This window comes from Manihot esculenta, chromosome 14 (assembly GCF_001659605.2).
Source record: "Manihot esculenta cultivar AM560-2 chromosome 14, M.esculenta_v8, whole genome shotgun sequence".
NCBI lineage: Eukaryota > Viridiplantae > Streptophyta > Magnoliopsida > Malpighiales > Euphorbiaceae > Manihot > Manihot esculenta.
Window position 1 is genome coordinate 23,306,967 of NC_035174.2, and position 72,089 is coordinate 23,379,055.

Here is a 72,089-nt window from a genome sequence, read left to right on the forward strand (position 1 = left end):
AACACAAAGACCTAAATACTTTAAGAGAGTTGTAATCGAGGCAATATTATGTAGAACTTGGAAAGGAGACTTGTCTTTGAGAAGAAGAGTGGGTAGTTTATTGATAAAGAAGACTGAGTGGATTACTGCATAGTTCCAAAAAGTTATGAGCAAGTTGGACTAAAAAATCAAGGCTCTAGCCACATTAAATAAGTGGTGATGCTTCCTCTCAACTAGGCCATTCTACTATAAAGTTTCCACACAACTACTCTGATGAATTATCTCTTTGAAGGCATAGAACTCAGTCATAAAGAACTCAGGTCCATTATAACTTCTAACTACTTGAACCTTGGTGTGAAACTTAGCATCTACCAATAAGATAAAGGGTTGAAAAGCATATCTAACTTCATATTTGGCATTTATAAGATAAAGCCAAGTATTTCATGAGAAGTCTATCAAGTACAATTTTGTGGGGTATCCTAAGGAAACCAAAGGATACTATTTCTATATTGCATTAGAGAATAAAGTGTTTGTTGCTCGAAATGGTAAATTTTTAGAGAATGAATTTATCTCTCAGAGAATCAGTGGGAGTAGAGTGTAACTTGAGAAAACTCAAGCACCACAAGAGAGTATTGAACCGCCAATAGAACCACTTTCAAAACTACAAACAGTTGTGGAAGCTAAAAGGGTAACACAAGTCCCACACAGATATGATAGGATGCATCATCATCCTGAGAGATATGGATTTCTCATAACTGATAGTCGTAAAGTTTTGCTCATTGATCAAGATGAGCGTACTACCTATCAAGAAGCTGTGTCAGGTCCAAATTCTGAGAAATGACTTTATGCCATTAAATCTGAAATGCAATCCATGCATGATAATCGAGTTTGGTCATTAATTGATCCCCCTGAGGGTGTTAAGACCATTGGTTGCAAATGAGTTTTCAAGAAGAAAAATGACATGGATTTAAATATGCATATACCTATAAAGCAAGGCTTATTGCAAAAGGTTTCAAACAAACTCAAGGTATAGATTATGATGAGACCTTTTCGCCAGTTGCAATGCTTAAGTCGGTTAGAGTTCTCATTGCCATTGCTGTGTACTATGATTACGAGATATAGCAAATGGATGTCAAAGCACCTTTTTTTAATGGAAACTTGCTCGAAGATGTGTACATAACACAACCTGAGGGTTTTGTAATCCCTGAGCATTCAGAAAAGATTTGCAAGCTTCAAAGATCTATTTATAGAGAGAAGCAAGCATCTCGGAGTTGGAATCTTCGTTTTGATGAGACAGTCAGAGACTTTGGATTCATCAAGAATGAAGATGAACCTTGTGTTTACAAGATGGTTAGTGAAAGTGCATTTGTGTTTCTAGTCCTATATGTGGATGACATATTACTCATTGGAAATGATATCCCTACGTTGCAAAAGGTTAAGACTTGATTAAGGAATTCTTTCTCAATGAAGGACTTAAGCGAGGCTGCATATATCCTTGGTATTAAGATCTATAGGGATAGATCTAAGGGGATAATCGGTCTAAGTCAAAGTACTTATATTGATAAAGTGCTGAAAAGGTTCAAAATGAAAGATTCCAAAAGAGGATTCTTTCTCATATCTCATGGTATTCATCTCAGCAAGAATCAATGTCCTATGACGTATGATGAGCGAGAACGGATGAATAAGATTACTTATGCTTCTGCTATTGGATCTATTATATATGCCATGTTATGTACTAGATCAGACGTCTCACATGCATTAAGCACAACAAGCATATATCAAGCAGATCCCGGTGAAAGTCACTGGACAGCTGTTAAGAGTATCCTAAAGTACCTTAGAAGGACTAAGAATGCATTCTTAGTCTATGGAGGTTTAGAAGACGAGCTAATTGCGAAAGGTTACACAGATGCTAGTTTTCAAACTAACATAGATGACTTCATATTGCAGTAAGGATTCGTATTCACTTTAAATGGTAGAACTATTAGTTGAAAAAGTTTCAAGCAGAGTACTGTAGCAAATTCTACAACAGAAGCTGAGTATATAGCAGCATCAGATACAGCTAAGGAGGCAGTCTGGTTGAAGAAATTCATCACAGAGTTGGGAGTGATTCCCAGTATTGTAAATCCTATGGACCTTTATTGTGATAACAATGGTGCCATAGCACAGGCAAAGGAGTCTAGATCTCATCAGAGATCTAAGCATATACTCAGGCGATTTCACCTTATTCGAGAGGTCATTGATAGAGGAGATATCAAAATATGCAAAGTAGACACAAATGTCAACATTGCATATCCACTTACTAAGCTTCTCTCACAAGTCAAGCATGATTAGCATACTAGGTCTATGGGTATTAGATATTTGTATGATTAGGCCTAGTGCAAGTGAGAGATTGTTAGTATATTTGTCCTAGACAATCTTTGATCTTTTTGTATGTCATTTTGTTTATTAATAAAAGAGGTTTTTATTATCATTATTATTTGTTTGCATGTTATATAATAATGATTAATATCCCTGGTTACTTATTATTATGATGATAATAATAAAATATGACTAGTATGATTATTGATTGATAATCATGAGATGATTATGTGTATGTTGATATAAATCAATAATCATAGTTACTTGTTAGAGAACAAAGTATTGGATGGACCTACATTGAGATCACTACATGGGTTATTGTCATAAGTGAATCTCAAGATACTTATGTTTTAATCCTTTGACTTCAGATTGTCATAGTTTCCAACATAAGAACTATTATGTTATGACATAACCAACTATTGTCTTTAATCGAATAATCACAAAGGTTATGATTAAACATAATAGAAATTATGTAGAGGATATTAAACAATCAAGATAGAATTTGTTCCTCTCTTTGAGAGAGATATCTTATAGATCCCTCGATAAGTGAGACTGATAAATGAATGGCTATACTCAAATGAATTGATAATATGATCAATATAATTTGGTTTTATCAATCTACTTAGAGATCGAGAAATCATATGTTTAAACATTATAAGTTTGACATTGACCATGACTTATGTTCAAATTAGATATCGTGTGACAAAGGGATTAATACATGTTCTGTTTATTAGACTTTATCGGACTATCGATCCTCATATTAATTGGATAGTCATAATATCTTACTAGAGGCCGCTTATGATTTATGGGTCTTATGGAACTGAGCCTATTGCCAATTAATGTGAGCCTATTGGGTCACACATAAAAGAATACCGTTAATGTGCTATGTCATATTAATAGTCTAAAAGCTCGTTAGTATAATTAATAATAATAAATATTTTATTATTATTATTATTATTAATTATTTATTATTATAAAATAATAATATTTAAAAGATTAGCAGTCTATCTATAACTATTACAGATAAATAATTTTTTATTTTCTTTTAAAAAGTACCTATCACATAGATATATTAATATTTACGATATTGTGATAATTGGTTATGAACACAGCTCTTTTACGAAAATAAGTGTGGAAAAACGAAAAGTCTAAGAAAACTAAATAAAAAACCTTCTTTGAATTGCGGGAGCAAGGTTTTTTGTGTGATCATTTTTCTAGGTTGCAGATTTGAGAGCACATAGCTAATCCATCTGTTGAGAGAGCTAGCACTCCAGACGGAAACGTTCGTGTGGATACTATTGAGGGTGTTCGTTTCAGAAGCTGCACCATCAGTCCGAAACAATCTCTTTTCGTCAAGTCTAAAAGGTTAGTCTTTTATCCTTCCTTTTGAATTAAACGAAGCACTCGAATCCTAAAAGATGAAACAGAGATTTTTTTTCGCTGTGTACTTTTGGGTTGCAGTAATTTCTGAGTTTTCTTACAGGCAGGGCAAGTAAAAAGTAAGGACATCGTGCGCTCGTCCCGGACAAAAAAGCCACATGGCCCAGATCATGAAGATAACTGTCACATTCGAATCTAAAGAATCGAAAACTGGTGGAGGGACTTCTAATGCTATATTGGATTCGCCCAAAGTAGGCAGTGAGCTGTCAGCATAAGACATGGTCATGTGGTAAGGATTTGATAAAGCTATACACGGTCCCATCCATAGAAAAGGAGACCCGGGCGCTTCAAGACTATTTCAGGACAAGTTGGCTCAGGATGGACGGACTCACCCTCTTAACTTCAAAGTGAATCTCTATAAGGAAGTTATCGTTAAACACCTATAATTCAACAGATCCCCTTTATGCCTGCGATCATAGGATTCTCGATCAATTAGCCGGTGAAGATCCCTTACCAACGGGCGGATCACATCATCGCCGAATTATAAGAGAATGTTATATTTATCTCCATCTTTTTACAGTATAAAATAAGAACGATCACAAGGCAAAAATACGTTGTTCTCTCACACAACTACTCTTGAATTTTGAACATTATATTTCGCTCTTCTTTTCCTTACTAACTTGAGCGTCAGAGTGGCTACCTTGAGCACCCACCACTTCACATTTTTTTTTCTTGCAGACTTAGTCAATCACATCACAGTTTCATCCCGACCATATCATCGTTTTTGTTTTGCAACATCACTTATTTTATTGGTAACTTATTTTTTATAATATTTTTTTTGGTAAATTCTTTTATAATTTTTATTATAAATAAATTTATCATATTTTAAAATTATTTTTAATAGTAATTTATTAAATATATTTTAAATAAATTACACCTTTAATCCATAAATTTTAGCATCGGTCTTTCTATTTTTAAAATTGAATATTTAAATCCTTATATTTTACAACCGTCCAAACAGCATATCCTCCGTCCATTGGTCTATTAATTCAATATTTTAAAAATTAATCAAAGGAGAGAGTGATTTCTTTTTAATCTCAAAAATACTCCTTTTCTATTCTAAATTGATTTCTTCTTTCTTTATTTTCCTGGACTTTCCTTGGAAAAATAAATCTCCAGATCTTGTACCCATTATTTTCAATCCCAAGTTTTCAAAAATCTCTTTCTCAATCTTTCTTCCATTTCTTTGACTATCGTCGTTCCTTTATCCATATGGTGAAAATTTTATCGAGTGAAAGCATTTAAGACCTTGAAACTTCATCCGGTGGAACCATTCTCTCCTCCTCCACTTCCCTCAATATGATCATCTCCTCCACCACTAAACAAGGAGCTGCCTCTTGAGCCAGAAAAAGAGTACCATGTGAAGGTAGAGATTGAAATAATTCCCTGAATAAAGAAGGTTGTGGAGGAAGATTCAGGTGAAAAAGTGGGTCAGAGAAAATGGAGGAAGCAGATGTCGTATCTGTCATTGAAGGGTCTCCAACAAAGTCTAGTGGAGCTGTATGGATAGAACATGTAAAGGAGATGAAAGAATTTAGGAGCAAAGAGGAAGGTGAGCATCTGGGCAAGTGAAAAAGATTGAGAAGATCTATTGTTAGAGTATAAGATGCATCTGCTAAAGAAAATTAAGTGAAAACCAAAACTTAATTTGAAGAATCTTTTATCAGATGGGTATTAATGTGGAGGGAAGTAAAGGGAGAAGGAAAGAGAGGGTGAGGTTTTCATAAAGGGTCTTTCTAAAATTTAAAATATTTTTCCTCTTTTTAACAGATTTTAGAATGGAAAAATTTTCAATTTGGATGGAATAAAAATATAAGGGTATAAATATTTAATTTTAAAAATAGAGAGATTGATTCATTAATTATTCTAAAATTTAAAGATTAAAGTGTAATTTATCTTTATATTTTTCATAAGTTTTTACTATTATACTATTTATTTGAGTTTTTTATTAATTTATATGCATCAGCAATTCATTTTTAATAATACTTTAAAATTTATTGTTTAATAATAATCTTTTTATTAATACTATTTTTTATCATTTATTTTCAGTATTTTTTATTATAATTTTTTATTAGTAATTTTATTGCTATAATTAATTAAATATTAATTAAAAATAAAATTGTTTAGTTATAATTTAATCGAATTTACCACGTGTTTTACATATCCATTTTTTTCATACTAAAAAGACTGTAAAAACAGCAAAACAATTAAAAATACGACGTAAATCAAAAAAATTATAAAAAAAACCTCTAACCGATAAAGAACCATGCAAAGAAAGTTTAGCAGTTAAATCAAGTGATATAATTGGCCGTGCATGAAATGTGAGAAAAGGTGAGACGTTAAAATCTGGAACAAAAATGAAAAATAACTGCAACAAAAGGACAAATGTCCTAAGAGTAGGCAGATGCAGCATCACAAAGAGCATTATGCAATATGAAAGAGTCAGTGGCACACATGACAGCATGTGGGCAAACACTAGAGGCGGACTTGCCTACTTTCAAAACTAGAATTGAATAATATTCGGTTCAGATTCAAATAGCCAACCGAAACAATAAATTTCAAATATTTTATTTTATTTTATTTTTTATTTATTTTAATTTACATTTTCAAAAATTGATAATTTTAATTCTATTCGTTTTTAATAAAAAAATTTTCAATTCAATTAAACTAAATAGAAAGAAATATAATACTATATTATTTTATTAAAGATAATGATATAGCCTGCATCATCCATTTTTATTGGTCTGTCTTTTAATTTTATGAGTCATGTTCAGATTTAGAAAATAAAATTTATTGTGCAGACCCAATACAAAAAGCAACATATTATGCTGTCACACTATCACGTATCACTGATTAGGGGTAAGTATTCGGTCGGTTCAGTTCAAAATTGAACTGAACTGAATAAATCGAAAAATTAAAATTTTAGTGTTTATAAAAACCGAATCGAATCGATTTTAATCAGAAATCGAATCGAACTGAATCGGTCTGATTCGATTCAATTCGATTCGATTTGATCGGTTTCGATTTTTAATAATTTTTTTTTATTTTTTACACTTTATTTTTAATATTTTAAAATTTAATTAAAATATTTTAATCTTAATATGATTTAATTTCTCTATATTATTAAAAAAATATATTATTATCACTAATCAGTTCGGTTCGGTTTTTTCAGTTTTTTTCTAATTAAAACCGAATCGAACCAAAATAACCGAAATTTCTAAAATTAAAACCCGAACTAAACTGAAATATATAAAAAATCAAACTAAATTTTCAAATCAATTTGATTTGATTAATTTTTTCAATTTGAATCGAATACTACTCATTCCTATCTCTGATCGCTCATTAGCCTTTTACAAAGTTATTCTCTTCATTTCCCCTCCTCCTTTCTCACCAGTCACATTATTATTGATGACTCTCTAAAAAGATCAAAAAATTTATTTTATCACCCTCTTTATTACCGTCTGCCATCGCCTTTTCTTTACTGGTTGAGTTTGTTGTTGCCCGCTATTTCTTGTGTGTCTGCTCCTCCATTGCTGTGGGATTCTTAGATTAATAAACCGTTTATATTTCTTTTTATTGTATTAGCTTGGTCAAGTAATTTCTTTGTATTGATAAAAAAAACAAAAATTAGGGAGTTTCTTAATAATTTATGGTGATGGACGTGCAAGGCGTGACGTCCATTCCAACCAACTAAAATACAAAAAGAAGGCAGCCCCACAATTTTGGACTTTTCCCCTATCCCTCTATGCAAGCAGCCATTCGGTTACTGGTCATAATTTTCCTTTCATTCAAAATTAATTATATTAGCTGCCTATGTTTACTAACTGCTATTACTGCCACACCGCAAATATATATATCTTAAAAAAACCCAAATTTATCATTTCCCGTCAATAAAATTCTGCCCAGTGAGATAGTACACCTCTATTATTTTAATATATTTATATTTTATATAAATAATAAACTTGTTCTTAATAGATCTAACTTTTATCTTCAATATTGGATTTTTCCCCTGTATTGCTAAGGTTTCTTTTTTTTTTTTTTTTCTTTATGATATCTTGTTTCTCTTTTTTTTAAAGAGGTTTTTAAATAATAGAAAATTTATCAAGCAACCATTATATATATAATATTTAATTATTAATCATTCATTATAATTAAATTTTATATAGATTCTATTATAATTAAAATTTATTAAATCAAATAAAATAAATCTTTACGTAAATTCTCAATTATATCTATTTTTTGAATTATTATATAAAATAATCAAACCTTTAAAATTAATCACAATTGTTATGAGTTAATTTTGATAAAAAAAATTATTCATTTCATATGATAGGTGATATTTTTTTAATTTAAATTAATTACTATATAATAAAACATTTTAACCAACTCCAATTTATCATAGTTTTCTTTTTCATAGTCTTATTGAAATTTTGTCGGACCGTTCAACCAAATCCATAATAAGATACATGAACGCAGTCCAATAAACATAACAAATGATCTTGAATGAAATTTCAGTCAACCTTCCTATATTGTCATAATCTTACTTCTACTGTTATGATGATCTAGGAACTGGATCGCTACTTGCACTAGGGTTCAGATCGATTTAAGGTCACCGAAATCCATAGCAAACCTACTATACATCCTGTTACACCTGATAAAATTCAATACATGATCACACGAATTAATAAAAATCTAATCATTACATGAACCAAGACTCGACCAAAACATGCATTATAACTGAAATTATATAAACTCATACTAGAACTCTCATCAAATGCTCCAGTATGATCAACATACCATACCTCAAGCTCGGTTCATACATACATATACTTAAAACTTTTACATATAAGGGATCATGAAACAAGGATTACAGGGACAAACACTAGGGCAAAACACAATTCTAATCCATAAAATAATACATGTCCACAACCATACTATTATAAAAGACTATACCAGCAACTCAGTCAATTTTCCGAGCTAACTCTGATCCTGCAAACCTGGGGTTAGGAGAAAGGGGATAAGCTACAAGAGCCTAGTAAGCAAAACATAAAAACAGTTCAATAAAATATATGATCATATGAATGCGTCACAACACAAATAATTCACATCAAGATTGACTTGTCACCAGTAACCCTCTACAGATTCCAATAGCGTATGACCCACGACGGGTGCTCCTTAGGACTTTCTCTTAAACATAACATAACATGTTCATAGTGCCAGGGGCATAGGGATAGGCCTAGTCTTTCCCTTACATAGTGCCAGGGGCGTAGAATGGGTAGCCTTAGTTTTTTCATATTTGTCATAACATATCATACCATACTTGAAGGCTAATGGGTCATCCAACATCCATCCACAATAATAATAAATTATGCAATGCATCATATTCGTGAATTCTAATACAAACAACCTAATTACATATACATGGTGTTCTTGATGCATGAGCATACTTAAAAAGTTTAATTCCTTTAAAATAATAGATTAGTTCAGTTCTACTCACCTCTGACTGACGCTCGCCTAATACTGAAGCAGTTATCTCACTGCAAGTCTCTACGGTCTTCCAAGTTCGATCCTACATAGACGAATTTAAATGAGGGACCAAACATAACTTTTACAATACTTAAAACAACCCCCAAGAAACCCCTATAAACATACAAAACATATGTAGGAAACAAGCAGAAAAAGGCTAGGCAGGGGACTTTCGGCGACAGGTTCGGTGACCGAAGGTCCCTTACAGATCCGAAGGTCAAAACCTTCGGGGGCAGGTTCAGCGACCTAAAATCCATTACAGATCTGAAGGTCAAACCTTCGGGAGTAGGTTCGGTGGCTTAAAGCCCTTCACAGATCCGAAGGTCAAACCTTCGGGAGCAGTTTACGAGGCCAAATGGCCGTCTCCACAGGTAGGTTCGGTGGCCGAACTTTGGTTCTTCAGCAAGGCATAATCCGATTCTGCCCTACACTTATAGCCACCCAAACAGCTCCGATTTTCACATGCAACAGCTCAGAAGCACTTGTACATGCGCAACATGCATAACGGCATCTAAAGCTAGCCTAATCCTTAACATGCATCATCAACAACCCAAGAGAAAAAAAATCCATTATCAACCCTAAGCTCAAACCTATCAACTAAAAGAAAAACTAACTTGCATGCATCAATAAAACCCTTAAATACCTATAAAACCTACTGAAACTTTCAAAATATAGAAGAAAGGTGAAGATCCAACTTATTTCTTGAAGAACACTAAGGTGACAGCAAGCAAGGGGAGGATTTTTTGGAGATGGAGAGATGAGCTCTAAGGGTCCCAAAAGTTAGGATTTCGAAACACAAATAAAACTTCAAAACAACCGAAGAAACTCATGGATTCTTTGAGGGATTAGAAAGAATTTTAGCAAAAACATCAAGGGTGGTGCAGAACTCACCTCTGCCCAAAAATGGAGAAAAAGTTATCCTATTTTCGGGTTGAAGACTTTTTATAGGTGGTTGGAGAAGTCATCTTCGGTGGCCGAACCTTAAGATTCCTCTAAAACTCTTTTTTTTTTTTTTGAACATACCAAGAAAAACTTTAAATTTATTTTATAAAAATCCTACTTTACTCTTTTTAAGGATTCCAACTTTGAGATTTCAAATTTCAATTGAGATTCCGTTAAAAAGTTGAAATTCCGACACCGGAGTTTAGCCGGATAATATAACTGTTTTCTACATAGACTGTGAGAAATTGTTTTCGAACTCTGAAAGTACTTTATTAGTACGATGCAATTTTTAGGAAGTTTATGTTATTTATATTATTAATATTAGAACAACTTCATACATAATCGATTATTATGTATTGGCTGAGGTTGATTTTGTCTCTTTTTCTTTGGAGGTGGTAGTCAGATTAGTTTGGATTCTTCTGATCACTGAGCTGGAAGAGCTGGTGGTGACAAAAAATCTATGGACTCATAAAATGAATAAATTTCTTTTAGTCAAAATTGATTTAGAAAAATAGATACAATTGCAATTAATTTCAAAAGTTTATTATTCTATACAAAAATTGAAAAAGTTATATGATTGAGAATTCACGAAAAAGATTTGAATTTTTTGATTTAATTGGTCTATAATTAATATTTTATAATCCACCATTATACATACAATGTTTGAATTAAATAAAATTTTCTCGAATATACTTTTTAACTTTCATTTGGAATAAAATTTTTTATAAAAAATTAATTTAATTAATTTTTTTAACAAATTTATTATTTAAAATAAAAAAAAATTTAATTTTTATTTTAAAAAGGGTAAAATCTTGCATTGATAAAAAAAATATCAATAATGTTATATGAGACTTATTTAAAATAGGCAGTCAGCTATTATTTTAAGATATAATCATCTTGTAAAAATCTGATAAATCTATATGCATTTCTACCCGTAGAAAAGAAGAACCGAGCGTTTCAGATCAATTTCAGAACATTTCGGATTTAAATTGGACAAACTCGCCCTCTCAACTTCAAAGTGAGTCTCCATAAAGAAATTACCATTAGACAGCTATAATCCAGTATATCCATTTTATACTTGCGATCATAAGATTTCCAATCAATTAGCTAGTGAAAATCTTTTACTAATAAGTCGGCCACATCATCATTACAGATTATCAAGAAATATTATATTTATTTTTATTTTTTTACAACATAAAAGAAAATAATTATAAAGGCAAATGCACATTGTTATCTCACGTAACTATTTTTGAATTTTAAATATTATATTCACATTTATTCAATTTATTAATTTGAGCGTTGGTGTGACTGTTGTAGATATCCAACACATCACATTATCATTTTAATTTCAATATCAATCACCATTAAATAATGGTGTCTACATAAAAATTAATAATAAATTTAAATTTATTAATATTTAATTTTTAATTTTTAATTATATATTATTATATTATTAATTTAGTGCGCCATCTTAATATTACGAGACGGTACAGCTGAAGGTTCAATAATTTGCAGTTTACAACACAGAAGTATAATGTTGACTGCTAGACATGTAAATAGTTTTTTACAACTACAAAAAAAAAAAAAAATTATAGTTTAATAAAATTTTTTATTTTTATTTTTCTCAACTTAAGCACAATGAATGAATTACTTGTTTCAAGCATCAGATGTACATATATTATTATTTTTTTGCCAGGTCAAATGTACACATTAAGTTATTGAGTATGCCAAACTTCATCTATTATGTAATAATTTATTTATTTATTTATTAAATAATTTTAAGATCAGTGCATTACTCGATAATAGTTTTATATGATGTTCAGAACGCGTCTCCCACATGGTTCGATCTTAAATTTTTATTTCCTACGAATTTGAACCACCCTCCATATATTCACACTGGTGCCTTCATTTATATATTTTGCTTAAATATTTTAATTATCAATAATAATAAATTTAATTATTCAAATTTTTTAAAATTAATTGGAATTATTACAATTCGAATTTTTTCCTAATCAGGAGAAATGCTGAATAATATTAACTGTTTTAATATTTATTTTTTAAAATTTAGTATTTATTATATAAAAATTAAAGAGAGTAATTTTTTATGAGCCAAATGCTACCTTAAAAACTTGCCTAAGAAAGAATAATTTGTTATTAAGGAATTTGTTATTGAGGTTTCATATGTTAAAAAATATTTTCGTAAAAAATATTTTTTAATAAGATAATTTATTTTTTATTATTTAATTTTAATTTAAAAAATAAAATTTATTAATCAATTTATATATATATATTTTAATAAAAATTTTTAAGGGTGAAATAAATAATTTTTTTAATTAAAAAATATTTTTTATTAATTAAATATTTGATACTCAAATATAAAAAATATTTTTTATAAAATAAATAAAATTTAAATATTGAATTATATCATTGTAATTAAGTTATTTAATATAAATATATTAATTAAAAAATGGGAACTATTATGTGTTATAATAAAAAAATCGTAATTAGGTGTATGGCGATTTTTTTTTTTTTTTTTTTTTTACAGTGATATGTCGGGATTTGGAAAGTATCTTTTTGGTAAATTGAGTAGTATGATGCTTTATCTTACCTTTTGGCAATTGGCACGTGCCACATGCATTTTATTGATTCTATCAATAATAAGTATTTCACTTCATAATATATTTTCATTTTTTTAATTAGTGTCAAATCCTTATATCTATTTATTTACTTATAAAAACATATTTTAAATAAATTAGACAAGAAAACCTATTTTGACTTTAAAGTATAAATTAATAGTTATACAAACATTTAGACTTTTTAAATCTAAATAAAACTTTAAGAACTTCAAATTTTAATAATAAATCAAATATTTTCTTAAAAAATATACAGAGAAATATTTTGAACTATTTAAAAAAAATAAATTGTTCATTTATTTTAAAATATATTAAATACTCATTATAATTTTATAAATGGGATATATAAGATAGCTGTGGATAGTCTCATAGTACTATTCATGGTTTTAACTCAAATTATAATTTATTATTTTTTATTTATATTTAAAAATTATGAGACTTATTAATTCTAGTGTTCTAAAATTAAGAGAAAATAGACTTTCTAATGCGTGTATAAATTTAGTCTGAAGGGTCACGTTTTCTTCTTTTATTTTTTTTCTCTTGTTCTCTAATGACACATAACCGCCATTCTGCTCTAGTGTTTTCTATCTCTGTCACGCAGCGCTGTATATACGGGTATACTTGTCTGTCCATCCTCATTAGGAGCCATTTAATTCCCTTTCGGCGCGCGTGCTGGTAGAACTATGATATAACTGGATTTGCTCTCTGTCACATCAAACGAATTAGGCTCCCTCTGATGAGTTCGAGTTCTCGGTCAATCCGGCATGCTTTAGGCGTGGGTTGGATGGAGTGTGATAAATCGGCCTGCTTAGTGAACTCTAATGGGATTTGAGCTTATCTCTTTCTCGATCTCAGTCCTGATGCCACTGGTTCAGCGGTTATCAAATTCCATTTAAAATTTGTAGAAGAAGCATATCTGATCTATTTTAAAAAATCTCATATACATATATATATATATATATATATATATATATATTTGTCAATAATAAGTAATTGAGTAATATTCAGCTTGTGGAAAAATTAAAGAAGTTGTATGATAAATTTGAATAAGAAAGATTACAAGAAGAGAAGACCACAAGATTCAAATTCATAGTTAGAACTTAGTAGTAGTGAATTCTGGCGGCAGCCAATAATTCTCCTTTAAGGTCTTTGGTCCACTTCCTCCAGTTCAAGCATTTTGAACACTCTGCTTGAAATATATAATATACGTTCCACCATCACCATATATTAATTGCACATAAATTGATATGCTCAAAAAATATAAAATATAAATAAAAAATAATACCAACTTTTAGTAATATCTTCTAAGGAAAAATTTTGTCTCAACTTGATTTTACGTTAATCCAATTTTTTATAATAATAACAATGATAATAATAACAATAACAGGAGACGAAAGAGTTAAGAACTTTACAAGGCAATGGTAGTCAGAATCTGGGGCCTAATTTTATACGTCACTCGGCTTCTCGACTGACTTTTCAAACGCCAAAACTTTTCCTATATAATCACCTTCACAAGTCTCTCCTTTGCTCTCAAGCTCTCTCAGGCTCAGAACTTTCTCTCTGCCATCATTTGAGCTTCTTCTTCTTCTTCTTCTTCTTCTTCTTCAGCTTTAAGCTACTTTTGATTAATTAAAAATTATCCAGAAATGGCTGCTTCCTCACTTCTCAGATCAAGCTTTCTCCTTCCTTCAGCTTGTACTCATGATGCCTATTCTTTCTCTAGCCACTTGCTACCTCACAAACCCACTACTACCGCTGTCTCGAACACCAAGAGAAAGGTGATCATCTGATTCATTTCTTGATTATTTTTGGAAGTTCATTTTTTTTTTTCAGAAAAGAGATATTAAATGGATATTTTCCTTTGGCATTTTCAGTTCAATGGAGCAGTGGTAGCCGCTTTGGATAACAATGCATGTGATGATAATAGTGCTATGATTATAAGAGAGCAGGAAACGAAGCAGAAAAGATCGCTTAACTTCTCTGGAAATAAGCCATCTACACCAGTTCTTGATACTGTAAACTATCCAATTCACATGAAAAATCTTTCCATTCAGGTAAAACTCAAAGGAATTAATTCTCAGATAAACAAAATATATACACCCATATGCATCACACTTTATATATACATATATGCATATATATTTATAGCCTGCTAATATGTCGGTTTTGAAAAATCCATAGGAGCTTGAGATATTGGCTGATGAACTGCGAGAAGAGATAGTTTATACAGTTTCAAAAACTGGAGGACACTTAAGTTCAAGCTTAGGAGTTGCAGAGATAACAGTGGCACTTCACCATGTATTTAACACTCCTGAAGATAAAATCATCTGGGATGTTGGCCATCAGGTGAAAATTTTATTATTTGATATAGATCTATTGATATTATATGAAGTTTACTCAATTTTGTTTTTTGTTTTTTTCCAGAAAATTTAACTAAATCTAATTAATCTTCCTTCTTGGTTTATGGGTATCTGCAGGCCTATCCACATAAGATTTTAACAGGGAGGAGATCAGGAATGCATACAATTCGACAAACTTTTGGGCTTGCTGGGTTTCCCAAGAGGGATGAAAGTGAACATGATGCTTTTGGAGCTGGACACAGTTCTACTAGCATTTCAGCTGGGATAGGTATGGCAGTTGGTAGAGACTTGGTAGGGAAAAACAATCACGTAATTGCAGTTATAGGTGATGGTGCTATGACGGCTGGACAGGCATATGAGGCGATGAATAATGCAGGATATCTTGATTCAAATCTCATAATAATCTTGAATGATAATAAGCAAGTTTCTTTGCCTACTGCTACTGTGGATGGTCCTGCCCCTCCTGTTGGTGCTCTAAGCAAAGCCTTGACAAAGCTGCAATCAAGCAGGAAGCTTCGCCAGCTGCGTGAAGCTGCGAAGGTTAGTCTTTTAACTTCTCACCTAATCATTTCCAGGACTCTGAGGCTATGAGTTTAAATCCTAGCCTTATGAACCTCTCAGTGATTTGTTTTTCATTCAGTTGACAACAAAATCACTGTCTTCATACATTTTACAGGGAATCACAAAGCAAATTGGAGGGCAAACACATGAAATTGCAGCCAAAGTTGATTCCTATGTGAGAGGAATGGCAGCTGGTACTGGCGCTAGTTTGTTTGAAGAGCTAGGACTCTATTATATTGGTCCAGTAGATGGGCACAACGTGGAGGATCTTGTAAGTATATTAAAGAAGGTTAAGTCACTGCCAGCACCAGGACCTGTGCTTATCCATGTGATCACCGAGAAAGGGAAGGGTTATAGTCCAGCTGAGATAGCTGCTGACAAGATGCATGGTACACCATTCTTCTTCTAACAAATTTTTTAAACTAAATTTTCGTTTCTAGGGACTTCAGTTAACTTCTAAGCCTAATGGGTTTTGTGTTCTTTAGGTGTTGTGAAATTTGATCCAACTTCTGGGAAACAATTGAAGTCCAAATCCAGTACTCTTTCCTACACTCAATACTTTGCAGAGTCTTTGATTGCTGAAGCTGAAGCAGATGATAAGATCGTAGCTATCCATGCTGCAATGGGAGGAGGCACAGGACTTAATTTGTTCCAGAAACAATTCCCAGATAGATGTTTCGATGTTGGGATTGCAGAACAGCATGCTGTTACCTTTGCTGCTGGTCTAGCCACTGAAGGCCTAAAACCTTTCTGTGCTATCTACTCTTCTTTTCTTCAAAGAGGTTACGATCAGGTAAATAAAATTACGCTGTTTTTAAGCCTATATTATTTTTCATTCAAATAAAATTTTGAATCCGTAGTTAAATTTGAATTTGGTGATGCACAGGTTGTTCATGACGTGGACCTTCAAAAGCTTCCAGTGAGATTTGCAATAGATAGGGCTGGCCTTGTAGGTGCAGATGGTCCAACCCATTGCGGAGCCTTTGACGTTACTTACATGGCTTGTCTACCCAACATGGTGGTTATGGCTCCGTCTGATGAGACTGAACTGATGCACATGGTGGCTACAGCCGCAGCCATTAATGACCGTCCTAGTTGCTTTAGGTACCCTAGAGGAAATGGAATAGGTACCACGCTTCCACCGAACAACAAAGGGACACCTTTAGAGGTACTTACGAAAGTAAATAAATTTGACAAACTTTCCATCTCCATAATTTTCTAACTGATGTTAAAACTTGGATCACAGATTGGGAAAGGAAGAATTCTAAGAGAGGGAAGCAGAGTTGCTCTTCTTGGGTATGGAACAATTGTACAAAGTTGCTTGGCAGCAGCTGATCTTCTTCAGAACTTCGGCATCTCAGCTACAGTGGCTGATGCCAGATTCTGCAAGCCTCTTGATGGAGAGTTGGTGAGGCAGCTAGCACAAGAGCATGAGATACTCATCACTGCCGAAGAAGGATCCATTGGAGGATTTGGCTCTCATGTTGTCCATTTCTTGTGCTTAAACGGATTACTTGATGGAAAACTTAAGGTATTTTACAATTTCAGTAGGAGAAAGTCAATTATGAAATTCTTCTTATCTTAGTTTTTCAACATTTCCTGATGTGATTATACTTGAAACGTTGCAGTTGAGGCCTATGGTGCTTCCTGATAGATACATAGACCACGGATCTCAAACAGACCAAATCGAAGAGGCAGGACTCAGTTCAAAGCATATTGCAGCTACAGTAGTGTCACTGATTGGAGGGCAAAAGGACAGTCTTCACCTTCTAAACCTATAAGTTGGGAGGGAAAAAAGCACTTTTTCAAGTGTGAAATATTTACACCTTCTAAGTGGAGGGCGAAATGTATTCGCAAATGTCGTCCCCGTGATTTATTACATATTTTTGTATATTTCAAATAGCAAGGAGAGTGCTCTCCGTGAAATATTTCCTTGCATGTACTGAATTCCCGAACTCCATTATTTGATTCCAACTCGAAACAAATTCCAAGTAACTCAAGTGGCCTGTTTATCTTGTTTCGTCGTTTTCTATTTTATAGCAAAAATAAAAAGTAATTGAGAAACTCCTACCATGAAAAATATCCTATACAAATTTGGTCTGAAAGTGAAGGTTAGATAAAAGATGCATCATATTCCACCCTAGTACCGATCCAATGGGCCTCTTAACATGCTGAAAAGGGACAGCTCCGCATATATAGTGATAACTCATGAGTCTTAGATCAGGCCCATATACATGGTGATAAAGTTTAGGGATGTCAGGCGGGCGGGTTTTCACGGGTACCCAATCCGCCCAAACCCTATGAGGACGAATTTGGATTTTTACAAAACGGATTTGGACGGATTTCGATTTGAAAAATTTTACCCATCTCGGATTCGGGTAGGGTTCGGAATTAAACGATCGGATACCCGTTACCCGAACCCGATTAGTATATAACAAAACTAACCCTAGCCCTAATCCTTAATTCCTTTTTTTCATTTTCGCTTCCCTCTCTCTCTCGGCGCCTCTCTCCCTGCTTCCCTTCCCATAATTCCCAATCGGCCTCTCTCCTCCACTTTAGTGACGACTGCCGGCGCAGGCCGATCGGTACCGGCGACGTCGCCTCTCTCCCCCACTTCACTGACGAGTGCCGGCAGCGCAATCGACACCGGCGATGTCTCCTTTCTCTCCCCAGTCAACGATAAATCTTCTCTCTCCCGATATCTCCTTCTCTCTCTCCAGTGGCCACATCTCCCACTTCTCAGTCGGAGACAAACTCTTCCCTCTCCCCGCTCGGCATCGGCGACATCTCCTTCTCTCTCCTCAATCGGTGACATCTACTCTTTCTGATTGACGCTTCTCTCCCCACTTCACTGACAATTGCTGGAGACAACCCTTGCCTCTCCACAATCGGCGTTGGCGACATCTCCTTTGGCTGGAATTCTCTTTAAGTTTGCAATCAAATTTTTTGATAATCAAGATCTTTTGTGCATGTTGGTAAAAAATTTTTAGTTGCTATTAAAGAATTTTAAAATTTATGAACTATTAATTTGATTATTTGGATATTTGCTATTTGATTATTGTTCTCCAATGTTTCTACTACCGAACATTTCTCCAATATTTCTACTGCTGGGTTGTGCATATCTTAGGGATAGTTTTAAGTTGAATAGATAATTGAGGTCGATATCTAGGTTTCTAATTCAAGTTGTGCAAATTTTCTAATTCAGGGTTTGATATTTGGGTTATAATATCTAAATTTTTAAATTTTTTTCATTGAATTGAATTTAAAAAAATCGGGTTCGGTCAAGTTCGGGTATTGTCTGGATATTGTTAAACGGATTTGGAACGGGTACGGATAGTAAAATTAAAATACTAAACGGATTTGGGATGGGTTCGAAAATTTTATATATAATCGGGTTCGGGTTTGGATACTCTCAATTTTACGGGTACCCTACCCGTTTACATCCCTAATAGAGTTAGGGCTGAATCAAGAACAGTTTACATCCCTAATAGAGTTAGGGCTGAATCAAGAATTGTTTTAAGGAGAAAGACTACTGTATTAGCTGAATACAAGAGCTATAGGAGATACAATTATCAGGAGATACTCCCGAATCAGGTGGCAATTGGAGTCAATAAGCAACCGCTCCTATCTTAGCCAAAATCTGAAATGGCCGGAAGTATCTTGCTGCCAGTTTCTGATTGATCGTGCGAATTAATGAATTTTGGGAATGAGGCCTTAACTTCAGGAACACCAAGTCTCCTACATTGTAGTTCACATCCCTTTGGCGCTAGTTTGCAGACCTTATCATTCATTGCTGAGATTGTAAGATAATTGCCACAATAATTCATCCCTAGTCAATAAATCTTGAGCAACTTTCTAAGTCTTAATTTCTCCAGGAAGGAATTGGAGTGTTGGTGGTTGACATAGACCACTTCGAATAGTGTTATACTAGCAGCCATATGATGGCTAGTATTGTACTAATACTCAGTTCATGGAAGCCATTCACACCATCTATTAGGTTGTTCTGAAGTAAAACACCTCAAATATATCTCTAATCCCCCTTAAAAACTTTTGTTTGGCCATCTGTTTCAGGATGGTATGCAATGCTAATTCTCAATTGTGTATCCAGTTATCAAGATAGTCAAGTTAGTGAAGAGACTTAAATTTGTTGATAAGTTGAATTAGTAGTTACTATGTAACTTATTCAGTTAGCTAGTTAGTTGATGTTGACATCAGCTAGACTCCACTTGTATATATAAGCTAATGAGCTGTAGATGAAATACACAGATCTTTTTTCTCTCATCCAAAACTATGTCAGAGCCTCTTTTCTGAAATCCTAACCAATTTATGATGCAGTTATTTTTTTTAAAACCCTAAGCAATGGCTACATCATCTGCAGCTACTACTGCAGAAAATTCCATCGATCGTTCTGTAAATCCTCTCGAGGATACCTCTTCATCATTTTACCTTCACCACTCCGAGAATCACAGTTCTGTTATTTTCACGCCGAAACTGACGTCAAGTAATTTTCCTTGGAGGAGATCATTTCAGCTTGCAGTCTCCATCATAAACAAGCTTAGATTTCTTGATGGCACTACCTCGAAACCTTCTCCAACAGATCCTCTGTATTTTCCGTGGGTTAGATGCAATAATCTCATCATTACTTGATTATTGCGATCGATTTCTCTTTCAATTGCATTTACTGTGTTTTATCTCGAAGATGCAAAGCAGATTTGGGACAAATTACACCAAAGGTTCTCACAGTCTGACGAATCTCGCATTTGCCATCTACGAATCAAATTTACTAGATCAAAGGGAGGTGTTGGTAATTCTGGAAATTTCTCAAAGGTAGCATCTGTGCAACAAATCTCTAATGTTGCTTCATCTTCAAATCTGAAACAAGCTCCTGTTATAATTTCATCTTCTAAAATTACTTCTCATTTGCAACTCTTTAAGGAACAAGTACAGAGGTTGATGAACTTACTCAGTGATCAACATGTAAATCAAAATCCTGCACCTATTTCAGATTCACAAATCAACACTGCAGGTATGCATTCTCAACTCATTAACCAGATTGGTAGTAGTTTTAATACCCTTACCCTGTGTAGACAGAGCAAGGATTCACAAATCAACACTGCTGGTATGCATTCTCAACTCGTTAATCAGATTGGTAGTCGTTTTAATACCCTTACCTAGACTGAGCAAAAATTTTCACAAACTATATTTTTTAGATATTTTAAAATTAAAGCATTTTTTTCATGTGTAATTATCAAATTATTAATATAAATTTCATAAAGTGAGCAAAGTAAATATAAAATTTAAAATCAAAATTTTGGCAAAATTTTCTGTATTTTATCAACATTTCATAATGGTGAAAAACATATTTATAATTATTGATATCTTACTATTCTTTAATTTGACACACATTTTATAATAACATCATTTCTTATTTTTTCATGAATTCCATCACACGCAAACGTTTAGCTCTTTTTTTTTTTTATCATACATTGTTACATTATTTTAATTTACACAACCTTTATAACCTATTATATTTAATATGTACATACCAAAATATAATCGTACAATAATACAAAGACTTAAAATAACAAGTTATGATATAGGTCTCGATGTTTGATGTTAATCTTCGATGACCTCTATAGTGTTTACTTTATCTACAATCTGTGTGGGATAAAAACCAACACGCTACTCAGTTGGTAATTGCAAATAAATAATAAAATAAAGCAAGTACATTTATGTATATAAATAATTAAGTAAATAATTACAAGTATCTAAAGTGTAGTTAACATGATACAAAACATACTTATCAAACTTTTTGGTATAAGATAGGAGTGCCAAATGTATGCACGCCAAGAATTTTCTTCAGATTCAATAAAATATCTTCTTTTGTCACTATTCTACGTTATATATTAATAACAAATCACCATAACTTTGCGTATACGATGCAAACATGTTAATATTCACTGATGATTTCACAAAAAAAGAGTATCAATTTTAATTAGGTTCTCAGCCCTTATAAACATATAGTAGGGTCGACTAGATAGATAAAGTATAATAATGGTAGATACGGTATAATAATGGTAGATACAGAGTGCCAAACAATAAATTCAAAGGTAAAATTTATAATAACAGGGCTCTGTGTATTATACCCAGCCCACATTAAAAAAAAAGAAGCCCATGAATAAAAAAATTAAATAATAATTAGTTAATTAATAAAAAAAAGATAAGAGCTCTGATTTTGGACCCTTACCAAAACCAGAACTCTTCTCCTTCCTCACGAAGAAGAACAGAGCATCTCTTTGTTATTAAAAAAAAAAAAAAAAATTCTTTTTAATCTAAATCTTCTCCTCCTCAACTCAATTAATTCATAAACTTTTAAGGTTCTCAGCTAGATCCTTATTTACACCAATATTCTTATAACAAATTCAATAATCTCTTTCAGAAACTCCAATATTTGGATAGGTGAATTTTATCTTTTTTTTCCTCGGATTATTACGATATAATTTATTTTTTCTACCATTAAATAGTAATTTTTATGATTTGAGAATTAAAATGAGATAAGTTTAGTTATATCAATTAATGAGATTTTATTTTTAGAATTAATAATTTTCATAAGTTGATATAAATAATATTCATTTTCATAAGTTGATCTAAATAATATTCATAATTTATTGAGTGTTTTTGAGCCTGTATAATTTTGGAATGTTTAGTTATACTGGAATACTATCGAATTATATATATATATATATATATATATTTAAAATTCACATTTTACGTTTTATATTTTTATTCTAAAATATTTATTTATAACTTGATTCATTCTTTTTCTTCTTAATTATAGGAGACGATTCAGCTTCTAATATAAATAATACGAGTGTTTATGCGATCTGAGTTTATTTTATTCTCAATACAGGTGAGTGGATAAATATATAATATTGATATTTTTCTTAAATATATAACTATATATATGTTATTTTATTTATTAAAATAGAAACAGATAAAATGAATTTGTATTCTTGAATTAATGAAAATAAATTTTATAGTACAACTGAATAAATAATCGATTACACTATGCATATGCACCGAGCTGATAATATCTTGATAGCAGATTATTTATTTTCAGGGTAGCATATATTTTTACTATCTTTGGGACATTACTTGACATATACATAGTTTTTGAGGCGTATGTTAGATAGTCACCCTTTGGGAGTAACTCTGCACATGTGTATGACCACTATTTTATTTGCTTTTGGACCAATATTGTTGATCGAACGTAATTTCAAACACATTTTTTATACTATTCTTAACATTGAATTGAGTATTTGTCTACCTAATTTTGTATTTTTGGTTATATTTTGTAGAAAAGCAAAAAGAGAAGAAAATTTAATAAAAAATGGATTAAAAGCACTGAAACTGACTTGATTAAACGATTTGGGCAAACCTTCCAGATGATCATACTGCACAGAAGCTAAGAATTGCCCAAACTCGCAAGCTGAGTTAACCATTTTCAGACGTTGGATTTGACTAAGCGATTTGCTCAAACCACTGAGACAAATCAATATATTACACAGAATTAAACAGTAAACGGAAAAAAAATCTAGATTTAAAAATAAGAAGATCAGGTGTTCTTATTAAAAGCTGCGAGACCCACGCGATTTCTCCTCCATCAGTGCGGCACCATGTCTTTCTCAAATCAAAGAGTTCTATCTTTGAAAGAAACATATTAAAAGAAGGATTCCTAATTCAAAACAAAGAAAAATTTCTATTCCCAAAAGGATTTTACTAGGATTAAGCGCCTATATAAGGAAAAGGACTTTACTAGGTTTAAGCGCCTATATAAGCCCATTATTGAGGACAACTGCATATCTCATCTCATCTCTTTTCACCAGCACTGAATCTGTATATTCTCTTTTCTTTTGTATTTTCTTTGAAAGCCATGAGTAGCTAAATTTTTTATTTCTAGTTGAAGTTAGAGTGAAATTTTGGTTTTTATATGAATTGGGAGATTTAAACTCAATTGTTCATATTTTATTCTTCAATATTTATGTAAATTTTGTTTTTCATATTATTATTGCTTTATTATTAGATCAATAGGGTCCAATTGCTTAGGTTCTTCAACAACAAGTAATAATTAGTGTAATAACTAAGAAGTTACATAATCTAACTCAAACTCACTACGTTGCTGGTCAGTTAGAATTAGGTCTCTCTAATGCTTAAAACAATTAGTGAATAAAATCCCAAAAATGTTCTTTGGAAAATTTGTTGGCTAGGGTTAATTAGCGAATATTTTGAATAAAATCCCAAAGATGTTCTTTAGAAAATTTGTTAGCTAGGGTTAATTAGCGAATATTTCCTAATTAATTTAAATTTAAGAAGATATTAGTTTTGTGGAGTATCTTTCATAACTATAACTAATTTCTTGAAAGGAATAAAAGTATTTTTTGTATTAATGATCAATTTTCAAATTGAAATGGATCATACACTTCAACTAGAACTTGTTTGCGTTGATTTATCTCTTTTAATTATCATTTCTTTAAATTGCTTTTTATTTTACTCATCATCAAACCCCCCATTTTATTTTTATTATTTATTTTCCTAGATATTGTTTGGAAATTCTTAGTGTCAATTCCCTATGGATTCGATTCTATTCTCCCTATACACAATTACAATTATTGATATTTAATAGGTTATTTTTTTGTGGTTTCGACACCCATAAAAAATTGGCGCTGTTGCTGGGGAGTTAATTTAAACTTATGTATTTACTTTTATGACAGGGTTGGACGTAAAGAGAATCTGCTTTACAACCTAGAAATTGAACGTACTGCTAAGAACTTGAGAAGATAAGCAAATACAGGGAAGCAAGACTCAAAATCTTCTTCATCTGCAACTAGTGAGGAGACAACAACAATCCTAGACCCTGCTGTACAATCAGCTGTAGAGGTGACAGGCCCTGCTATAGCAAACACACCAGCTGTTGTACCAGAAGTACCCCACCGAATACCTGCAGTGGGTAGACTAGAATTAGTGGTAGTAGAATTTGAAGTTGAACACATTGAAGTAAGAGCTCCAATGGCACAAGATAGGACTCTTCGAGAACTTACAACCCCGTGGGTGATCAAGCACCATTGTGCATCACATACCCACCTTTGACAATCCCTTTTGAGCTTAAAATCGGACTAATTCACCTCCTTCCAAAATTCAGAGGTCTGAAAAATGAGGATCCATATAAGCACCTTAAATAATTTCACATTGTGTGCTCAACAATGAAGCCTCAAGGTATATCCAAATAACATGTTAAGCTAATAGCCTTTCCCTTCTCCCTTGATGATTTTGCCAAAGACTGGTTGTTCTACTTGCCACCCGGTTCCATTACCTCATGGGCTGGGATGGTGAGGGCTTCCTTGAATAAATACTTTCCAACTCAAAAGCCATTGGCATTAGGAGAGAAATAAATGGTATCAAGCAAAAGGACTCTGAAGAACTATGTGAATACTGGGAAAGATTCAAACGATTATGCACAAGCTGCCTTTAATATGACATTTCTAACAAATCCCTCATTGAATACTTCTGTGGAGGTTTGTTACCTTCAGAAAGGAGAATGATTGATACAGCGTGTGCAGGATCGATTAAAAACAAGACACCTCAAGCCATAAGAGATCTAATCTCCACCATGGCAGCAGCCTCAAAACAATATGGAGATGAAAAAGAATCGCCTATGAGAGTCAACGAGGTAAGTGCATCTTCCTTAGCCTCACAGATTGCTTATTTAACATCTGCCATATGAAGTTTGGCTGTAGGACAGGTCCAACAAACTCATCAAGCTCAGCGAGTAAGACCCTGTGGGATCTGTGCCACAGTAGGACACTTAACAAATATGTGTCCTTCTCTTCAAGATGTTGAGCAGCAAGGAGGGTTCAATGGCTAAAGTAGGTATGACCCCTACTCCAACACATACAATCTAGGATGGAGGGATCACCCTAACTTCAGCTATGAAAGGACCAACAATTTTCAGAATTTTCAGCACCATTACCCTCAACAAGCACCTCCTCAAAAACAAGGTATGCTTCTTGAAGATATTGTTAAATCTCTTACAAATTCTGTGCAAAATTTGGAACAACAGATAAGCCAAGTAGCCATATCAGTGAGTAGGCTGGAGTCACAAGGAAAATTGTGTTCACAAACAGTGGTTAACCTAAAACAGAATGTTGGGAGGGAAAAAGCACTTTTTTTAAGTGTGAAATATTTATACCTTCTAAATGGAGGGCGAAATGTATTCACAAATGTTGTCCCTGTGATTTATTATATATTTTTGTATATTTCAAATAGCAAGGAGAGTGCTCTCCATGAAATATTCCTTGCATGTATTGAATTCCCAAACTCCATTATTTGAACGTCAAAAGGTTGGTGACTTTTTCAAGCAAGATTAAAGTGCAGAAAGCTGAATAAGTACTTCAAGGTAAGGGCAAATCACTCTGAAAGCTAGAAAGAGTCTTAATTGAACAAATAATATGTGCATGTGTAATCTCTCTCTTGAGGAAAACAAATCCTAGCCATGGTAAGTAAAGGGAAACAAGGAAAGAAGGTGAGTAACCTTGATGCATATATTCTTCACTGCAATGATTCAAAATAGGGGTTTAGAGTAAGAGCTTAAGTGGAAATTTTGAGTAGGATCTAGTAGCAAAGAGAGCTTGTTTGACTATGTTTATTCGCTTGAGGACAAGCAAAAGGTTAGGTGTGGGGGTATTTGATAGAGCATAATTTAGTCCATTTTATTATGATGTTATTGGTGTTAATTTACACTATTTCTGCTTAATTTTGTGGTTTTAATCTTATTCTGCAGAAAATGGTGTAAAGAGATAATTTGGAGAAAATGCCTCTAAAACTGTCTTAATTGGAGCAAAGGAGAGCAAGTATGCCAAGTGCAACTAAAAGGAGCCAAATAAGAAAAGTAATTTGAAATTTAAATTTCAAATCCTTAAGAAAATTCAAAATTCAAATTCAAGACTTAGCTAATTAAGGAAAGTGCTAAATAAGGAAAGTGCCAAATAAGGAAAGTGGAGTCAAAAGAGCAGTTTGAAATTCAAGATCTACAAGAATCCTTTTCCTTATTCATCTAAGGCTGTCGCACATGGACCACCACTCAATTCTTCAATTCGGCCAAGAGAAGGGTGCCGCACCTCTCCACCTTCTCCACTTCGGTTCTTCATCTTCTCTTCTTCTTTTCTTCGTTTTTTGGTTTTGTTTCAGCCATAAGTGGTTGAAAACTTTTATTGTAGTTAAGAATTAGGTAAAACTTTGGTTGTTTTTATGGATTGTGAGATCTGAACATATATTGTTATCTTTGGTTAATTCAATATTTATGCAATTTCATGCTTGATTCCATTATTGCTTTGTTATTATGATCAATGTGGCCACTTGATTCTTGATTGCAAGGTAATATATTATTAGTTTGAATAATTTTGAGTCCGTAATTACTTGGATTGTTCAAACACAAGAACACTTGGTGTAAAAACTAAGGAAGTTGCATAATCTAGCAATATCACCATACGTTTGGGTAGCTAGGATTGGATCTCTCTATTTCTTAATGCAATTGACAATTGTTTGTTGCCTGAGGCCCAAAGATGTTCCTTGGCAACTTGTTGATTAGTGATTAATTAGAGGACGTTCCCTAATTGGTTTAATCTTAAGGAGAGACATGGTGGTGAGAAGCGTCTTCCATCTCCATAACTAATCTATTGAAACAACCAAAGAAACATAGTGTCAATGATCAATCCTAACAACTGAAGTGAATCCGATTCTTCAGTTAGAGCTTTCTCATTATTGATTTCTTTTATTTTAATTATTTGCCTTCTTTTATTGCTTTCAGTTTTAGATCTCTTGAATCAATCTCCAAACACCCTTATTTACTTTCAGTTATTTGCTTTCAACAAGCTCAACGAGAGCAAATGGCTGTTATGAGCTTTCTTGCAGGTCTCCCTCCAGAGTTTGAGACAGCTAAATCTCAGTGACTCGCGGTTGTCGAAGCTGGTAAAAAATAACATTTCCGGTTATCAACAATCTTATAACTGTAGATAGTGGTGAAATGATCGAATCCACAGAGAATTAATAACTTACCTATCTTCCTTATCAACATCATGAAAATAAACTGAAAGCGAAATAAACTGACAATAAAAGTAAAAGGAGGATTTTGAGATTGATTCAATTAAACTACTACTGAAAATAATAAAGTAAAGCAAATAATAAAATAAAGGGATTCAAATATAAGAAAAGATCTAATTGAAGAATTGGATCCACTTCAGTTGTTGGGATTTATCATTGACACTTAGTTTCCCTTGATAGATTCAATAGATTAGTTATGGAGATGGAAGACGCTTCTCACCACCATGTCTCTCCTTAATTATAAACCAATTAGGGAACGTCCTCTAATTAATCAATAATCAACAAGTTGCCAAGGAACGTCCTTGGGCCTTAGGCATCAAAACAACTGTCAATTGCATTAAGAAATAGAGAGATCTAATCCTAGCTACGCAGACGCATGGTGACATTGCTAGATTATGCAAATTCCTTAGTTTTTACATCAAGTGTTCTTGTGATTGAACAATTCAAGCAATTACGGACTCAAAATTATTCAAACTAACAATATATTACCTTGCAATCAAGAATCAAGTGGCCACATTGATCATAATAACAAAGTAATAATGGAATCAAGCATGAAATTGTACAAATATTGAATAACCAAAAGATAAAAAAATTTATGTTCATATCTCACAATCCATAAAACAACCAAAGTATCACCTAATCTTCAACTAGAATAAAAGGTTTCAGCCACTCATGGCTGAAACAAAACAAGAAAATAAAGAAAGGAAGAATAAGAGATGGTGCCACTTGCAATCCTGTATGTGTGTCCAAGGGAGAGTAGAAAAAGCATGGGGAGGCTCCTTATGTGTCTTTCCTTACTTGCTGCCCAAGTTGTTAAGTTACTACCCAAGAGCTGCCCATGCCGCCCATATCCTTGTATTAATGAGGTGAAGCCTCCTTTTGAATTTTAAATTTTGAATGTGCAAGACTTGAGGTGGCATGTGTGTCTTCTTTGGCTTATTTGACAAGTTGAATTTGAATTTCAAATTTGAATGTGCATCTTCTAAAGATTTGGCTTCTTAAATAAGGAAAAGGGATTCTTGAAGATTTGAATTTCAAACTGCTCTGCACTTTCCTTGTTTGCAACTTTCCTTATTTAGCACTTTCCTTAATGAGCTGAATTTTGATTTTGGATTTTGAATTCTCTTAAGGATTTGAAATTTGTATTTGGCTCCTTTCAAGGTGCACTTGGCATGCTTGCTCTCCTTTGCTCCATTTTAGGCAGTTTTAGGGGCATTTTCACCAAATTGTCTCTTTACACCATTTTCTGCGAATAGGATTAAAATCACAAAATTAGGCAGAAAAAGTGTAAATTAACATCAATATCATCATGATAAAATGGTCTAAATTATGCTCTATCACTAAGATTCTTTCTGACTCTAAAATATCATCGTTACATGATGTGTTCACTAGGGTATTGCGTACAGAATCTCCAATTCCTTCAAACCCCACTAGTGCCCTTGTTAGCTGCAATGACAGTGGTAGACAAAATAATAGAGGTGGGCAAAGGGGAGGTTTTAATGGTGGTAAAAGATCTCAGCGTTTTGAGGAAACAGGTTCTACTTCTGACTCAAAAGAAATCATTTGTTGTTACTGCCGCGAACCTGGACATACTAAGAAGACATGTCAAAAACTACAGAATAAGAATCAGCGCACACAAATAGCGCATATGGCAGTTGAGACCCCTTTAGATCAGAGAATTTTGATATCTGAAGATGAGTATGCACAATTCACCCAATACTAGGAATCTTTGAAATTCTCTAATTCCTCCTCTATCACTGTAATTGCCGAGTCAGGTAACTCTACTACATGTCTTGTGTCTTCATCCTCTAAATGGGTTATTGATTTTGGTACTACCGATCATATGTCAGGTAATTCTACCCTTTTGTCCAATCTTGAGTCTCATGCATCGACTTCTTATATTACTCTTGCTGATGGTACTAAATCTTTTGTCATGGGTTTTGGTCATATCAACTTAACCCCTTCTCTTTCTATATCCTCTGTGTTATGTCTCCCTAAGTTCACATTTAATTTGCTTTCTGTTAGTAAACTCACTCGTGCATTAAATTGTTGTGTCTCATTCTTTCCTGATCACTGTATTTTTAAGGATCTTTCGACGAAGCAGATTATTGGTAGAGGGCGTGAGTCAGAGGGTCTCTACATCTTGGATCAGCAACTATCTAGATCACTTGCATGTTCCACGCGTTTAACACCTTTTGATGTTCATTGTCGTTTGGGGCATCCTTCTCTTTCAGCTTTGAAGAAGTTATATCCACAGTTTCATTCTTTGTCTGTTTTAGATTGTGAGTCTTGTCAATTTGGTAAATATCATTGTTTGCCTTCAGTATCTCGAGTCAATATACGGGTTTCGTCCCCCTTTGAGTTAGTACATTTAGATGTTTTGGGTCTTTGTCCTACTGTGTCTATATGTTACTAATTGGATCCCAAATCACTCAAATGTGTCTTTCTTGGCTACTCTCGACATCAAAAAGGGTATCTGTAATATCCGGTTAGACCCCGGCATCGGAATTCCTACCTTTCGGCGGAATCTCCATTGGAATCCGGAATTCTCGAGTGTCGGAGTCTTCTAGAAGGGAAAAATAAAGGTTTTCTAAAATGTTTTTCCATATTTTTATGGTTTTTACGAAGAAAGAAAATGAGTTTTTGAAAGAAAAAGACTAAGGAGGAAAACCCAGATTCGACTCCGAACCTCAAGTTCGGCCACCGAACATGGGGAGTTTGCGAAAGCACCTTTGGCCCCCGAAGGTGGTCTGGCCAGCCACCTATAAAAGACTCCTTGTCCGAAAATGGGTGAGTTTTCTCTCTCTATTTTCGGGCATAGGTGAGATTTCGCCCTCCCATGGTTGATTTTGTGTTTTCCTTCAATCCCTTCGAGTTTTAATGAGTTTTTACGTTGTTTTTGAAGATTTTTGAGCTAAAATCAAAGTTTTGAAGCTTGGAGACTCCCAGAGCTCGTTCCTCCACATCTCCAAGTTTAGGATCACATCTCCTCTCGATCTTTAAGAGGTAAGTGTAGATCCTCCTCTTCTTTCATGTTTTAAGTAAGTTTTAAGAATAGGTTAAGGGTTTTGATGCATGTTTTAGAGTAGATGTAAATGTTAGGGTTTATGTTAGTTTTATTCTCAAATGTATGCTATGTGATGTTTGTTGGGGTATAGGCTAGTTTTATGCCCCTATATGCTTGAATATATGTTTATGCATGCTTTTGTGTGTGTTGGTATGAGTTGAGAGGTTTGGGGTGGCTAGATGTGCATGTGAGGCTCGGGTTCTGCCCTTTGGGAGAGCCTAGGTTCGGCCGCCGAAGCCAGTTTCGGCTGCCGAACCTGCCTAGAGGCAGCTTTAGGCCGCCTAAACTCGCCCCCGAAGGTTTGGACTTTCGGCTCTAGAGGGGAGTTTCGACCGCCGAACCTGCCCCCGAAGGTTGTGACTTTCGTCTCTGGAAGGACTTTCAGCCGCCGAATCCTGCCCCCGAAAGTGCCTAACTTTCGGATCTGTAGGGACCTTCGGCCGTCGAACCTGCCGCCGAAAGTCCCCTGCTCAGCCTTCCTTTGCCCTTTTTCAATGCATGTTTTATGATGTTTTAGAGGGTTTTTGGGGAGTTGTTTAGAGTCATGTTAGAGTTTTTTTGGTCCTTCATTTGAGTCCACCTGTGTAGGATCGGAACCGAGGAACCGAGGAGGCCAGCAGGGTTAGCTGTTTCAGAGTCAGTCCAGCGTCAGCCAGAGGTGAGTAGAACACAACTCTATTTTATTTCAAAGCAACTAAAATTTTAAGCATGTTCATGCATCCCGATTGCCATGATTATAGGTTGTTGCATTAGAATTCACGAATATGATGTATTGCATTAATTATTGTTTATGTGGATGGTTATTGGATGATCCATTAGTCTTCAATATGTTATGATATGATATGGTACGGAAGTCCAAGTCGAGGCCCATTCTACGCCCCTGGCAAAGTGTAAGAGAAAGTCCAGATCGAGGCCCATTCTACGCCCCTAGCACAATTGGACATGTTATGTTATGTTTAAGAGGAAGTCCTGAGGAGCTCCGTCGAGGGCCAGGCATTTATTGGATATGTAGAGGGCTATTGGTGACAATACCATCTTAATATGAATTGTTTGTATTGTGATGCATTTTATGAAAGCATGTAATTATTAAATTATTTTATTATTCTGCTCACTGGGCTTTAGTAGCTCACCCCTTTCCCCTAACCCTCAGGTTTGCAGGTTTAGGGTAGACCGGGAAGTCGTCAAGGGTAAAGGCTTGTTATGTAATAGTCTAGTAGTGGACATGAATGTAAAATGATGTAATGTAAGGTATTGTACAGTAATGTATTGAGGATTAATATTGTGCTTGGCCTTAATGTATAGTAATCCATTTTTGTACATGATCTATATGAAATGTTTTAATGATGAGTTATGTTGAACCAGGCTTGACATTTGATATGTTGCACCGCGAGAGCATTTGATGAGGGCTCTAGTGTGGGGTTTTATGTTTATAGTTATGGTGTATGCTCAGGTCAAACTTGGTATATGAAAAAGTTTAAAGTTTTTATGCAAATGTATGATCATGTATGGATTTTATTAGGTATGTCAGGATGTATGTTAGGCTTGCTATGGGTCCCAGCGACCTTAAGTCGATCTGGATCCTAGCGCCGGTAGCGGTCCAGTTTAGGGTCGTTACAGAGTGGTATCAGAGCCCTAGGTTCATATGGTCAGACCTAGAGTATGTTGGGCTCATAGATATCATAGAAGGGCAAGCACAATAGAAAAATTATGTCCACTAGGATAGGATGTAGAGTCCTGTCTTGATGATGATGTGAAATGCCATGATTATATGCATGTGCATTAATGACATGTGATGTATGTGATGTGGGTTCATGTGTTTCCACATGAACCATATGATGCTAATGTCTAGGTGTATATGTTGTTTTTCAGAAAACAGAATTCGAGGCACTCGTCGATCTGCACAATTGACTGGAGTCCCACTAGAGAATGAGGGCATTGATGCCCGTCCCCCTGCATTGCCAAGGGCAATGTCATGTAGATCAAGTAGAAAGGGAATGTCGAGGGACCCTAGAAGGTCTTTTGATGTAAGCAGGAGGGGAACAGTTCACGGTGGAATGTCATCAGATATGAGGGGATCAGAGGAGGATGAACAGACAAGAGATGGTAACTTGGACATGAGTATGTCGGAAGAGGGCATCGGAGAGTCCCAAGGAGGCGCTCAGGCCTCGGGGTTTGGTTATCCACCCCAATATCCACCCTTTCCACAGGGCCCAAGGTATCCGATGGGGGTACATCGGATTACTCCAGCTTTAACCCATATCCCTCCTACATGCCTTACCCTCCTTTCTATCCACCACATCCCCATTACCCTATGTATCCACCCTCACCTTTCTATCCAAATCCAACAAATCCTAACCCAGGGAATGCTGCAGCTCCTCCTCCACCAGCAGAACCTGTAGTCCCTGAAATCCAAACACCTAAACCTAGCTCATCTGTGGGGAGCAAGGTAAAGATGACAGATTACCTGAAACTGGATGCTCCCAAGTTCAAGACAGGTGATGATCCATTTGAGTATCTCAAAATAGTAAAGATGATTATAGATGAGTTGGGGGCAAATGATAGTAGAGCCATTCAGATGGCAGGGTTCACACTAAAATGCAAGAAAGCACGAGAATGGTTTAAGAACTATGTGGACCCGAAGTTGGAGAGCTTATCTTGGGAGCAGTTTGCAAATGAGTTTGCTGGATGAGCGTTTCCAGATAGTTCCAGAGAGCTAAAAGTTGTTGAGTTTGAGCAGCTAAGGCAGACTGAAGACATGAGTGTAGATGAATATACAGACAAATTCCTGGAGTTGCTTTAGTTTGTGGGAGAGGCATATGATACGGATCAGAAGAAAGCTAAGAGGTATACCATGAGGCTCCACCCTAGGTATTCCTCCCTGATCCTAGCAGCGGAGAGAGAGGAATTCCACACCATAGTGGATGCAGCGCGGAAGATGGAGGCTAGTGCCATTATTCAGGGGTCAGTTAAGCAGATAGTGGCACAGTCTTCGGGTTCCAAGACCCCAGGGGTGGAAAGTTAGATCCCTCTTCTCTGAGTGCAGCAGCTTCAGGCAGTAAAAAGTGGGGTAAAGCCAAAGCCAAGAAGAATAAGTTCTGGAACAGGTTAAAGTCTGGTCTGGGTTTAGGTGGTGGCTCGAGCTCAGGTTCAGATGGTTCAGAATGCATGAGGTGTGGGAAGTTGCACAAGGGGGTCTGTCGATTGGGGTCTACAGCCTGCTTCAGGTGTGGGCAAGAGGGACACATGGCACGGGAGTGTCCTAGGGCACCTTTCATGGCACCATCCCAGCAGACAGTTTGTGGTAGTGTAGCTCAGCCAGTAGCTCCAGCCGGGACACAAAGCAGTGGCAGAGGGAGAGGGAGAGGGGCAGCCTCTTCTTCAGCAGGTTCCCGGGGTGAAGGTCCATCAGCTCCAGCTTGGATCTTCACTATGACACAGCAGGAGGCAAACACATCCAACACCGTGGTGTCAGGTAATCTCATCATTGGTTGTTTAGATGTGTATGCTTTAATGGACCCTGGTGCTTCTCATTCTTTTGTTGCTCCGAGAGCCGTAGAGAGGTTGGGTTCGATAGTCTCTAGGTTAGAGTGTCCCCTCTAGGTCAGTGGACCCAAGTGTGATCCATCAGTGGCAGAGTCAGTCTGGCGGTTTAGTCCAGTGTTTATTGAGAGTAGATGCCTTCCAGCTGACCTTGTGGTTCTAGACTTGACAGATTTTGACGTCATTCTAGGGATGGATTGGCTATCTGCTCATGGTGCAACCTCGGACTGCAGAGACAAGGTAGTCAGGTTCAGAGACCAGGATGGGTCAGAGGTCATCTTCAGAGGAGATATGAGGGGTACACCTAGAGGTCTGATATCAGCCCTACAGGCTCGTAGGTTGCTCAGGAGGGGTTGTTAGGGGTTTCTAGCTTATGTGAGAGAGCTTGATAGTCAGGTTAGGGAGCCCGCCTCAGTGCCCGTAGTCAGAGAGTTTCCAGATGTCTTCACAGACGAGCTTCCAGGACTACCATCTGCTAGGGAGATAGAGTTCGAAATAGAAGTAATGCCTGGAACCAGACCAATCTCTATCCCTCGCTATAGGATGGCACCTACAGAGTTGAAGGAGCTAAAGGAACAATTGCAAGAGTTGGTAGACAAAGGTTTCATCCGACTGAGTATCTCACCTTGGGGTGCTCCAGTGCTGTTTGTAAAGAAGAAGGATGGATCCTTGAGGCTTTGTATCGACTACAGGCAGTTGAACAAAGTCACTACCAAGAACAAGTATCCCTTACCTAGGATCGACGATCTATTTGACCAGCTAGTAGGAGCAGGTTATTTTTCCAAGATAGATCTAAGATCTGGGTACCACCAGATGAGAATCAGAGACGAAGATGTGCCGAAGACGACGTTCAGGACCAGATATGGGCATTATGAGTTCCTAGTAATGCCGCTAATCAATGCCCCTGCCGTATTCATGGACCTCATGAACAGAGTTTTTAGTCAGTATCTGGATCACTTTGTTATTGTCTTCATTGATGATATCTTAGTATATTCCAGAAACGCAGAGGAGCATGCCCATCATCTGAGGATAGTTCTGCAGACCCTGAGGGAGCACGGCTTGTATGCCAAGTTCTCCAAGTGTGAATTCTGGTTGAGGAGCATCTCGTTCTTGGGGCATGTTGTATCAGAAAGAGGAATTGAAGTGGATCCCAAGAAGGTAGAAGCTATGGCTAACTGGCCTAGACCCACTACAGTAACAGAGATCAAAAGTTTTTTGGGTTTGGCAGGTTACTACAGGAGGTTCGTTCAGGACTTCTCTAAAATTGCCTCTCCTATGACCAAATTGACCAAGAAGAACCAGAGGTTTGTGTGGTCTGATCAGTGCGAGGAAAGCTTTGAAGAGCTGAAGAAAAGGTTAACGTCAGCACTGGTGTTAGCTCTGCCTACCAGTAATAAAGGCTTCACAGTGTTTTGTGATGCGTCCCGTGTGGGACTGGGTTGTGTGTTGATGCAGAATGAGAGGGTAATTGCTTATGCTTCTAGGCAGCTGAAAAGGCATGAGTTGAATTATCCTACATATGACCTAGAGATAGCAGCTGTGATCTTTGCACTCAAGATGTGGAGGCATTACCTTTATGGGGTGAAATGTGAGATCTTCACAGATCATAAAAGCTTGCAGTACATCTTGAGTCAGAGAGAGTTGAACCTGAGGTAGAGAAGATGGGTAGAACTGCTTAGTGACTATGATTGCAAGATTTAGTACCATCCGGGTAAGGCAAATATTGTGGCAGATGCCCTAAGCCGGAAATCACTTGGCAGTCTATCCCATATTACAGCAGAGAGGAAACCAGTGGTGCGGAAATTCTATAAGCTCATTAATGAAGGGTTGCAGTTGGAGTTGTCTGGTACAGGTGCTTTGATAGCTCAGATGAGAGTGACACCCGTGTTTCTGGAGCAGGTGGCTCATAAACAACATGAGTACCCCGAGGTGGTGAAGATAGCCAGAGCAGTCCAGGCAGGCAAGAATGAAGTGTTTAGATTTGACAACAAAGGGATCCTCCGTTACGGGAACAGGTTATGTGTACTAGATGACGTGAGTCTGAAGGGAGACATTATGAGGGAAGCTATTATGAGGGAAGCTCATAATGCCATATACAGTGTTCACCCTGGAGCCACCAAAATATACCAGGATCTGAAAGGAGTTTATTGGTGGCCAGCTATGAAGAGAGAAGTGGCACAGTTCGTGTCCGCCTGTGAGGTAAATGTAATACCCGGCTAGAATCCGGCATCGGGATTCCTGCCTTCCGGCGGAATCTAGGGTGTTGGATCTCTCTAGAAGGGGTAAAATGTGTTTTCTAAAATGTTTTTCACAGGATTTCATGGTTTTAAAAGGAAATAAATTTAGTTTTGAAAGGAAAAAGACCAAGGAGGCAATTGCCAGGTTCGGCCGCCGAAAGTGAAGTTCGGCCGCCGAACATGGGAAGGCTTCGGGAGCGCCTTTGGCCTCCGAAAGTCTTGTTTAAACGAGCCAAGGGTCGGCCGCCGAAAGTCAAGTTCGGCCGCCGAACATGCATGAGTTTAGGGGGCACGATAGGCCGCCGAAGGTCTTCGACCAGGCCACCTATAAAGGGCCCTCAAACCGAAAATGGGCGAGTTTCTCCCCATTCTCGTGCCCAGGTGTGTTCATGTCCTCCCTTGGTCAATCTCACGTTTTCCTTCAATCTTCTATGGTTTTTGAGTTTCATTCTTGGTTTTGAAGAGTTTTAAGCTTGGATCTAGGATTTGGAGCTTGGAGACCCCGGAGCTAGTTTCCTCCACATCTCCAAGGTTCGGGTCACACCAACCCTCGATCTCCAAGAGGTTAGTGTAGATCTCTGCTCTTCTTTATGTTTTAATGAGTTTTAAGCAAATTTTAAGGAGATTTGATGTATGAGTATGGGTAGATATGCATGTTTAGGTTTATGTGGGTTTTATACCCAATGTATGTTATGTGATGTTTGTGTTGAGGAGTTTATGTTAGTTTATGCTCCTTTATGCTTGTGGGAGTGAGTATGCATGATTTGGGAGAGAGTATGTGAGGATTTGGGTATATTTGAGTTTGGTTTTTGGCTTGGCAGAATCAGACCTGTCGTCCAGAGGGGACCAGGTTCGGCCGCCGAAAGGAGTTTCGGCCGCCGAACCTGCATGGGAGGCAGTCTTTAGGCTGCCGAATGTGCCCCCGAAGGAGGGACTTTCGTTTTTGTCCTAGGGTTTCGGCCGCCGAACCTGCCGCAGAACCTACCCGAGTTTCGTCTCTGGAAGGGACTTTCGGCCGCCGAAGGTGCCGCCGAAAGTGCCCTGTCCAGCCGTTTCTTGGGTATTTTCCATGCATGTTTAAGTGATGTTTAGAGGGGTTTTTGGGGAGTTGTTTATGAGTTGTTAGAATGTGTTTGGCACCTCATTCGAGTCCACCTGTGTAGGATCGGACCCGAGAGACCGAGGAGGCCATCAGTGTTAGCAGTTGCAGAGTCAGTCAGCGTCTGCTAGGAGGTGAGTAGAACTAAACTTAATCTTTTATGCACAAAATCTAATGCCTAAAGCATGTTCATGCATCATGATTATATGTAGTAGGTTGGTTGCACTAGTTTCACGAATATGACGCATTGCATTATTTGATGTTGATGGAGAAAGGGTGGACCGAGGCGACTTCAATAGCCCATATCTGTCACGAGTCTTGTCTTAGTCCTTTGAGAGCCGGACAAGTACATGTAGGAAAGTCCATGTGAGCTCTCTGTGGACCAGACACCATGTCATGTATGTTACAGGCCTTTGTGAGCTCCTATGGGGGAGCCGGGCACCGACAGAGGGATTTTTGATGTCATGTCCATCCTCTGAGAGGAAAGATGCATGCAAAAAGACAGACTCTCAGAAACCAGGGTCCGTGGGGAATAAATATTGCATAAGCCCCGAGGCGGACAAGATTATGTGATTTCTCTGTGTTATGATGCATTTCATGAAAGTATGTAATTAATGAACTGTTTTCTATGTTTCTACTCACTGGGCTTTTTAGCTCACCCCTCTCCCCTAACCCCAGTGTTGCAGGTTTAAGTCAGAGCTCAGAAGTCAGCAGGGTGAAGTTATAGTGACGTGTGTTTGTAATGTGGCAGTTTATGTTTACGTTACAGTTTCGTAGTTTTAGAAGTGGACATGTAATATAAGTTGATGTAATGTAAATTGAGATAATGTATGTAAGTATAGTAGAGTTGTGTTTATTGGATTAGTACTGTGCTTGGCCCTGAGACTTGGTTAGTCCCTGTTTAATACATGATGTATGTTATGCTAAATGTTGAGTTATGTTTGAACTAATCTTGTGGCATGTGTTGTTTACCACGTTATGTAATGGATGAGGACCCTAGAGGAGGTCTGATGTTTGTGGTTTGAGGCATGCACAGGTTAGGTTCTAGTTCTTTGGATGTAATCCCAGCTTGATGTATGTTATGTTGACCCAGCTAGAGTTTTGATGAGGGCTCTAGTAGGGGGTCCTTTTATGTTTCAGTTATGTTGCATACAGGTCGAGCTCGGTAATTACATCAGATGTTCCAGTTTTTATGTTAAAGTTTTGATCATGTATGGGATTTGACCAGGTGATAGGAGGTATGTTTGGCTTGCTACGGGTCCCGGCGGCCTTAAGCCGATCTGGATCCTAGCGCCGGTGGCGGTTCGGGCCGTTACAGAGGGGTATCGGTTTCCGGGTCGTTACATATATCAGAGGGTGAAGCTGGAACATCAGAAGCCGGCTGGAATGCTTAACCCACTGCCGATTCCAGAGTGGAAATGGGAGAATATAGCTATGGATTTCGTGGTGGGGTTACCGGCAAAATCCAACATACTAGACTCCATATGGGTGCTTGTGGACAGACTGACCAAATCTGCTCACTTCATCCCTGTCAGGAGTGGCTACTTTGTGGACAAATTGGCGCAGGTATATGTGGAAGAAGTTGTCAGATTGCATGGGGCTCCCATTTCAATAGTATCAGATAGGGGACCCCAGTTCACCTCCAGATTTTGGCGGAGTCTGCAGAATGCTATGGGTACCAGGCTAGATTTTAGCACGGCTTTCCATCCATAGACTGACGGACAGTCAGAGAGGACCATCCAGACAATTGAAGTTATGCTCAAAAAATGTGTGCTAGATTTTAGCGATTCTTGGAGGCAACATCTACCCTTGGTGGAGTTTGCCTACAACAACAGCTATCATGCTAGCATAGGAATGGCTCCATATGAAGATTTGTATGGAAGGAAGTGCAGGTCACCTGTCTGCTGAGAAAAAGTTGGAGAAAGGGCCTTAGCAGGGTCTGAGTTAGTAGAGATCACTAGCAGAGTAGTGCCCATTATCACAAAAAGGATCATAACTGCTGTGAGCAGGCAAAAGAGTTATGCAGATGTCCGCAGGAAGCATGTAGAGTTTCAGGAGGGAGATATGGTGTTGCTCAAGGTGTCTCTTATGAAAGGGGTGATTCGTTTTGGGAAGAAAGGTAAGCTAGCCCCACGGTACATCGGACCCTTTGAAATCTTGTAGAAGATTGAGAATGTATCGTACAAGCTGGACTTACCTGCTTCAATGGAGAGAATCCATCCGGTTTTCCATGTTTCCATGTTACGAAAGTTAGTGTCAGATCCAGACAAGGTTCTTAATGAGCCTGATATGGAGATCCTAGATCACCTATGTTGAGCAGCCAGTGCGGATCCTAGACACGCAGATCAGAAAGCTGAGGAACAAGGAAATCCCAATGGTAAAAGTCCTTTGGAATCACCATAATGTAAAAGAATATACCTGGGAGACACGGGAGTCTATGCTCCAGCAATACCCCTATCTCTTTTAAGGTTAGTGTTTATGCGTTTTTATGTGTGTTTATGCCATGCTATGCTTGTTTGTTGAACATTCGGGGACGAATGTTCTTAAGGGGGGAAAGAATGTAATACCCGGCTAGACCCCGGCATCGGAATTCCTACCTTCCGGCGGAATCTCCATTGGAATTCAGAATTCTCGGGTGTCGGAGCCTTCTAGAAGGGTAAAATAAAGGTTTTCTAAAATTTTTTTCCATAATTTTATAGTTTTTGCGAAGAAAGAAAATGAGTTTTTGAAAGAAAAACACTAAGGAGAAAAATCCAGGTTCGACCGCCGAACCTCAAGTTCGGTCGCCGAACATGGGGAGTTTGCGGAAGCACCTTTGGCCTCCGAAGGTGGTCTGGCCAGCCACCTGTAAAAGGCCCCTTGTCCGAAAATGGGCGAGTTTTCTCTCTCTATTTTCGGGCATAGGTGAGATTTCGCCCTCCTATGGTTGATTTTGTGTTTTCCTTCAATCCCTTCGAGTTTTAATGAGTTTTTACGTTGTTTTTGAAGATTTTTGACCTAAAATCAAAGTTTTGAAGTTTGGAGACCCCCAAAGCTCGTTCCTCCACATCTCCAAGTTTGGGATTGTATCTCCTCTCGATCTTCAAGAGGTAAGTGTAGATCCTCCTCTTCTTTCATGTTTTAAGTAAGTTTTAAGAAGGGGTTAAGGGTTTTGATGCATGTTTTAGAGTAGATGTAAATGTTAGGTGACAGTCGGTTGTCGAGGCCGGTCAAAAATAACCCTTTTGGTTACCAACAATTTAATAACTTGTAGATAGTGGCAAAGGGATCGTATCCACAGGGAATCAATACTATTTATTCTTCTTATCAAGACCAAGTAAATAAAGAGACAATAAAAGTAAAATTGGGGGTTTTGAAGATTTGATGTCTAAACTAGAATTGAAAGCAAGCAAGTAAAGCAAGTAATAAAGTAAAGAGAAATCAATAATGAGAAAAGCCTAGTTGAAGAATTGGATCCACTTTAGTTGTTGGGATTGATCATTGACACAAAAGATTCTTTTATTAGGTTCAATAAATTAGTTTAGGAGGTGGAAGAAGCTTCTCACCAACCAAATCCCTCCTTAAGCTTAGATCAATTAGGGAACGTCCTCTAATCAATCACTAATCAACAAATTGCCAAGCAACGTCCTTGGGCCATAGGCAACAAACAATTGTTGATTGCATTAAGAGAAAGAGAGACCTAATTCTAGCTACCCATAAGCATGGTGATATTGCTAGATTATGCAATTTCTTGGTTTTTTACACCAAGTGTTCTTGTGTGTGAACAATTCCAGCAATTACGGACTAAGAATTATCCAAACAAACAGATTTATAACTTTGCAATCAATAATCAATAGGCCAATTTGATTAAGATAACAAGGCAACAATTAATTAAGCACAAAATTGCATAAATATTGATTAATAAAAGATTAACACAAAGGTTCAGATCTCACAATCCATGAACAACCAAAGTTTCACCTTATTCTTCAACTAGCAAAAGGGTTTCAGCCACTCATGGCTGAAACTAACATAAAAGAAAAGAAAGAAAACAAGAAAGAGGAAGAAGAAGGGCTGGCGCAAGGGCGCAGCTGCTGGTGCAGCTTCTGCCGTAGGTGTCTTGATCCAAGGATAGTCCCCCGAATTCCAGGATGTCTTCTTTGCTGGTTTGCATGCCTTTTTATAGGTGAAGAGGCTGCCCTAATTTTCCTTTTTAGTTTGGGACTCTTTTTCCTATTTAGTCTTGAATTCTTGGAGGGCATTCTTGTCTTTTTATTTCTTGGCTTCCTGAATATGTAGGAGAGTGTGCTGAGGTGTAAATAGGTGTTTCTGAGCTGTCCCACGTGTTTGGAGTGCGTGGGGATTCGTGTTGACTTGGTCAGCAAGTTTGACAGATTCTGCTGGTTTTTTTGCCTGCTGGTGCTGTTTGCCCGTCGCTGTTTGGGCAAACAGGCTGTCTGGGATCACTGTTGGCTGCATATGCTCTGTTTCTGACTTTCTTTGCTGTTTGCCCAGTGCTGTTTGGGCAAACAGTCTGGACAGCATACTTTATCACTTTTTCCTCTTTATCTCAGCTTCTCCTTGGCTTGGGCAATCAAGTTGGGCAAACCATGCTTATTCTCTTTTGCTGTCTTTTGGGCAGAATTAAGGCCATTTTAGCCAAATTACCATTTTGCTCCATTTCCTACAAAATAAGACAAAAACCACAAAGTTAGGTAGAAAATGTGTAAATTGACATAAATATAAACATAGAAAATGGGTCTAATTTTGGCTCTATCAAATACCCCCACACCTAGCCCTTTGCTTATCCTCAAGCAAATAGGTTTAGTCAAACAAGCTTCTTTTTCCACTTGATCCTTATTACCACTTAAGCTCATACCCTAGACCCCTACTTTGAAGCATTGTAGTGAAGTGTGCATGCACCAAGGTTACTTTCCTCTTTTCCTTGTCTCCCTTTACTTACCATGGCTAGGATTTGTTTTCCTCAAGAGAGATCATGCACATTATATGTTAAGACTTTTTCTAGCTTTTGGATTGACTTGCCCTTACCTTGAAGTACTTTATTCAGGCTTTTGCACTTTAGATCTTGCTTGGAAAGGTCACCAACCTATTTTTGATTTGAAGGTTTAGATTTTCAGTTGATCACCTATCCAAGTGGCTACTAGCCTTGTTCATAGTCTTTTGACCATTAGAACAATTTTCAATTTGTGCTTTTGAGGTCTTTGCCTTTGCTGAATTTTCTTTCTCTTAATGATTTGGGCAAATCAATACCAATTGCTAAATCAAGTCACATTAAGTTCATTCACACAAATTTAATTTTTTTTCTCAATCGATTGAGGGTCATCAGTATATTTTTCACCATGGCAAGCTCAAGGATTCAATTCAAAAGGAAATTCCCAAAAATGAATGCAACTCACTACAAGTGATTCAACTTAGGTTTAAAGAGTTATCACATCAATGGGGTCATGGAAAGAAGGCTCATCCAACATAGCCTATGTATTTGAGTAAAGCAAACCAAAAAAAGAAGAAGAAGGTTGGTTGTGGTTGTGTGTGTATTATTGAAAGCATAAAAATGAAAAAATTTTGCCTAATGTGTGCTAATTAAAAAATTAAAGCATAAATGAACTAAAAAGAAATAAAAAAGAATGCATGAAGCATCAAAATTCAGAGATGTGCACCCCCACACCTAGCTCATGCATTGTCCTCAATGTATGGAAAAATTAAAGTTCAAAAAGAAAAACTGGTACTTCCCTGGTGTGGTTGTTTGCCCAGTGCTGTTTGGGCAAACAGCTGGGTGAACTAGCTGTCTCTGCGTGCAGGTGGCAAGATATGCTGTTTGGTGGTGGACTGCTGGTTGGTAGGCCTACTGATATAGGCTGCTTGCTGACCTGCTGCAGGTGTTTGACCAGCTTGTGTGGGCAAACAGCTTGGTATGCTGCTGGTTGGCCCACTAGTGCTGTTTGTGTGATGCCCAAACATGCTGTCATGCAGTGGGACAGCAGAAAATGCAAAGGTTTTGTCCATTTTGTGCAGCAACAAGAAGTTTTGAGAAGAAGAAGAGTTGTTATGGGAAGGGCATAATAGAATATTGAATAAAGATGAAGAAAGTACTGCCCTGTTTAGGATTTCTTCCTTGTTGCTGTTGCTGCCTTGGGTGTTTGCCCAGTGTGTTTGGGCAAACAGGCTGGTCGAACAGGTAGCTTGCTGTGTGGGCAGACAGTATCCCATCCTTTTGCTGAGTTGATCTCCGCTGTTTGCCCAGTTTGTTTGGGTAAACAGATTGGTCATCCAACTTTAACCTGCAAAATAACTAAAAACCTGGAAGTGGGTTATGGTACTGATTTCTGCACTCCTGGTTTTTTTTTTTTTTTTTTTTTTTTATTAGCTGAAAGCAAAAATGTGGCTATTCGAACTAAAACTAAAAATGACTAAAAAATAAAATTCAAAAATGTGCACCCCCACACCTAGCTCATGTATTGGAAAAATAAAGTTCAAAGAAAATTGAGTACTCCCTTGGTGTGGTTTGTGTGGTGCGCTCTTGTTTAAGGTCACGGGCTGGACCTTCTCCATTTGATCAAGGCTCAAGTAATTGGGGGAGGGAAAAGGGTCCCAACTGCATTGAGTAAGAAGTGTAGCGCGCCTTTGGATTTGGTCATCACCCCTCCTATTTCTTTCATGTACTCATGAAGTAACATGATTAGCTCCTCCTCTTTGAGGTGAGGCGTACTTCTGGCCCTTGTGTTTGCATTTTTGAGATGATTGGGCAGCACTTGGAACTCCAATGCATGTTTCTCCATAGGTAGCTGCAATTTAGTATCGAATTCGGGCAAAATAAATTCTACCTTATGTTGCTGTTTGGGCGAACAGCAATCTGTCTTGACTTGCTGTTTGGGCAAACAGGATTCTGCCTTGACTTGCTGTTTGGGCAAATAGCAATTTTCTTGTACAATCTGCATAGCTTGTTTGGGCAAACAAGCTTCTGCCTCCTTTTCATCTGCTGGTGGTTCGGGCAAACAGCAACTTGCCTGTGCCAGCAATCTGGTTGTGCTGGATTCTGCCCTTTCATGCTGTTTGGGCACACAAGAATCTGCTTGTTCCTTCTTTACTGGTTGTTCAGGTGAACAGTGTTCTGTCGAAGCTGTTTGGGCAACTGGTGTGGGCAAACTGAGTTTTTCTTGCTGGATGGACTTGGGTGGTCTGCATTCTGTCTCAGTTGGCTGCTGAACCTGTTTGGGCAAACAGAGGCTTGCCTGATCTGCCTTTGCTGGTTGTTTGGGCAGACAGCAATCTGCCTGTTCTGCCTTCTGTCTGCTTGTTTGCCCAGTCTGTTTGGGCAAACAGTAGTCTGTCTCAATTTCTGGCAATTTTTTCTCAGCTGTTTGGTTTTGCAATTTTGAACCTCCATCATCAGCCTTGACCTCTTGAAGTTCTTTTTTACTTCTTAATAAGATTGATGTACATGAGTGGGTTATTTGATCCACTTCCTGCTGGACATGTTGCAAAGTCTCCAATGCCTCATAAAGATTAGTATTGAAACTTTGAGGTATTGCTTGGGCTTGGTAGTTTTGGTAGTAATTAGCCCTTTCATAGCCATAATTCGGATGGTCTCCCCAACATGGATTGCAAGTGTCAAGGTAGGGATCATATCCTGGCTGTCCATAGAATCCTTCACATGCATGTACTAGTTGGGCTTGTTCAGCTTGGCCTATAATAAAACTTCTCGCAGTGGAGATTAGTTTAGAAAGTTGATAACAATGAACTAATGTACGTACCTCAGCCATGATTCAGATCTGTGATGGTGACTTTTTCAGAGGCATATTCGGTGATGGTGACTTTTTTTTTTTTTTTTTTTTTTGAATTTGGTCCTGAAAGAAAAACAAATAAGTTAAATCAATTCCCCGGCAACGGCGCCAATTTTTGACAGTTGGTTGTCGAGGCCGGTCAAAAATAACCCTTTTGGTTACCAACAATTTAATAACTTGTAGATAGTGGCAAAGGGATCGTATCCACAGGGAATCAATACTATTTATTCTTCTTATCAAGACCAAGTAAATAAAGAGACAATAAAAGTAAAATTGGGGGTTTTGAAGATTTGATGTCTAAACTAGAATTGAAAGCAAGCAAGTAAAGCAAGTAATAAAGTAAAGAGAAATCAATAATGAGAAAAGCCTAGTTGAAGAATTGGATCCACTTTAGTTGTTGGGATTGATCATTGACACAAAAGATTCTTTTATTAGGTTCAATAAATTAGTTTAGGAGGTGGAAGAAGCTTCTCACCAACCAAATCCCTCCTTAAGCTTAGATCAATTAGGGAACGTCCTCTAATCAATCACTAATCAACAAATTGCCAAGGAACGTCCTTGGGCCATAGGCAACAAACAATTGTTGATTGCATTAAGAGAAAGAGAGACCTAATTCTAGCTACCCATAAGCATGGTGATATTGCTAGATTATGCAATTTCTTGGTTTTTTACACCAAGTGTTCTTGTGTGTGAACAATTCCAGCAATTACGGACTAAGAATTATCCAAACAAACAGATTTATAACTTTGCAATCAATAATCAATAGGCCAATTTGATTAAGATAACAAGGCAACAATTAATTAAGCACAAAATTGCATAAATATTGATTAATAAAAGATTAACACAAAGGTTCAGATCTCACAATCCATGAACAACCAAAGTTTCACCTTATTCTTCAACTAGCAAAAGGGTTTCAGCCACTCATGGCTGAAACTAACATAAAAGAAAAGAAAGAAAACAAGAAAGAGGAAGAAGAAAGGCTGGCGCAAGGGCGCAGCTGCTGGTGCAGCTTCTGCCGTAGGTGTCTTGATCCAAGGATAGTCCCCCGAATTCCAGGATGTCTTCTTTGCTGGTTTGCATGCCTTTTTATAGGTGAAGAGGCTGCCCTAATTTTCCTTTTTAGTTTGGGACTCTTTTTCCTATTTAGTCTTGAATTCTTGGAGGGCATTCTTGTCTTTTTATTTCTTGGCTTCCTGAATATGTAGGAGAGTGTGCTGAGGTGTAAATAGGTGTTTCTGAGCTGTCCCACGTGTTTGGAGTGCGTGGGGATTCGTGTTGACTTGGTCAGCAAGTTTGATAGATTCTGCTGGTTTTTTTGCCTGCTGGTGCTGTTTGCCCGTCGCTGTTTGGGCAAACAGGCTGTCTGGGATCACTGTTGGCTGCATATGCTCTGTTTCTGACTTTCTTTGCTGTTTGCCCAGTGCTGTTTGGGCAAACAGTCTGGACAGCATACTTTATCACTTTTTCCTCTTTATCTCAGCTTCTCCTTGGCTTGGGCAATCAAGTTGGGCAAACCATGCTTATTCTCTTTTGCTGTCTTTTGGGCAGAATTAAGGCCATTTTAGCCAAATTACCATTTTGCTCCATTTCCTACAAAATAAGACAAAAACCACAAAGTTAGGTAGAAAATGTGTAAATTGACATAAATATAAATATAGAAAATGGGTCTAATTTTGGCTCTATCATTAGGGTTTATGTTAGTTTTATGCTCAAATATATGCTATGTGATGTTTGTTGAGGTATAGGCTAGTTTTATGCCCCTATATGCTTGAATATATGTTTATGCATGCTTTTGTGTGTGTTGGTGTGAGTTGAGTGGTTTGGGGTGGCTGGATGTGCATGTGAGGCTCGAGTTCTGCCCTTTGGGAGAACCCAGGTTCAGCCGCTGAAGCCAGTTTCGGCCGCCGAACCTGCCTGGAGGCAGCTTTAGGCCGCCTAAACTCTCCCCCGAAGGTTTAGACTTTCGACTCTGGAGAGGAGTTTCGGCCCCCGAACCTGCCCCCAAAGGTTGTAATTTTTGGCTCTTGAAGGACTTTCGGCCGCCGAACCCTGCCCCCGAAAGTGCCTGACTTTCGGATCTGTAGGGACCTTCGGCCGCCGAAAGTCCCCTGCCCAGCCTTCCTTTGCCCGTTTTCAATGCATGTTTTATGATGTTTTAGGGGGTTTTCGGGGAGTTGTTTAAAGTCATGTTAGAGTTTGTTTGGTCCCTCATTTGAGTCCACCTGTGTAGGATCGGACCCGAGGAACCGAGGAGGCCAGCAGGGTTAGCTGTTTCAGAGTCAGTCCAACGTCAGCCAGAGGTGAGTAGAACACAACTCTATTTTATTTCAAAGCAACTAAAATTTTAAGCATGTTCATGCATTACGATTGCCATGATTATAGGTTATTGCATTAGAATTCACGAATATGATGCATTGCATTAATTATTGTTGATGTGGATGGTTATTGGATGATCCATTAGTCCTCAATATGATATGATATGATATGGTACGGAAGTCCAGGTCGAGGCCCATTCTACGCCCCTAGCACAGAGTAAGAGAAAGTCCAGGTCGAGGCCCATTCTACGCCCCTGGCACAATTGGACATGTTATGTTATGTTTAAGAGGAAGTCTTGAGGAGCTCTGTCGAGGGCCGGGCATTTATTGGATATGTAGAGGGCTATTGGTGACAATACCATCTTAATGTGAATTGTTTATGTTGTGATGCACTTCATGAAAGCATGTAATTATTAAATTGTTTTATTGTTCTGCTCACTGGGCTTTAGTAGCTCACCCCTTTTCCCTAACCCCCAGGTTTGCAGGTTCAGGATAGACTGGGAAGTCATCAAGGGTAAAGGCTTGTTATGTAATAGTCTAGTAGTGGACATGAATGTAAAATGATGTAATGTAAGGTATTGTACAGTAATGTATTGAGGATTAGTATTGTACTTGGCTCTAATATATAGTAATCCCTTTTTGTACATGATCTATATGAAATGTTTTAATGATGAGTTATGTTCAACCAGGCTTGACATATGATATGTTGCCCCGCTAGAGCATTTGATGAAAGCTCTGGTGTGGGGTTTTATATTTATAGTTATGGTGTATGCTCAGGTCAAGTTTGGTATATGAAAAAGTTTAAAGTTTTTATGCAAATGTATGATCATGTATGGGATTTATCAGGTATGTCAGGATGTATGTTAGGCTTGCTACCGGTCCCGGCGACCTTAAGTCGATCTGGATTCTAGCGCCGGTAGCGGTCCGGTTTCGGGTCGTTCCAGAGTGGTATCAGAGCCCTAGGTTCATATGGTCGGACCTAGAATGTGTTGGGCTCATAGATGTCATAGAAGGGCAAGTACAATAGGAAAATCATGTCCTAGTTTGCTAGTACCCCTGTAAACCCCTGACCGTCTTTCCTTATTTTGCAGGTTCTTTCATCAAATCGAACATTGAGAGACCCATATGATGGAACAAGAAGAAAACCAGATCTATCATGGAGTAAGAGGAAATCATATTTATCATGCGGCTTCCGTCCCACATAAGGAGATGATAGAAAATTAAATTTGTATATTATAGCTAGCACAAAACTACTAAATAACTTAGGTTAACCATTTTGGGCCAAGTGGAAAGTGGGTCTAAAAGTTATTTGGGTCAGTTTGGGCCGGACTGTTTCAATTGGTATCAGAGCCACCCTAGATCAGACAAATTATGCAGAGGTTGTGGGTTTGCGAGGAAAGCGCTACCCGTAAGAGACGAGGTGGAGCTGCCCGAGGTACTAGCAAACCACAATACCCAAGGGTCCGGTCCTGGTTAGCAATTGTAACCGATTCAATTGCAATGAGGACGTCACAAATTTAGTGGGATTGAGTGTAATGGCCAGCTACCTGCTTCCGCTGCGGAAGCTGTCCCACATCGGAAGATGATGGAAATTTGGAATTATATATAATAACTAGCACGAAACTACTAAATAACTTGGGTTAATCATTTTGGGCCAAGTGGAAAGTGGATCCAAAAGTTATTTGGGTCAGTTTGGGCCGGACTCTTTCAATTGGTATTAGAGCCACCCTAGGTCAGACAAATTGTACAGAGCTAGTGGGCCTGCGAGGAAAGCGCTACCCGTGAAAGACGAGGTGGAGCCGCCCGAGGTACTAGCAAACCACAATACTCAAGGGTCCGGTCCTGGTTAGCAATTGTAACCGATTCAATTGCAATGAGGACGTCACAAATTTAGTGGGATTGAGTGTAATGGCCAGCTACCTGCTTCCGCTGCGGAAGCCGTCCCACATCGGAAGATGATGGAAAATTGGAATTGTATATAACAGCTAGCATGAAACTACTAAATAACTTGGGTTAACCATTTTGGGCCAAGTGGAAAGTCGGTCCAAAAGCTATTTAAGCCAGTTTGGGCTCAGCTGTTTCAATTGGTATCAGAGTCATCCTGGGTCAGACAAATTGTGCAAAGCTAGTGGGCCTCCGAGGAAAGGGCTACCCGTGAGAGACGAGGTGGAGCCGCCCGAGGTACTAGCGAACCACAATACGCAATGGTCCGGTCCTGGTTAGCAATTGTAATCAATTCAGTTGCAACGAGGACGTCGCAAATTTTGCGGGACTGAGTGTAACGGCCAGCTGCCTGCTTCTTTGCGGAAGCCGTCCCACATTGGAAAATGATGGAAAATTGGAATTGTATATAATAGCTAGCACGAAACTACTAAATAACTTGGGTTAACCATTTTGGGCCAAGTGAAAAGTGAGTCCAAAAGTTATTTGAGCCAGTTTAGGCCCGGCAGTTTCAATTAACATCCCTAGTTACTTATTATTATGTTGATAATAATAAAATATAACTAGTATGATTATTGATTGATAATCATGAGATGATTATGTATATGTTGATATAATTCAATAATCATAGATACTTGTTAGAGAACAAAGTATTGGATGGACCCGCATTGAGATCACTACATGGGTTATTGTCATAAGTGAATCTCAAAGTAGTTATGTCTTAATCCTTTGACTTGAGATTGTCATAGTTTTCAACATAACGACTGTTATGTTTTAACATAACCAAACATTATCTTTAATCGGACAATCATAAAGGTTATGATTGAGCATAATAGAAATTATATAGAGAATATTGAACAGTTAAGATAGAATTTTTCTCTCTCTTTGAGAGAGATATCTTCTGGGCCCCTCAATAAGTGAGACTGAGAAATGCATGGCCGTGCTCAAATGAATTGATAGTGTGATCAATATCATTTGATTTTATCAGTCGACTTAGAGATCGAGAAATCATGAGTTTGAACATTATAAGTTTAATATTGACCATGACTTATGTTCAAACTAAATATCGTGTGACAAAGGGATTAATACATGTTCTATTTATTAGGTTTTATCGGACTATCAATCCTTATATTAGTTGGGTAGTCATAATTGTAATACCTGGCTAGACTCCGGTATCAGAATTCCTACCGTCCGGTGGAATCTCGGATGTCGAAAAACTCTAGAAGGGTAAAACCATGTTTCCCTAAAATGTTTTAATATATTTTATGGTTTTAAGCAAGAAAGGAAATTGAGTTTTGAATGAAAAAGACCAAGGAGGCATTTCCAGGTTCGGCCGCCGAACCCCAAGTTCGGCCGTCGAATATTGGATAGTTTAGGGGGGCAAGTTAGGCTTCCGAAAGTTTCAAAGGTTTGGCCGCCGAACTTGCATGAGTTTTGGAGGCACTTTAGGCTGCCGAAAGGTGGTCTGGCAGCCCCTATAAAAGGGCTCCATGGCCGAAACGGGCGAGTTTTCTCCCTATTTTCGGCCACGGTGAGTCCATGCTCTCCCATGGTTGATCTTTGATGTTTTTCCTCAGATCTTTCACGTTTTAACAAGCTTTATGTTGATTTGAAGATATTTGAACAAAAAGAGCAAGTTTTGAAGCTTGGAGACCAAAGAGTCGATTTCTCCCCATCTCCGAGCTAGGATCGTCTCTCCTCTCGTTCTTCAAGAGGTAAGAGTAGATCCATAGTTCATTTCATGTTTTAAGCAAGTTTTATGAAGTTTCTTGGGGTAGAAATGCATGTGTAGGTTTATGATGAGTTTTTGGTTAAATGTGTGTTTATGAACAATGTATGTTGAATATGCATGTTTGATGTGTTTTGGTTGGGGTTTAAGTTAGTTTGAGACCCCTATGTGCTTGTTGGCTTGAGTTTGCTTGTTGTAGAATAGGTAAATGCATGTTGAATGAGTTGGGAGGCTTTTGTGCATGTTGGAGCTGAGTTTCTGCCCTTTGGGAAGAACTCAGGTTCGGCAGCCAAAGGCTCTTTCAGCCGCCGAACCTGCCTGTGGAGGCCAACTTTTGGCTACCGAACCCTGCCCCTGAAAGTGGACTTTCGGCTTTGAAAGGGAGTTTCGGCCGCCGAAGGTGCCGCCGAACATGCATGAGTTTCATCTCTGGAGAGAACCTTCGGCCGCCGAAAGTGCCGCCGAAGGTGCATGACTTGCGGCTCTGGAGGGACTTTCGGCCGCCGAATCTGCCGCCGAAAGTGCCCTGTTCAGCCTTCCGTTGCATGATATATGTGATTTTTTTCATGGTGTTTTAGGGGGGTTTTTGGGGAGTATTTTAGAGTCATGTTCATGGATGTTTGGTCCCTCATTTGAGTCCACCTGTGTAGGTTTGGACCTGAGGAACCGAGGACCTCCGCAGTGAGATAGCTGCTTCAGAGTCATTAGAGTTTCAGCCAGAGATGAGTGGAATAATTTATTACGTTTCAAAGCAAATAAATAAATAAACTTTGAGCATGATACATGCATCACGTATGCCATGAGATATATTAGGTTGTTTGCATTAAAATTTACGAATATGTTGCATTGAATAACTTGATGATGATGTGGATGGATGTCGAATGATCCTTTAGTCCTCGTATGATATGATATGATGATGGTACGGTATGGAAGATCAGTGAGTCCCATTCTATGCCCCTGGCACTATGTTAAGAGAAAGACCAGTGAGGCCCATTCTACGCCCCTGGCACGATTGGACTATGTAGAGGACTATTGGTGACAAGTCCATCCTTGATGTGATTTGTTTGTGATGTGTTGCATTTCATGCAAGCATGAAATTTAAATTGAATGTTTATTTATTCTGCTCACTGGGCTTTATAGCTCACCCCTCTCCCTTAACCCCCAGATTTGCAGGTACAGGGTAGACCAGGAGGTCAGCAGGAGTAGAGTTATGTTATAGTAATAGCTAGATGTGGATATGAATATGATGTAATGTAAAAGTATAGTATGGAAATGTAATGTAATGATGCTTATGGAAGTTTAGAGTCGTGCTTGACTATAGTATGTTGTTAATCCCTTTTTAGTACATGATCTTAAACGTTTAATGATGATTATGTAAACTAAGCTTAATGTATGTTATGATACCCCATGGGAGTATTTGATGCGGACTCCAGCGAGAGGTTTTATGTTATGATTTGTGCATGCACAGGTTAAGCTTGGTGAAAGAATGAATGAATGATTAAATGAGAAAGTTTTAAATTTTTATGTATTTGTTGATCATGTATAGGATTAAACAGGTATATAGGATGTATGTTAGGCTTGCTACGGGTCCCGACGGCCTTAAGCCGATCTGGATCTTAGCGCCGGTAGCGGTCCGATTTTCGGATCGTTACAATAATGTCTTGCTAGAGGCCGCTTATGATTTATTGGCCTTGTGGGACTAGGCCTATTGCTAATTAATATGAGCCTATTAGGTCACACACAAAAGAACGTTGTTTATGTGTTATGTCATATTAATGGGCTAAAAACCAATTAGTATAATTAATAATAATAAAGATGTTATTATTATTAATATTAATTATTATTATAAGAAAATAATATTTAAAAAGATCTACAGTCTATCTATAACTGTTACAGACAAAAGATTCTTCGGTTTTCCTTATCAAAACAAACTATCACGTAAGATATTTGAGTATCTGTGAGATTGTGATAGTTGGTTATGCACACAACTCTTTTACGAAAAGAGTTGTGGAAAAACAAAAGACTGAAACATATAAAACCTCTTCTATGAATCGTGGAGTTAAGGTTTTTAGAGAATTTGTTTTCAGTTGCAGATTGGGGAGCACATAGTTTATCCATCCTTGAGAGAGCTAACACTCTAGAATGATAAAAGATGTTTGTGTGGATACCATTGAGGGTATTCGTTGAAAAAGCAGCACCTTGAGTCTGGAATTGTATCTTCTCGTCGAGTCTAACAAGTTAGTCTCTTATCCTTCCTTTCAAAATAAACGAAGCACACAGATCCCGGAAAGGAAAACAAAGATTTTCATTTTTTCCGCTGTGTGTTTGGGTTGCAGTAATCTCTGGGTTTCCTAACAAAACAATCATTGACTATACAGAAAACGATACCATCATTTATTAATCATATTAATAAACAACAGTAACGCATATGTATTAATCACCATTAACATTTTTCTGAAACCCTTAATCGAATAACCTATTAATCATATTAACACTAATAATTGAAATAATATCTTGTTAATCCAATTAATAGAAAAATATATGTGTACTGAATGAAAATAATTTTCACATAAAATCTACAGATATCATCTACTCATATCACATATAAATCTATCATTTTCAATATCATATGTAAAACGAATTGAACAGATCAATTATCATGCCATTCGAATAAACATAGATCACATATAGCACATCAATCATGACATATTCGACTTAAACGAAAAGCACAAGTTGGCTCTGATACCACTGTAAGGAAGCCAAGAGATCACTGCAACTCAAAAATTACGCAGTAGAAAAATAAAAGATCTTTGTTTCTCTTTCAGTATCCGAATGCTTCATTTATTTCAAAAGAAATGATAAAGAGACTAACTTTTTAGACTTGACAAAAAGAAACTATTTCTAACTGATGGTGCTGCTTCTGAAATGAATACCCTCAATGGTATCCACACGAACGTTTTTGTCTGGAGTGGTAGCTCTCTGAATGGATGGATTAGCTATGTGCTCCCAATCTGCAATCCGAAAATAATTATAGAAAAAACTTTTTATTTCTCAATTCAAAGAAGGTCTTTTATGTTCACTCGTTTTTTTCAGTCTTTTCATTTTTTCACACTTATTTTCGAAAAAAAATTGTATTCAACCCAACCATTACAGTATTGCAGATACTAATATATCTATACGATAAGCCCTTTTAAAAGAAAACGAAAAGATCTTTTATCTGTAACTGTTACAGATAAAAAATCTTTTAAATATTATTATCTCATAATAATAACAAATAATTAATATTAATAATAATATCTTTATTAATATTATTATTAATTATATTAACGGACTCTTAGCCCATTAATATGACATAGCACATCAATAGTGTGACCCAATAAGCTCATATTAATTGGCAATATGCCCAGTCTAACAAGGCTCATTAATCATAAGCGGCCTCTAGCAAGACTATAATACTCGGCTAGACTCCGGCGTCGAAATTTTAACCTTTCGATGGAATCTCTATTGGAATCTGGAATCTCGAAGCTGGAATCTCCTTAGAAGGGTAAAAAAATAAGGTTTTCATAAAATGATTTTAAGGTTTTAAGTTAAAAGGAAAGAAAATAGTTTTGGAAGGAAAAAACCAGGTTCGGCCGCCAAACCTTCAAGTTCGGCTGCCGAAGGTGATGCTGCCGCGGGACCTCCCCTTTCAACCCCCGAAAGTGGTTTGTCCAGCCACCTATAAGAGGCCTTCAGCCTAAAAATGAGAGAGTTTTCTCTCCATTTTCGGGCAGAGGTGAGTCCTTGCCCTCCCTTCGATGCTCTTGTTGTTTTTCCTTCAAATCTTTTAGAAAATTCATGAGTTTCCCTTTTGTTTTTAAAGTTTTGAGTTGAATCTAAGCGTTTAAACCTTGGAGACCTCCGAAGATCGTTTTCCTCTCATCTCCAAGTTTGGGTTGTTGCTATCCTTAGATCTCCAAGAGGTAAGTCTAGATCTTTGCTTTTCTTATGTTTTAAATAAGTTTTGAGAAGGGGTAAAGGGTTAATAATGTATGAAATGGTTAGATATAAAGTTTTAGGATATGAGTTGGGTTGTTAATGAATGTTTGCTCTTGTGTTGTTGTTACTTGTTGGGGACTATGCTAGTTTTTATGTCCTCTATACATGTTGAGTGAGTATGAAGGTTTTTGAGGAGTTGGGTGTGAGGATTGGAGTGTTTTGGTGGCTGTGTATATAGGAAAGAATCGGATTCTGCCTTGCTGGAGAACCCAGGTTAGGCCGCCGAAGTAAGGTTCGGCCGCCAAACCTGCTTGTGGAGGCAACCTTTTGGCCGCCTAACCTGCCCCTGAAAGCATGGACTTTCATATCTGTAAAGGGATTTAGGCTGCCGAACCTGCCCCCGAAAGTCCCTGACTTTCGGATCTGTGAAGGACTTTCGGCCGTCGAACCTGCTGCCGAAAGTCCCCTACTCAACCTTCTTCTGCTTGTTTTGTATATATGTTTTAGTGTGTTTTAGGGGGTATTTGGGGAATTATTTAGAGTCATGTAATAGTTATGTTTGGTCCCTCATTTGAGTCCATCTGTGTAGGATCAGACCTGGGAGACCGTAGAGGCCTGCAGTGAGATAACTGCGCCAGTTTTAGTCAAGCGTCAGCTAGAGGTGAGTAGAACTGAACTAATTTATTATTTTAAAGTAATCAAACTTTTTAAGTATGTTCATGCATCACGAATGCCATGTATATGTATTAGGTTGTTTTGCATTAGAATTCACGAATATAATGTATTGCATAATTTACTGTTGATGTGGATGGATATTGGATGACCCACTAGCCCTCGAGTATGATATGATATGATATGATACGGAAGTTCAGGTGAGGCCTGACTCGTGGTTGTCGAAGCCGGTCAAAAATAACCTTCTCGGTTATCAACAATTTACAACTGCAGATAGTGGTGAAGGATCGAATCCACAGAGAATTGATTACCTATTTATTTTTCTCAATCAAGACCTAGAGAACTAAGTGAAAACACAATTGAAAGCAAGTAATTGAAAGCTGAATGAAAGTAAAGTGCAATAAAGTAAAAAAAGGGGGTTTTGAGATTGATTTGACTAACAACTATTGAAAGCAATTAAAACAGCAAGTAATTAAAATAAAAGAGGAAATCAATATGATAAAAGTCTAGTTGAAGATATGGATCCACTTTGGTTGTTTGGGTTGATCATTGAAACTTAGGTTTTCTTGATTCATTCAATAGATTATTTATGGGGATGGAAAACGCTTCTCACCACCATGTCTCTCCTTATGATTAAATCAATTAGAGAACGTCCTCTAATCAATTACTAATTAACAAATTGCCAAGGAACGTCCTTGGGCCTTAGGCATCAAAACAATTGTCAATTGCATGAAGAAAGAGAGAGATCCAACCCTAGCTACTCAAACGTATGAGATGATACTAGATCATACAATTCCTTAGTTTTTACACCAAGTGTTCTTAAGTCAGAATATTTTCAGCAATTACGGACTAACAAATATCCCAACTAACAATCAATTAACTTTGCAATCAAGAATCAAGTGGCCAATTTGATCAAAACACCAAAGCAATCTTAGAATTAAGCACACAATTGCATGAATATTGAACTAATCAAAAGCAAACACTTTATGTTCAGATCTCACAACCCTTTAAACAACCTTAGTTTCAACATAACTTCAACTAGAATTAGGGTTTCAGCCACTCATGGCTGAACCAAAATAGAAAATAAAAGAAAAGAAAGCAAGAAGATGAAGAACCAAGAGGGAGAAGCCTTGGAGAGCCTTGGAGGAGTTGTGTGGATGAAAATCTGCCTCTTCTTGTCTTCTTGAAGCCTTTAAATAATTCTTGGGAGGCTGCCTAGGGTTTCTTGGGTGTCCATGCATCTTTTAGAGGCTGCCCAAAATGCCCTTGTGTCTTCTATGTGCATGTGTGGAGTTTGCAAGGGCTTTTTGATCTTTTAATTTTTGTCCAAGTGTTTTCAAGAAGCCTTCTTCACATAATTCTTGCACTAAAGAGGAAGGTGGAGCCTTGATTTGAATATTGAATGTGCATAGCATAAAGTGGGAAACATGTGATCTTCAAGATTTGGCTTATTGAGTAAGGAAGAGGTTGTTCGGAGGGACTTTCGGCCGCCTAAGGTTAGTTTCGGAGGCTGGACTTTCGGATCTGGACGGAAGGTTCGGCGACCGAAGGTGCTTCCGAAGGTGGTGGAGTTTCGAATCTGAAGGCCACTTTCGGCTTCCGAAGGTGCTTCCGAAAGTGGGTGACTTTCGGCTTCCGAAGGTGCTTCCGAAGGTGGTTAAGTTTCGGCTCTAGACTTGACTTTCGGCTTCCGAAAGTGCTTCCGAAGGTGGCTTTTCCAGATTTGGCATTTTTAAGAGCATTTTCTCCAAATTGTTTCTTTACACCTAATATCTGCAAAACATGATTAAAACCCCAAAATTAGGTAGAAAAGGTGTAAATAAACATCAATAAGATCATGATAATATGGACTAAGATATGCTATATCAAATACCCCCACACTTAGCCTTTTGCTTGTCCTCAAGCAAATAAACATAGTCAAATAAGTTTTGTTTGCTCTAGATCCTTATTTCCACTTAAGCTCTTACTCTAGACACCTATTTTGAATCTTTGCAGTGAAGAATATATGCATGAAGATTACTCACCTTCTTTCCTTGTTTTCCTTTGCTTACCATGGCTAGGATTTATTTTCCTCAATAGAGATCATTTATGCACATTTTTGTTAAGACCTTTTCTAGCTTTCGGAGTGACTTGCCCTTACCTTGAAGTACTTTATTCAGGCTTTTTGCACTTTTAATTTTGCTTGAAAAAGTCACCAACCTTTTGATGTGAAGGTATATATTTGTGATACCCACCCCCAGTTACTCAGTTGGTCACCTTTCCAAGTGGCTACTAGCTTTGTTCATAGTCTTTTGACCATTGGAATAGTTTTTTATTTGTGCTTTTGAGGTCTTTGCCTTTGCTGAATTTTCTTTCTCTCAATGATTTGGGCAAATCAACACCAATTGCTAAATCAAGTCACATTAAGTTCATTCACACAACTTTCAATTCTCTCTAATGAGGGTCATCAATATATTTTTCACCATGGCAAGCTCAAAGATTTAATTCAAAAGGCAATTCTCAAGCATGAATACAACTCACTGCAATTGATTCAACATAAGTTTAAAGAGTCATCACATCAATAGGGTCATGGAAAGAAAAACTCATCCAACCTAGTTCACCAGTTTGAGTAGAGCAAAACAAAAAGAAGAAGAAGGTTGTGGTTGTGTGTGTATTATTGAAAGCATAAATGAAAAAGAAAATTGAAAAGAAATTAAACTGTGACTATTCAGAACTAAGCAAATCGCAGAACTGAAAGGAAAAAGAAAAAAAAAAATTTGCATTTGAAAGCATTCGCAGATCTGAAAGGAAGAAGGGAGAGGAAAAGGAGGAGAAGAAGAAGAGGAGAAGAAGAAGTATGCACCTCCACACTTAAATCATGCATTGTCCTCAATGTAACAGAAAAGAAAAGAATAAAGGAATCTAAATACTCCCCTGGGGTGTGGTGTGCATGGCATGATCACCTAAGCAGAGTGAGTGACGAACAGATGTTCGTCTGGAAAGTCTTCCTTGACTGGACAAGGCGTAGAGCTAGATGGAAGCCGGCTGAGATGGTCGGCTACAAGATTTTCTTTGCCCTTTTTGTCTCTTATTTCCAGATCAAATTCTTGTAGGAGAAGAATCCATCTAGTGAGTCTTGGTTTTGCTTCCTTTTTCTTGATCAGATATCGCAAAGCTGCGTGGTCAGAATAGACAATGACTTTAGTTCCCAAGAGGTAAGGTCTGAATTTCTCCAAAGCAAACACAACTGTCAAGAGCTTTTTTTCAGTTGTTGTGTAGTTTCTTTGTGCAGCATCCAGTGTGCGAGAGGCATAGTGAATGACATGGGGTGAGTTTCCCACACGTTGCCCCAAGACTGCCCCTACTGCATAATTGCTTGCATCACACATGATTTCAAATGGCAAGTTCCAGTCAGGTCCCTGAATAATTGGGGCAGTCACAAGCAATTCTTTAATCAAATCAAATGCCTTTTTGCAATCTGCATCAAAATCAAATGTTACATCCTGTTGGAGCAATCTGCATAATGACAAAGTAATTTTTGAGAAATCTTTGATGAATCTTCTATAGAATCCTGCATAGCCAAGGAATGACCGGATGTCTCTAACATTGGTGGGGTAAGGCAGATTTTTGATGGTGTCCACCTTAGCTTTATCCACTTCAATGCCCTTTGCTGAAACAACATGACCTAAGACCATACCTTGATTAACCATAAAATGACATTTTTCATAATTAAGCACAAGGTTAGACTCAATGCATCTTTATAAGATCTTTTCCAAATTACCAAGGCATTCATCAAAGGAGTTACCATGTACTGTGAAATCATCCATGAATACTTTAATAGTCTTACCCACATAGTCAGAGAATATGCTCATCATGCATCGCTGAAAGGTGGCTGGTGCATTATATAGTCCGAATGGCATTCTCCTAAAGGCAAAAGTGCCAAAAGGACAAGTGAAGGTGGTCTTCTCTTGGTCCTCTGGAGTAATTGGAATCTGATAAAAACCTAAATATCCATCAAGACAATAGTAATGAGACTTACCTGCAAGCCTTTCTAGCATCTGATTAATGAATGGTAATGGGAAGTGGTCCTTCCTTATGGCAGCGTTGAGCCTCCTATAGTCCATGCAAACTCTCCATCCATTCTGAACTCTTATGGGAACAAGTTCTCCTTCAGCATTTGGCACAATGGTGATCCCAGTTTTCTTTGGGACTACATGCACAGGACTCACCCATTTGCTATTAGAGATTGGATATATGATATCGGCATCAAGGAGCTTGACTACTTCTTTCTTTACTACTTCCATCATGGGTGGATTTAGTCTTCTTTGAGCATCTCTGACTGGCTTGCATTCATCTTCCATGTATATTCTATGCATGCATGTGGAAGGAGAAATACCATTAATGTCATCTATGGTCCACCCTATGGCTCTTTTATGCTTCTGCAGTACCTTCAAGAGGCTTGCTTCTTCATGTTGGCTTAACTCATTGGACACTATTATTGGTAGGGTCTTGTCAACTCCCAAGTACATCTATTTCAGATGGTCTGGGAGAGGTTTCAGATCTGATTCTGATGCTTTCTGGCTTGACTGCAGAGGAGGTGGGCTGGAAGAGCTTGCTTGCATTGGAAGTTGTGGAACAAGTTTCGGCGGTCGAAGAATGTTTGTATTTGGCGGTCGAAAGTCACTTGAGTTCGGATGCCGAGAACCCATGGCTTCAGTCTGTGCTGGGGGCTGAGAGGAAAGATTCGGCGTCTGAAAGGTAGTCAGATTCGACGGCCGAAGATTGCCTGTGTTCGGCGGCCGAAAAGTGTCTTCAGTCAGTGCGTCAGTCTCAGTTTGCGAAGCAGAATTCGATGTTTGCAAGTCAGTAGGGTTCGGCAGCTGAAAGAGGACTGGATTCAGCGGCCGAGAGTTGGCTTCAATCTGCTGGATGCTGTAGACAGTCTCTTTCTGGCTCTCAATCCGCACCTGATCAGTTTCTTAGCAGAAATCATTGTTAAGTATATCATCTTGATTTTCATCAAAAACTTCCTGGCTCAAACAGTCAACAATATCAAGACCACAAACAGGGGACATATCATGTGGATATTTCATGGCATTATAGACATTGTATTTAATCACTTCTCCTTCAAACTCCATGGTTAAAGTACCATCATGCACATCTATTTTAGTTCTAGCAGTACTCAAGAAAGAACGTCCAAGAAGGATATCAGAACTAGCATTGCAACCATCTTTTTTACTATCAATCACATAAAAATCTGCAGGAAGGACAAGTTCATCTACTTGTACTAATACATCTTCTAGGACACCTAATGGATATACCACAGATCTATCAGCTAGTTGGATCACAACTCTTGTGTCTTTTAGTGCACATGCATTCAGAGATTTATAGATGGAGAGAGGCATGACATTTATAGATGCACCAAGATCACACATAGATTTCTTGATTCCAACATTCCCTATCTTACAAGAAATTGCAAACATACCTTTGTCCTTAAACCTAGTAGGGAGCTCTCTTTTAATGACAGCAGTGACAACCTCACCTACACTTACTTTTTCTCTTGCAGCGAGCTTTCTTCTATTGGTACATAACTCTTTGAGGAATTTTGCGTACCTTGGAATTTGCTTGACAGCATCTAGCAATGGTATGTTGATTTCCACCTTTCTGAAAGTCTCAAGGATTTCCTTTTCTTCTTTTTCCTTTTGTGTTCTTTCAAATCTTTTTGGAAAAGGAGGTGGAATGTGAAAACTTACTTTCGGATCAGCCTTTGCGCAGGAGGTGTTTCAGTTTGCGCATGAATGGCTTCAGGTTGCATTGGTTCTTGCGCAACGACTTTTCTTCCTCTTGTCTTTAATCTTGAAGCTCTTTTTCACTTCTCAGAGTAATAGCACTGACATTCTGTCTGGGATTAGTTTCAGTTTGAGAAGGGAGCTTACCTTGGGTTTCGATTCTGTTTATGGAGGTGGCCATTTGTCCTAGGTCTTGTCGCACGCCTTGCATGGTGTTTATCAGTGTTTCCATCATCTTTTCAAGGCCTTGGTTGGAATTCTGAGGTCTGGTTGGGCTTGATTTCTTTGGTAGTTCTGGGTGTTGTTGGCCCTTCCATAGCTGAAATTGGAGTGGTCTCTCCAACCTGGGTTGTATGTATTTGAGTATGGATCATGTCTAGGTTGGTTGTACCCTCCAATTGCATTGACTTGTTGGCTGTCTTCTTGCAGTGTAGGACATTGATCAGTGGAGTGCCCTACATATGAACAGATACCACATGGCCTAGGTGGCTGGGTTGCTTGAATCTGTTGAACCAGTCTTATAGCAAAATCTTTCATCACAGATGTCAGTTCAGAAATAGTGGATGAACTTACCTCATTGGCTCTTTGCAGTTGTTTTTCTTCTCCATATTGCCTAGATGAGGCTGCAAGGGTAGATATTAACTCCTTCATCTCCCTTGGTGTCTTGTCTGCAATGGATCCTCCACAAGCTACATTTATGAATTTTCTTTTTGGTGGGAGCAATCCTCCATAGAAGAACTGTATGAGAGACTTGTCTGACATGTCATATTGTGGACAACCTGTACATAGTCTTTCAAACCTTTCCCAATAATCATATAAGTCCTCAGTTTGTTTCTGTCTTATGCTAGTGATTTCTCTTATTATGCCAATTGATTTAGATGGTGGGAAGTATTTGTCCAGAAAGGTTTGGACCATATCATCCCAAGAAGTTATAGATCCAGGTGGCAAATAAAACAACCAATCTTTAGCAAAGTCATCTAATGAAAAGGGAAAAGCTCTCAATTTAACATGATCTTCAGAGATCCCTTGAGGTCTCATAGATGAACAAACAATATTAAATTCTTTCAAGTGCTTGTGTGGATTTTCATTCTCTCTACCTCTAAATTTAGGAAGAAGATGAATCAAACATGTCTTAAGTTCAAAGGGAACTGTAAGAGGTGGATAGGTGATGCAAAGAGGTGCTTGATCACCTATAGATGTTGCTAACTCCCTCATGGTCCTTTCCCTTGGCACTTGAGGTCTCATGACTGGATTTTCTTGAACTATTTGATTCTGGACAGCATGTCCATTGGGGGCAGCAGCTTGTGCATTTGGTTCTGCCATGGGTGCAAAATTCAATTGCTGGAGTGAGGCAAGTTCGGCGGCCGAAGGTTGATGATGTTCGACGGCCGAAGGTTGGGCAGAAGGTTCTGCGTTGGAGGCTTGCTTTCCTAGCCTTCTGAGGGTGCGTTCAATTTCTGGATCAAAGGGTAGAGTGTCCCTGCGTTCAGATCTTGTCATGAAAGAAAAAAATAAACAAGTTAAATTAAGTCCCCGGCAACGGCGCCAATTTTTGACTCGTGGTTGTCGAAGCCGGTCAAAAATAGCCTTCTCGGTTATCAACTGTAACGACCCGAAAATCAGACCGCTACCGGCGCTAGGATCCAGGTCGGCTTAAGGCCGCCGGGACCCGTAGCAAGCCTGACATGCAACCTATAAACCTGTTTAATCCCATACATGATCAACAACATACATAAAAATTAAAACTTTTCTTTCATACATTCTATCTTACACCAAACTCAACCTGTGCATGCACTGAACATAATCATAACTTGACCCATCTGTGGGATCTCATCAATGCCCCAATGGGCGATACATCAAACGTTGAGTTGGTTTGCATAAACATCATAAAACATCTAAGATCATGTATTAAAAGGGATACCTCATACATAAAGTCAAGCATAATCTCTAATCCTCAATATCATTACATGACTGAAACTGTACTTTTACATAACATTAATACATTTATCATGTCCACACTATCTATTACATACACATGACTTCATTACTCTTGCGGACCTCCTGGTCTACCCTGTACCTGCAATCCTGGGGAATATGGGAGAGGGGTGAGCTACTAGAGCCCAGTGAGCAGAATAATAAAACATTTAAAACATATGATAACATGGAATGCATCACATCACAGCTAATCACATCAAGGATGAACTTGTCACCAATAGCCCTCTACATAGTCCAACTGTGCCAGAACGTAGAATGGGTCCTGGTCTTTCTCTTACATAGCATAACATATCATAGTCCAACTGTGCCAGAATGTAGAATGGGTCCTAGTCTTTCTCTTACATAGTGCCAGCGAACGTAGAATGGGTCCAACTGGTCTTACATTCCGTACCGTACATATCACATCGTCACATCATAGATCGAGGGCTATGGATCATCCAACATTCATCCACATCAACATTAACATGTGCAATGCAACATATTCGTGGATTCTAATGCAAACAACCTAAAACATCACATGGCATTCATGATGCATGAACATGCTCAAAACTGTATAATTGATTTACTTAAAACATAAAGGTTTATTCCACTCACCTCTGGATAGCTCTGACCAGACACTGGAGCAGCTGACTCACTGCTGGGGTCCTCGGTTCCTCGGGTCCGAACCTACACAGGTGGACTCAAATAAGGGACCAAACATACCTGAACACAACTCTAAACTACTCTCCAAAAACCCCCTAAAACATCATGAAACAATCATAGAAAAACATGCAAAAGAGGGCTGGACAGGGCACTTTCGGCGGCAGGTTCGGCGGTCGAAAGTCCCTCCAGAGCCAAAAGTCAGGCAGGTTCGGCGGCACCTTCGGCGGCCGAAACTCCCAGACAGAGGCGAAACTCATGCATGTTCGGCGGCACTTTCGGCTGCCGAAACTCCCAGACAGAGACGAAAGTCTCCTTTCGGGGGCAAGCTTCGGCAGCCGAAGGCTGCCTCCACAAGCATGTTCGGCGGCCGAAAGTGCCTTCGGCTGCCGAACCTGGTTTCTCCCTTAGTGGCAGAAACTCAGCTCTTCTATGCACATATGCCTCCAAAACTATCCAATCATGCATAAACCTATTCTACAACATTCCCAATCATACACAAACAAGCATACAAGTTCCTAGGGGCATCAAACCATCAAAAACCCCAACTACAACACAACAAGCAACTCACATTGTTCATAAACACATATAAAACCCATAAACCTAACTATGAGCTAAACATGCATTCTACCCCATAGATCGACTTAAAACTCACTTAAAATATGCAATGAGCTTAAGATCGGCTCTTACCTCGTGGAGATCGAGAGAGAGACGACCTAAACTCGAAGGTGGGAGGGGTTGAGTTTCCTTGAATCTCAAAGCTCCAAAACTTGCTCAAAGCTTGAAAATCTTCAAAACAAAGTAAAAACTCATGAAAATCGTGAAAGATTTGAAGGAAAGGACTCAAGATCAGTGAGGGGCGGCAGAGAGCTCACCTTGGCCGAAAATGGGGAAAAAGCTCGCCCATTTTCGGCTAAGAGACCCTTTTATAGTGGTTGGCCAGGCCACGTTCGGGGGCCGAACGTGCCTCCGCATGCATGCCATGTTCGGCGGCCGAACTTGAGGTTCGGCGGCCGAACCTGGACTTCCCTCACTTATGCCTTCGGGGGCCTAAGGCACACCCGAAATGCATGCATGTTCGGCGGCCGAACTTGAGGTTCGGCGGCCGAACCTGGGTTTTCCTCCAAGGTTGTTTTCATGCAAAAACTCATTTTCTTTTTACTTAAAACATGAAATACATTAAACATTTTATGAAAACATGTTTCTACCCTACTAGAGGCTTCCGACATCCGAGATTCCACCGGACGGTAGGAATTCCGATACCGGAGTCTAGCCGGGTATTACATTCTCCCCCCCTTAAGAACATTCGTCCCCGAATGTTCCTCAACTAACACATGCAAGGCATATAACATATCATACACATGAAACACATAAAACATATAAGAAACTAACCTTAGAAAAGATAAGGGTACTGTTGGAGCATGGACTCCCGTGTCTCCCAAGTGCATTCTTCCAAATTGTGGTGGTTCCACAGGACCTTCACCATCGGGATTTCCTTGTTTCTTAGCTTTCTGATCTGGGTGTCTATGATCCGTACTGGCTGTTCAATATAGGTGAGATCCTCTTGAACCTCCACATCAGGCTCACTAAGAACCTTGCTCGGATCTGACACGAACTTCCTCAACATTGCAACATGGAAAACCGGATGGATTCTTTCCATTGAAGCAGGTAAATCCAGCTTGTACAACACATTCCCAATCTTTTGCAAGATCTCAAAGGGTCCGATGTATCGTGGGGCTAGTTTACCTTTCTTCCCGAAGCGAACCACTCCTTTCATAGGAGACACCTTGAGCAATACCAGATCCCCCTCCTGAAACTCTACCTGTCTTCTGTGGATGTCTGCATAACTCTTTTGTCTGCTTGCAGTAGTCTTGATCCTTTCTCTGATTATGGGTACTACCCTGCTGGTAATCTCTACTAGCTCAGGCCCTGCCAAGGCCTTTTCTCCAACTTCTTCCCAGCAAACAGGTGATCTGCACTTCGTCCCATACAAAGCTTCATATGGAGCCATCCCGATGCTAGCATGATGGCTGTTATTGTAAGCAAACTCCACCAAAGGTAGATGCTGCTTCCAAGAACCGCCAAAGTCCAGCACACACATCCTGAGCATATCCTCTATGGTCTGGATGGTCCTTTCTGATTGTCCGTCCGTCTGTGGATGGAAAGCAGTGCTAAAATCTAACCTGGTACCCATGGCGTTCTGCAGACTCCGCCAAAATCTGGAGGTGAACTGGGGCCCTCTATCTGACACTATCGAAACAGGAACCCCATGCAGTCTGACGATCTCATCTACATACACCTACGCCAACTTGTCCACAGAATAGCCACTCCTGACAGGGATGAAGTGAGCAGATTTGGTGAGTGTGTCCACAATCACCCATATGGAGTCCAATCTGTTGGACACCGCCAGTAACCCCACTACGAAGTCCATAGCTATATTCTCCCATTTCCACTCTGGAATAGGTAGCGGGTTAAGCATTCCAGCCGACTTCTGATGTTCCAGCTTCACCCTCTGACACACTTCGCAGGCTGACACAAACTGTGCCACTTCTTTCTTCATAGCTGGCCACCAATAAACCTTCTTCAGATCTTGATACATCTTGGTGGCTCCGGGGTGAATGCTGTATCTTGCATTATGAGCCTCTCTCATAATGTCTCCTTTTAGCCCTATGTCATCTGGTACACATAATCTGCTCCCATAGCGAAGGATCCCTTTGCTGTCGAATCTGAACTCACTATCTTTGCCTGACTGAACAGTCCTGGCAATCTTTACTAACTCTGGGTCCTCATGCTGTTTCTGAGCCACCTGCTCCAGAAACACGGGTGCCACTCTCATCTGGGCTACCAAAGCACTTGTACCAGACAACTCCATCTGTAGACCTTCCTCAATGAGCTTGTAAAACTCCTTCACCACTGGCCTCCTCTCTGCAGATATGTGAGATAAACTGCCGAGTGATTTCCGGCTTAAGGCATCTGCCACAACATTCGCCTTACCCGGATGGTACTGAATCTTGCAATCATAGTCGCTTAGCAGCTCCACCCATCTTCTCTGTCTCAAGTTCAAATCTCTTTGACTCAGGATGTACTGTAGGCTCTTATGATCTGTGAAGATCTCACATTTAACCCCATAGAGGTAGTGCCTCCACATCTTGAGTGCAAAGATTACTGCTGCCATTTCCAGGTCATGTGTGGGGTAATTCAACTCATGCTTCTTCAGCTGCCTAGAAGCATAAGCAATCACCCTCTCATTCTGCATTAGTACACAACCCAGTCCCACACGGGACGCATCACAAAAGACTGTAAAGTCTTCATCACTAGATGGCAGAGCTAACACTGGTGCTGAAGTCAACCTCTTCTTAAGCTCTTCAAAACTCTCTTCGCACTGGTCAGTCCACACAAACTTCTGATTCTTCCTGGTTAGTCTGGTCAGAGGAGCTGCAATCTTTGAGAAGTCCTGAACGAACCTCCTGTAGTAACTTGCCAAACCCAAGAAACTCCTAATCTCTGTCACTGAAGTGGGTCTAGGCCAGTTAGCCACAGCTTCTACCTTCTTGGGGTCCACCTCTATTCCATTTTCTGACACAACATGCCCCAAGAATGAAATGCTCCTCAGCCAGAACTCACACTTAGAGAACTTGGCATACAAGCCATGTTCCCTCAAGGTCTGCAGAACCAACCTCAGATGATGGGCATGCTCCTCTGCATTCCTAGAATACACTAAGATATCATTTATGAAGACAATAACAAAGTGATCCAGGTATTGGCTAAACACTCTGTTCATGAGATCCATGAATGCTACAGGGGCGTTGGTTAACCCGAACGGCATTACAAGGAACTCAAAATGCCCATATCTGGTCCTGAAAGCTGTTTTTGGCACATCTTCTTCTCTTATCCTCAGCTGATGGTACCCAGATCTCAGATCTATTTTGGAGAAACAACCCGCTCCGGCTAGCTGGTCGAATAGATCATCGATCCTTGGCAAAGGGTACCTATTCTTGGTAGTGACTTTGTTCAACTGCCTGTAGTCGATACAAAGTCTAAGGGATCCATCCTTCTTTCTCACAAACAAGACCGAAGCACCCCAAGGTGAGGTACTCTGTCGGATGAAGCCCTTTTCTACCAGCTCTTGCAATTGCTCTTTCAACTCCTTCAACTCGGCTGGGGCCATCCTGTAGGGAGGGATAGAGATCGGTCTAGTTCCAGGCATCAACTCTATCTCGAACTCTATCTCCCTAGCAGGTGGTAAACCTGGAAGCTTGTCTGGGAAAACATCTTGAAATTCTCTAACAACTGGCACCGAGGCTGGCTCCCTGACCTGACTATCTAGCTCTCTCACATGAGCCAAATACCCCTGACATCCCTTCCTAAGCAACCTACGAGCCTGAAGAGCTGATATCAGACCTCTAGGTGTACCCCTCTTGTCTCCTCTGAAGACGACCTCTGACCCATTCTGATCTCTGAACCTGACTACCTTGTCTCTGCAGTCCAAGGTAGCACCATGGGTAGATAGCCAATCCATCCCTAGAATGACGTCAAAGTCTGTCAAATCTAGAACCACAAGGTCGGCGGAGAGGCATCTTCCCTCAACAAAAACTGGACTGTACTGGCAGACTGACTCTGCCACTGACGGGTCACACTTGGGTCCACTGACCCATAGGGGACACTCTAACCCAGAGACTATCAGACCCAACCTCTCGACGGCTCTCGGAGCAATAAATGAATGAGATGCACCCGGGTCCATTAATGCATACACATCAGAACACCCAATGACGAGATTACCTGACACCACGGTGTTGGATGTGTTAGCCTCCTGCTGAGTCATGGTGAAGATCCTGGCTGGAGCTGATGGACCTTCTCCTCGGGAACCAGAAGAAGAGGCTGCCCCTCTCCCTCTACCTCTGCCACTGCCATGAGTTGTGGCTGGAGCTGCTGGCTGTGCCACACTACCAGAAGCTGTCTGCTGGGGCTGGCCCATAAAAGGTGCTCTAGGACACTCCCGAGCCATGTGTCCCTCATGTCCACACCTGAAACATGTATTAGTCCCAGATCGACACACTCCCTTGTGCGGTCTTCCACATCTCTGGCATTCTGTACCATCTGAGCCTGAGCTCGAGCCACCGCCAAATCCCAGACCGGATTTCAACTTATTCCAAAACTTATTCTTCTTCGGCTTCTTGGTGGTGTTATCCCACCTCTTCTTACATGAGCTCTGAGAAGAGAGACCTGGCCCTCCTCTGCCTGGGGTCTTAACCCCTGAAGACTGGGTCACTGACTGCTTCACTGACCCCTCAACTATAGCACTTGCCTCCATCCTTCGAGCCATATCCACCACAGTGTGGAAACTTTCCCTCTCAACTGACTGAATCAACGAGGAGTACCTAGAATGCAGCTTCATAACATATCTTTTGGCTTTCTTCGTATCTGTATCTAGAGCTTGCCCTGAAAAAGGCAATAGCTCCAAGAATTTATCTGTGAACTCCTCTACGCTCATGTGCTCTGTCTGCCTCAGCTGTTCAAACTCAATAATCTTCAATTCTCTGGAACTGTCTGGAAAAGCCCATCCCGCGAACTCATTCGCAAATTCCTCCCATGTCATGCCGTCTAGTCTCGGGTCCACATAACACTTGAACCATTCCCGTGCCTTTTTGCACTTTAAGGTGAACCCTACCATCTGAATGGCCCTGCTATCATCTGCCCCTAGCTCATCAGTTATCGTCTTCACTACTCTCAGGTACTCAAAGGGATCATCCCCTGACTTGTATTTGGGAGCATCCAGCTTAAGGTAATCTGTCATCTTTACTTTACTCCCACCAGCTGAGCTAGGTCTAGGGGGTTGAGTAATTGGGGTTGCTGGTTCTGTAAGTGGTGGAGGTGGGGGTGCAGCATTCCCCGAGGTGGGGTTTGCCGGGTTAGGATAGAAGGGTGAGGGTGGATAAGCTGGGTACTGTGTGTAAGGTGGATAAGGCATGTAGGTAGGGTAGGGGTTAAAGCTGGAATAATCCGATGTGCCTCCCATCGAATACCCTGAACCCTGTGGGAAGGGTGGATAATGGGGTGGAAAACCATACCCCGAGGCCTGAGCGCCTCCTTGTGACTCCCCTGTCCCTTCTTCCGCCATGCTGACATCCAGATTCCCATCCCTCCTCTGATCCTCTTCCATAACCTCCCTCACATCTGAAGAACTTCCTCCTCTATCAGTCCCCCTTCTGCTAGCATCAAAAGACCTTCTAGGGTCCCTTGACACTCTTTCTCTGTTTGCTCTATAAGACATTGCCCTAGGCAATGTAGGAGGACGGGCGCTCGTGCCCTCATCCTCAGGTGGTACTCCAGTCAATCTTGCAGATCGACGGGTTCTTCTCATCCTGTTTTCTGAAAAACAGTACACATCATACAAACATTAGCATCATATGGTTCATGTGGAAACACATGAACCCGCATCACATATACATCATTCATATCATATCATCAATGCATATGCATATATTCATGGCATTTCACATCATCATACAAGACAGGACTCAACATCCTATCCTAGTGGACATGATCTTCCTATTGTGCTTGACCTTCTAGAACATCTATGAGCCTGACACTCTAGGTCCGATCCTATGAACCTAGGGCTCTGATACCATTCTGTAACGACCCGAAAATCGGACCGCTACCGGCGCTAGGATCCAGGTCGGCTTAAGGCCGCCGGGACCCATAGCAAGCCTGACATGCAACCTATAAACCTGTTTAATCCCATACATGATCAACAACATACATAAAAATTAAAACTTTTCTTTCATACATTATATCTTACACCAAACTCAATCTGTGCATGCACTAAACATAATCATAACTTGACCCATCTGTTGGATCTCATCAATGCCGCAATGGGCGATACATCAAACGTTGAGTTGGTTTGCATAAACATCATAAAACATCTAAGATCATGTATTAAAAGGGATACCTCATACATAAAGTCAAGCACAATCTCTAATCCTCAATATCATTACATGACTGAAACTGTACTTTTACATAACATTAATACATTTATCATGTCTACACTATCTATTACATACATATGACTTCATTACTCTTGCGGACCTCCTGGTCTACTCTGTACCTGCAATCCTAGGGAATATGGGAGAGGGGTGAGCTACTAGAGCCCAGTGAGCAGAATAATAAAACATTTAAAACATATGATAACATGGAATGCATCACATCACAGCTAATCACATCAAGGATGAACTTGTCACCAATAGCCCTCTACATAGTCCAACTGTGCCAGAACGTAGAATGGGTCCTGGTCTTTCTCTTACATAGCATAACATAACATAGTCCAATTGTGCCAGAACGTAGAATGGGTCCTGGTCTTTCTCTTATATAGTGCCAGC

General features: G+C 38.6%; 2 protein-coding genes across 9 annotated transcripts; both read left to right on the forward strand.

The window, feature by feature from the left end:
• Window positions 1-14,418: 14,418 nt before the first annotated feature.
• LOC110631105 (probable 1-deoxy-D-xylulose-5-phosphate synthase 2, chloroplastic) lies at window positions 14,419-17,794 on the forward strand. Its single transcript, XM_021778822.2, has 9 exons — window positions 14,419-14,656; window positions 14,753-14,932; window positions 15,060-15,224; window positions 15,356-15,778; window positions 15,915-16,188; window positions 16,285-16,592; window positions 16,686-16,967; window positions 17,046-17,330; window positions 17,428-17,794. Exons 1-9 carry the CDS (start codon window positions 14,525-14,527, stop codon window positions 17,578-17,580), a joined length of 2,202 nt encoding a protein of 733 aa, XP_021634514.1. The 5' UTR covers window positions 14,419-14,524; the 3' UTR covers window positions 17,581-17,794.
• Window positions 17,795-19,055: 1,261 nt separating this feature from the next.
• LOC110631249 lies at window positions 19,056-26,694 on the forward strand. 8 transcript variants are annotated; one of them, XM_043950099.1, is made up of 5 exons: window positions 19,079-20,416; window positions 20,510-20,626; window positions 20,735-20,825; window positions 22,638-22,709; window positions 24,571-26,309. In XM_043950099.1, exons 1-4 carry the CDS (start codon window positions 20,159-20,161, stop codon window positions 22,685-22,687), a joined length of 516 nt encoding a protein of 171 aa, XP_043806034.1. In that variant the 5' UTR covers window positions 19,079-20,158; the 3' UTR covers window positions 22,688-22,709; window positions 24,571-26,309. The 8 variants fall into 8 exon arrangements, 6 of the variants coding, with proteins under 6 accessions (XP_043806033.1, XP_021634705.1, XP_021634702.1 ...); XR_006348404.1 differs by lacking the exon at window positions 22,638-22,709 and adding an exon at window positions 26,637-26,694 and having other exon boundaries at window positions 19,056-20,626; window positions 24,571-25,854; XM_043950098.1 differs by having other exon boundaries at window positions 19,067-20,416; window positions 20,510-20,825.
• Window positions 26,695-72,089: the final 45,395 nt, after the last annotated feature.

Bases quoted from the DNA above. Each gene is read 5' to 3' on its own strand.
- LOC110631105 (XM_021778822.2), top strand. From the start codon at position 14,525: ATGGCTGCTTCCTCACTTCTCAGATCAAGCTTTCTCCTTCCTTCAGCT. The intron at 14,933-15,059 runs GTAAAACTCAAA...AAAAATCCATAG, and splicing joins TGAAAAATCTTTCCATTCAG to GAGCTTGAGATATTGGCTGA. The intron at 17,331-17,427 runs GTATTTTACAAT...GAAACGTTGCAG, and splicing joins TACTTGATGGAAAACTTAAG to TTGAGGCCTATGGTGCTTCC.
- LOC110631249 (XM_021779010.2), top strand. From the start codon at position 20,159: ATGGCTACATCATCTGCAGCTACTACTGCAGAAAATTCCATCGATCGT. The intron at 20,417-20,509 runs GTTAGATGCAAT...GATGCAAAGCAG, and splicing joins ATCCTCTGTATTTTCCGTGG to ATTTGGGACAAATTACACCA.